Source organism: Larus michahellis, chromosome 5 (assembly GCF_964199755.1).
Source record: "Larus michahellis chromosome 5, bLarMic1.1, whole genome shotgun sequence".
NCBI classification, from domain to species: domain Eukaryota; kingdom Metazoa; phylum Chordata; class Aves; order Charadriiformes; family Laridae; genus Larus; species Larus michahellis.
This window is the reverse complement of record NC_133900.1, coordinates 49,019,371-49,074,885: the sequence shown is the minus strand read 5'-3', so window position 1 is coordinate 49,074,885 and position 55,515 is coordinate 49,019,371. Positions and strand designations below refer to the sequence as shown.

Below are 55,515 nucleotides of genomic sequence, written 5' to 3'. Positions count from 1 at the left end.
TGAAGCACAAAGGCTCACACAAGCTGATAGACAGGTGACACAAGGAGTTAAATATGCAGTGATACAGAGTGATTTCTGTGCTAATCTGTACAAGGCAATGATTGTGTCTCTAAGGCACAATTCTTTGAACAAACAGTTAAGATCAAACAGTACATTGAGTATCCAGATTTATCTCAAGATCCCCTTACTCCAAATTTTGTAGGAAGAGAGAAAAACCCTATTTTTATAACGTTGAATAAAACACTTGCAAGTTACTGAGTGAAGTATTCAGGAAATACCAAAGCACCCAGTCTTTTTATTACAACATTTATTTTAGTATAGAAGGCACTTACAATACAGAAAGAAAAAAAAAAATATGATAGGCACCAAAAGTGAAGTTAGAATTAAAATGACAAAGAAACAGTTTACCAGACAAAAGGAGCACCCTTCCCTGTTAACAATAGAGCACACAGAAATGAAGCTATTGGTGACTAACTTTTTAAACAGTTAGGGCTTATTTTTTTAATAGAAAAAGATAAAGGCTGTTCTACTGTGAACTGAAATTAAAAAAGAACCCCCTCCACACACCTGTACGAGGATGTGGGAGCTGGTGGTGTTCACAAACATGGGGCTTTTCAGCTCCGGCACTGCAGGAGGTCCTGGTACATCTCAATGAGGTGAGCGGCCTCTCTCTGCCCAGAAAGCACAGCACCGTGGGTAGTGGAATAATACTTCCTGTGAGTGGCCTCCCCTGAAAACATCACCTGCATTGGCTGAAGGGGATAAGAAAAGCAGAAAAGCTCAGTCCTTACTGTAAAGCAGGCACAAGGCTAAAAGGAGACAAAACTTCCTGTGCCCTCCCACATCCCCAGGAGCTGACACCAGTGTTTTTAGAGTGCTGGTTCTCAAAATCCCAATGTGGTGTACCGCAGGGACAGGCACAGGACAGTCTGTCAATGTCAAGCTCGTCCTCCTTGCTGTATGCCTGCACAGATCAGTTTGCAGGGCTGAGGCACCATCACAGTGCCAGATACTAGCTCCAATAACCTCAAACAAAAAGGCACGAATCACAGAGCACCTTACTTCTCTACTGACTCCTCCCTTTGCTCCCCTAAATTATACTTTAACCTTTTAGGCATTAAGGATTTTTTTTCTGGACAGCAATTTCAGAAGGAAAAATAGTCATTCATGTCTCAAAACCCACAGGGTAAGACACAGTGTCTTATCTCTTACATCAATAGTTAGGTGCTTGCTAAAATTGCTGCCAACTCAGTTCTAAGGCGGGAATTTCAGGTACCTCTATTCCCCAGGAACTACAAAGAAAGACTGCAAAAGCTCCTGCTATCTTTTCTAATAGATTTCTGTGCTGAATAAAATTACATGGTGGGCGTCAGGCTCTGGGTGGAGGAAATGGACTGGGCAGCTGCTTGGAGGCTGCACGTTCATCACCCATTGTCTTTGGATTTGGACACGTAACCCTGAATGACGGGGTGAGCTTGGCCTCCCTCGCCCTCTACTGCCAACATAGAAAGATTTCCTAATACGCACCTCTGACACATTCAGACTTAGACATTAGCAGGGTCATGTATTTAATGCGACTTATTCAGACTATGCTTTAAAACAGAATAACACATGCTTTCCTAAGGAATTCTGAACTGGCCAATAAGGCTAATGGTCATTAAACGCAGAGATCACAATTCCAAAAGCCACATGGATGAGCAGCTCTTGATAATTTCAGACAGAGATGTGGGGATTCCTGAGACGTTGGCATTCCAAACATTAAAGAGGTAAAATCCTACGTACACCATTTTTCCAGAGGGGTATGTATAAAAAAAAAATGGAAAACACACTACTAGAGGTGCAACCAGAGGTTGTCTCTTTTGACCAATCTCCCAGAAATCTGGCTACCCAGGGTTATGTTAGTCTTATTGCCAGAAAAGCAATTTAGGCCATACTTACAGTAGTTTTGGAGCTTTCAGCATAAGGCAGTGGTTTAGCGAGTTTCTCCACATCAGCCCCACTAGACCCAACTTGGGTGTAAGAGTAGGATCCACGGAAGTTGGGATTGCTGCCCCAGGAGGACCGCAGGATCCGGCGAGGTTTTGGAATGTTTGGATTCCCTAGGCAGAAAGCGGGAGAAGACAAAAATTAAGACCGTTGTTACAGACTCTGTAACACTTCAGCATGCTTAGCCTGCTATGAAGACGATCCAAATTCCCCCACTTTCTTCATCATGGCTTAGAGAGGGAGACATCCAACTGTAAAGACTACTTAGGCACTGCATTATTTAGTTCTACTAAACAATTATTTCATCGTGCCTTCAGTTCCTTAAAATCAGAAGCAGCCTACATCCGTGGTTCAGCTACCGCTTTTAGGAGTATTGAGTGTCAACCAGAGCTATGAAATACAAGGCTGAAACAGAGCAAAGGCACCTGGGTGGCTTGCCAGAGTACAGTGTGAACACTTTCTAACCACTAACCCCAACATCAAAATATGGCACTGACTAGCAAATAAATATAACCTACAAACAAAATACATCCTACAACTGAATGTTGTTTCAGGAGTAACAACTCAGCATAACAAAGCCTCTAAAATACGCTCCTCCAAGAATCTTCAAAGCAGGAATGCCTTGGGATGGAAGTGAAAAGCCCAAGGGAGTCTGAGAACAGGGAGCGCTCAGATGCGTCAAGGAAATAAGTTATCACGTTTTATTTTTAAGGGCTGTGGGAAAGCCCAGGAGAACACACCATGAAAGCTGTTAGACAACACAACACCAAACAGAGCCAAAGCAGTCATCCATCACATTGCAGTACACAAAAACAATCACACGAGGTATTTTCAAATAAAAGGAGTCTCTGCAGTGGGCTGGTGGTGCCTCTTCTGTAGCTGGTGCGTGTTCTCTTGTTCCACTGTCAAGGTACGCAGAAGATTTTCAACACAGGAGTCAACAAGTAATATGTTGACAAAAAGATGATTAACATTAGGAACACACAGTGTTACAAGCAATCAGATGCGGGCTTGTCAGCCTGCAGATAAGCCCACAGATCTACTAAAAGACTGAAATTTGTTCACAGAAGGGTTTGTGGAGCTATCAGCCCAATCAACAACTACATAAATCCAGCAATATTTAATAAGGCAATCATTCAGACTGGTAAAAGCTTCATTCCTCTCTAGTGTTTCCCATGGATGACTCTGTACTCTGTACACAAGCAGGTAAACAGCAGCCTTCCCACAAGGGAATTATTCTTCATGGAGCAACTTCATCACAAGGGAAATGTGATGCAGCACAGCAACCTGAAGCATGTGGCTCTGGGCAGACGGCAGTTTCATGCAAAGATGCCTGAGCCAGCTGGCAGCATGGAGCAGGGCTGAGGCGCCTGGGTACGTTAAAATGCAGCTGTACAGCTCCCAGAACCAAAGCCAGACTCTTTCCCTAGCACCATGCTGTGTGGTGCAGATGTACCAGCTCTCATGAGCTCCTTTAAGGTTCTCCAGCACATCGGACCGTGTGAGCATGATCCAAGTGTCCACTGTACAACTATTGTGCCCCTGCACTTCTCCATTTATGTACCTTTTAATGTGAGAAGCTGTTTCCAAGAGAAAAATCAGGAGACCTTCATTTCTGCTGCACACATAGGGGAGGAGCTTGATTGAAGGTCAGACGGAAACACGTAACACAAGCTCTGATCCTGAACTGTTGTTTGCAACTACAAAGACTGGGAAGGCCACACTAATTCAAGGAACATATTTAATTGGACTTTCTCAATCTGTTTTTAAATAGATGGGTAGACATGTGCCTTTGCCTACAGATAAAAGTAACAATTAATACAGGTGTGGAAACTTTTAAGTTTCCACTGTCCAAAGAGAGATAAAATGGCTAAAAAGGGATGTTAGCCTTCGCTAAAATAGGAGGGCACATATCTTTATGACACAGATTTCCACTTGTGAAGCTATGGAAGATAACTCCACTTGCCCCAAACAATCCCGTCTTTACTCAGCTACTGTGAAGTGTGGCTACCGAGATTTATTGCATATAGGGCTGATTATGAGACACAGAATTATCATAAAATCAACTCACAGATCTAATTTAAGACACACAAATTTAGTTGCCTACCAGAGAGCAGAGTATCTAAGACCGCGTCAAAGCCAACAGAGATCTATGGTAGTACCCACACATTTTCTCCTACATCCACCAGAGAGACCGTAGGGTATTCCAGGCATCCACATGGGGCTCACAGGTATGATGCAGAACCTAAGAGAGATCTGTTCCCCTGGAGGACAGGGAGCACAACTCAGGGCATCTCCAGCCGCAGATTGACAAATCAGTGAGCTCTTCAGAAGGGAGCAGGCCTGCAATTACTGCCTTCTGGCTTCTAACACTCGGAGCTTAGCCAACAAAGAAAGCAGAGCAAGACTTCTAATTGTTCAAAAGCATCCCACTTAATCAGATTTAGAGGACGCTGCTTTTCAACCATCCAGTTGTGAAAAGCAGTAATTGTCAATGCTTCTTAGGTTAGAACAATCCTCAGAGCTTTTCACAGCAAAGCCAGATAATCTGCAACACTAACCTGCATGTGAAATTTAAGGTCACCTCGCAGAGAGGAATTCTCAGCACAAGTCTAAAAGAATGGATTTAACATAGGACTGGTCTAACACCCTCTGATGCAAAGCAAAGGCCTCCATGAGCAATGGACTGGGAAAAACACAGCTAAAGATGGGAACCCACCTGGTAATGCATTAATTCTTTAATAGAAGAATAAAAAATAAGAACATGGGGGATTTCATACCCAGAACATGAAAGCTACAAAAGGCAAAGTGAACACTAAGAGGCTCATACTACCTACTTTCATTACTGAATATAAGGTGCTCTCTATACGCAGTAGAGAAAAGCTTCTTCAGAAGATGTTGCAGAGCACCAAATGAAGCGTGGAAGATCTGAACTGTCTTGTCGGAGAGTCTTTCTTTCCACTGAGTTTAGGATCCTAGAAGGACTAGTTTCCAAACTCAATAGCTGATTTACACGAAGCTGGATGGTGGGAAACACTTTAAAAGCTAGGTTTGGCGGTGCTAATTGGGTCAGAGGAGTCCAGTCATTTTCAGAAATTACTACAGTTAGATCACAGACAGAAGGCTGCTTTGTCCCTCCCCAACCAAGCCCTAGCTTATCTAACCCACTCTCACCCTCCCCATGGAACAGATTAGTGGAGAAGATGGTAGGTGCATGGAGAGCTGAGCACGCTTCTGTTCTTTCAGCCTGCCTGGAACTTGGCCCAGATTAACCTTGACGTATTGCTGCTTCTGTGAACCTGCTAGGGAAAATGGGAGCAAGGGTAATAGGATAAACCCAGCCACCTTAGCAGGGGCATCCTGGAAGATCTGTGAAAAGCTTTTCTAGAAACTAACAAGTTTTTTGGTCAGAAAGTAGAACAGGTCATGTTCCTGTACTGGGTGCTCCAGAAAAAGGTTTTCTTCTCACAGTTTTGAGCAGCTGAGAGGGCACCTCTCAGCTTATGCACAAAACATTCATTGCAGGGCAAGACACTGTTAAATTCAGTCTGAAATTCTCCAGGGTTAGATAACTCAGGATTAACAGAAGGCCGAGACAGAGATCACACTGCTGAAGAGTCTGATGGACAGTGACCAGGTGCAGTATCAGCTGGACCAGCAACTGCAGCACATACCAATGACCCAGTGCCAACATGTTTCCATCCTGGGAGGAACAGAGGGAACACCCAACACACGCAAAAAATAACAGTGAAGGAGACCAAGAAGGAAGACGGAGAGTATACTCCCACCTGCCAAACTAAGGAAGACCCAAAAAGCCAAATTCCCACTGATGAATCGAGGTGGTTTTTTTTAGAAAAAGGAGGTCTTAAGCAAGGAGAGCTGCAACAAACAAGGTTGTTTATATCCTCGGGGAGACGTCAGCACTGGAACAACTTGGCCTTAAGAGAAGAGCCTCCTGCTATGCCTGCGTAGAGCAGCAGTTGGCCTGCTGAGGTCAGGAGGAAAGAAGGCATGTGTGTACTGACGCTGCAACATAACGCAGGGATACCCAACACCACTGAAAACAAACATCTCAGGAGGCAGAAGCTGTCCAGAGTCGAGCATTCACTGATTCATCCCACTTCTCTGCCGGCGAGCCACAGGTTCGTCATTCAACATAAATGCAACAATGAAGAAGCTGAAACAAGGACTCAGTTTTGGTCTCTGCATTAGGGTTTCTGAATCCAATGTCTACTCTACAATTTCTGAAGAGAGCGGTAAAACGTAAAACCTCTTTTGGCAGTAGCCAGTTATGCAGGTAGTCCTCAGCTTCCAGGACCCTTTCTCTAGATCTCAATGCTGTTGGTAGTAAATGGTCTGTAAGCACAGGGGAAAGCTACAATTGTGAAGGCAAATTTCTTCAGTTAATTGGAGGTCCATGGACAAGTAGTAAGGCTGGAAATCCACTGGGTGTTGAGATTTGTCTAACATGAGCTAGCAGGTAGATATAAATAGATTAATCACAGTACTTACCTCTAGAATAGCATAAAATGCATCTAATCTTGGAGGATGCTGCTCATAATTATGTATAAATTCAAAATCCTTATTTCAAGACTGCCAATGAGTCAACCACTATTTCTTTCAGCGCTACTACATTACACTTACATTTGTACAGTGTATTCCATCAGAGGATCTCAAAGACCTCCACAGACACAAAAAGCCCTTTTCTTGGGAAGGTGTGCAACCTCTAGAGAAGTGACTGCGGACAAACTAAGGCCCAGCGTGTTCAAGTATTACCACTTTTAGTGATTTCATCTTGGATTTTCTCAATAATCATAATAATAAAACACCTAAGATCTGTCTTGCTCCAACTCCTGCCTTTAACGTGACATGTGCTCATTAAACGTGAAAACCGTGATGTCCAGGAAGGTTTAAGTGAGGTAGCCAGAAAATGGGAACTCTCAAGATCAACGGATTCATCAAAATTTAGGCCAATGAGATTTCCATATAGCCTCATGTTGAATGGAAGTCAGGGATGCGATTCAACTACCACATCTCAGCTGATCTAAAGAGGTCCAACTCCACTGGCTCTAAAAGAGCTATGCTGCTTTCCACAGCTGAGATCAGCTGCTGAAGAGTTATTTGTGATTAAATAAAGCAGAGGATGTGGAATCCTCAATCTGCCCACCACTTCCTGAGCTGGTTATCAGCCCCTCTGTATAAATAGCTTTCAGGCACACCCAAGCACCAGGTATGCTGGAAGCACACACACAGCCCGTTCAAAGGGGCATAAAATGCCAAAGAACTAAAAATGACTTTAGCGCATTTCCTTCCTAGGGTTATTCAATACCCCAGCCCCGCTTTCCCTCTCTGCTCCACTCACCAAAGGAATCAAAACATGGCTGACCTGTAAATTTACGTAGCATTTCAGTGCAGGTTTCTGCCACAGTTTCATCATCACACTTCTCCATAATCAAAGCCTCTTCTCCACAGATCCAGCCACTCAGGACATGGCCGTACCTCTCCGGTGGGTAGAGTACATCAAAGCTGCAGATTTTCTTGTACCACAGCTCCTCAGGATAAGTCAAGCTCTCACTCTCTGCTTCATCTTCCCAGACAAACTGGATGCTGTTGCATTCAGAGCTCCAGAAAGGCTCTTCGAACTCCAGGAAAATCTTGTCAGTTGTATTAATTCCTAGTTTCTCAATGGCCATCACCTTCTCCTCAGGTAAGCGGGGATGAAACAGGCTCTCGTGGCGTTTCTTCAAGACTCCCAGGGACACAGTCACAATGACGTGGTCAGCTGGGATGAACTCACAGTCCTCACACTCTATGAAGACATCAGAGCCCTTGTCCTCCTCAGGGAGGTCACTGTTGTGGTCAGCCACCCTCTCAATCTCCTTGCTGACCGACTGGTTCCAGTGGATGCACTTAACCGGCTTGCGGAGCTGAATGACAGATTCGGGAATGGAGCGGGCCAAAATCTCCACGATTTTAATGAAACCGCAAGGAATGATGTGATGAGCCCCAGGGATTTCGGTCCATTCCCCAAATTCACTGAGTGAGACTTCATCCATGCTGTGGGAGCTGCTCTCACAACTCTCTACCTAAGGACCAACAACACAAAAACAACATTGTCACAGAGCAACTCATTTTGCTGTAACACAACATTGCAAGGGCACAGAGGAGCTGCGCCAAGGCGAGTTGTGAATCCCACTCTTAAACCACATTATTTTTGCTAGTAAAGAAGTATTGGCCATAGGATTTGACAAAAAAATCAATCCTTAGCCTTCCTTCCAACCAGGTAAACCATTTTGTCATAGTAACAAGCTGTATCAGATTTGGTTGCATCAGCCCCAGTTGTATCATCCAGAGTCCAGAGATGATGTCTTTGCTTCTGCATGATCTTGGGTTATGGTTCTGACCGTTTTCTATCATTTAAAACCCACCTCACTGGCCAGGGACTGCCTGCTTAGTGCTCCTACAACAGAAGCTGGAGCTATGTTACTCATACGCTCTTTCCAATGTTAATAAGTGTTCCTATGAGGAGCCATGAAAAACTTTTGGTAGCTATTTCTGCTGCCTGCAGCTTTCAACATGCTGTCAAATGGTCAGTGATCAGCAAGCTAACAATCTGCAGGAGATGAGAGGACCCAACACAGAAGGAACTGAAGGAGACAAAAAAGGGAAATGTGCCAAGATGTGAGACACTTGCATTTGATTCACTTGATGTGATTATCAAAGCTTTAGATTCAGGACCTGTTGGTTAATGTTTGCAGGAATATTAGGCAGAGCTGTAGCTTCCAACAATCCCTGAAACAAAGGCAGGATGTTCGGCCTGTCTTGTGATAAGTTTCTAATGATAATACCAAGGCATGGGACACAGCAATCTTAAAATCTGCAAATCACCAGAGTCACAATGATTCGCACACTGTAATTCTTTAAGCATTTTAGGCAAAGGGAACATTACAATTCCTTGCCCTTTGGCCAATTCCCTCACACTTGGGACAACTTTCCAGGCCTTTCCACACTTTAACAACCATGTTTGGAAGCCTGGCAAGCCTAGACCCTCTCCCCGTGGAGCATCCTGGTGCAGGGCAGGAATCTCTGTGCTGTGCTAAGATGTCAAGCAAACAAGTCAAAGTTGTCCCAAGTAGTTCACAGGCTGCTCCTGTGACTGTATTGACAAACAAGTAGTTTGTCAGCCCCTTCCTGGTCATTGCCCAATGACTCCAGTGAAGACTGAGCCGGCACTACTGCTGGGCCAGGTTGCCAGCAGTTAGGTCTTGAATAAGATTTATCCTCCGAGTCTGCTGTGGTCCTACCCCACCTGATAGCTGAGCAAGCACTCTCCATGACTCACCCTGGGCCAGTTCTGATGGCCCACAACAGAAACCCTGCACCCTGGGTCCTGCAACAGGCCGCTCATCCTGCCTGGATGCTCCAACAGGACACTCTACATTACAAAGATAATAAACAGTGATGGGTGATAGCTATTTTATTCTTTCTACCATGAAGGAAAAATGCCAGGGAGAAAAACAGGCGATTACCAAGACTATACTTTGACTGAGACACCGGTTAATCCCCTTTCTCTCAGCAACTGTTCTGATCTGACAGTCTTAAGTATCAGAAGCTTTGTTGTTCTCAGGTATTTATACATGAGAAGGGATTCAAAAGACTTGCAGAAAAGTCTCTGACTGTGACAACCTGTAGCAACCATAGAAGTAACCACCAGGAAAACCAGAGCTATATCAAATGACTAATGTCGTCTGCATGGGTGATGTTACATGGATAACACAGTAAATAACAAGTCTTTACATAGCAGCTGTGGAGACACCCTGTGATACAAGCTCTTGGGTTAGGACATTGAGATATCAGAACAGCACTCAGAACACCTAGGTTCAAATCTCAGCTTTATCACAGATCTCCTATGAGACTCTTCAGGTCTTTACTTCTCTTTGTTTCAGCTTCCCACCTGTAAATAGTGAGTACCATACACTTACCCACATCACAGAGTTCTGCTTGCCTCCCCTGCCTCATTTCATAAGCCTTTAAGTCATTATAATTGAAATAGGAATGACTGTTACACTTTACTTGTGCAGTGCTTGATGCAGCATTAAGTTCTTATCCCACAGAGATCTCATTTAGGCCAAGGCATCAACGAGATAAAAAGAACTAGGAAAGCTGTGAGGAAAGATGATTAGGACATGGGTTTATATAATCTACCTTTGATTTTTTTGCTTTACCTTCAAAATGCTTTCTAGGGATTTCTTCAGCGAATTACTAGTATCAAAGTTACATTTCCTCTGGTCTCTGAGATATGGACAGAGGCAGAAGGGGGTAAAAGACGCTCAGGCGGGATCATGGGGTCCCAGGTGTAAGGCACAAGACAAGACATTACTAAAAGAACCTGACAATAGAGTAGCTTCAGATAGTAAGAAAACATTAAATCACAGCAGAAAATTTAACATGGTCCAGAAAAGCCCCTTCTAATTAGAAAGCTGGAAGTTTAAGGTAAGAAGGAAAAAAAAAAAAAAAAAAGGCATTATTTCATTATTTCTTGCAGCCCACTGTCCTTGGATATGGCTCATAAAGAAGAGTTGTCAATATGAACACAAACTGCCCCAGCTGCAAGAGACCACAGAAAGCAATTCTCCAGTGATAGGCAAGGCTTAGCCAGGTGTCTGAGGTTCAAGATTTGTCTGCTCTTAGTTAAAACAAAAAAACAATGACATGCATACACACCTTAAGGTACTGCTGGATCATGGCTAGTTTCAGCTTCTTGACAGCCTCTGTGTCATCCGGATCGGCCTTGACACGTTTGCGCACTACGTCCCGTGTAAAGACGCCCACACTATTCTGGCTCTCAGCATTGACTGGTTTACCTCGTTGGAAGAATTCCTGAGTCAGGTTATAGACCTGCCAGAGACACGACAGAAAGACGGACAATGTGATTCACAGCACAATCCAAGCCCCAAGCAGGATGCTTTTTCCTCCATTCAGATCACCTTCTCTTGCCAACTTTAGAGATCAACCTTGGCAGTTTATTGTGCACTCTGCTCCAACACCATGTCAAATTGCGCCCACAGCTATACTGGTTAGAAGGCAGGAAGCAACACTTCCCTCCAGGCACCCCTACTCACCTGCAACAGTCTACTTACTATTAAGTCATTAAGTTACCATTAACTTACTATTAAGTTATTTTTTAATTTGAGTATATCCATTCTATCACTTGCAGAAGACTAAGTGAGGCAGTCCTGCCATTTTCAGTAGCTAAGGCTTGTTGTTCAACCAGCTGTTTTGATACTGCAGCTGGATCAGTAAGCCGAGTAAGTGCAGACTGCAGAGCACCTCTACAGAGCAAGCTTGGGTTTGCTATGTGCAATTTCTGGCTCTGCTGAGCAGTGTCAGTCTGACTTGTCCCCAGTCTCCATCCAAAGTCTCCAGGGAATGAAGTCAAGCAGCAGGACCCACGTGCATCCTTGCATCTGACAATAAGGCACCAGCTCATCTCCTACCACAGTGTCTCAGATGCAATTCCAGGTGCAGACTCTGTATCTGTATCTAAAATTTTCTCAGGTTGCAGGGCTCAGATCTTTGACTGCTCCAAACTGGAACCAGCCCTCCCACCCTCTCCATTATTGTAATTATTTATCAATAATGCTCAGGAATACACCAGGCTGGGGGGGATTCAGTTTCATATTTAGTTTTCGGTTGTCCCCTGAGAAACAGTAAGCAACCAACACAGGCTTAGCAAAGGAATTTCGTATGCACACACGTTTCACTTGCTGAGCACAAGACAGGTACAGACCCACAGAAAACAAAGACATCCTCAGCAGCCCTCCACCAGAAGCCAGCCTGAGAAGGACCCACAGGAAAAAAACCTTCTAACAAATCATTGTTCTTTGAAGGAGATCTTCCTAACTTCTTTTTTAACCCCAGTTTTCTACCATACAAGCTACTTAAAAGCAAGAAAACAACCATCCACTTTGGCCATCTGCTTGTGGCTGTCTGGAGTAACCAGTGCTTCTGTAGGATTGCCAGAAGAGCCTGCAGTTGAATCATGGCCCTTCATTTCCATGGAAAAACTCCGAGGAATCTTTTAACACAGGAAAGCTTTTAAAAGATGCCTCCCAGAAGTGCAACTTATCCCCTTATTGACTTGTTTGTCCAGAATGAGTCACAGTCTCATTTATATCATGCCACAGGGCTGCACAGTACTCTTACAAATAGAGAGGCAAGATCCCTGCTTGGTGAGTTTTTCCTGTCAAATGTGGTTTGATTACAACTTATGACTCTTCTTTGGAGACAGATTATTCAGACACACTGAGGAGTTCAACTCAAAAGTAAACACCTGGCAGGAAGCTGGCAGAACTGTGACAGCCACTCCTTCAAAAGCTCCTACATCTTCTCATTCTCTGCTGATATGGCTAATTCATCACGTTGTAGTTTCTTCCCATCCCGATGATCCCCAGAAGCTTAATTTTCTCCTGGGTTTTAGGAGTAAAGTCCTCCTTAAGGAGGCAAAATAGAGGGACGATGAGGAAGGGGAGGCAGTCATGGAAAATACATGGTAGTGGCAGGAGGAAGAGAAAGCAGGTCTGTGAGTAAACAGAGGAAGGAGAGTAGATGAGAACAACTCTAAGGGATGAGGAGGAAACTGAAGAAAAAAAATAAGTGAAAGAATGAAAAACAGGGAAAATAAACTACAAAACCAGAGACTTAATCACAAGAAAAGTGAGTGGTACTGCTGAATACAGAAGAGAACTGTAGACACTGATTGGGACACAGCCTTTCCAAGGAAATTTCCAGACAAGAAAGGTGGAGACCAATGACCCAAATGAAACAAAGGTTCCCAGCAAACAAAAAGAAATAGCTTCTTCTCTGTCCCCCAACGCTAAAAACTCTTTGGCAGTTTCAACATCCCACAGCTCTCAGGTCCACTGATTTCTGAGGCCCAAACCACTTCCAGCAATTACAAGCTGCATAGACCTTGCGTCAGCATAATGCAGCTCAGCTTTCATAAGCCGATTCCACGCTATAAGCAGATAATGTATTCACAAGACAAGCAAAGCTGTGTTAAAACCCAGATACCATTTGGCCAACAGGATGAGCGAGCCATGGGTATGTTTTTATTAACCATTATATTCTTCATTGCCCAATAGAGAAAAGAGCAGAAATGCACAGTGCTCTGTGCTGTAAACATCAAGTAAAGTCTTTCCTATATATATCATCCCATCAATCAGAGAGTGGGTAAGCATAATCATCATCAGGATTTATTATTTTTTCACAGAATCCCCATTATTTCCTTGCTTTTCTCTTCTTGGGGGTGCTGAACCATCTGATAAAGAACAGAAGGCAAAGATGTTGTAGGAAAGAAGCAAGAGGAGAAACAACAGCAAGTCCTACGTTAAGAGATACATTGTCTTAATAAAAGAATCAAAAAGTTACTCAAAATGTATTCTTTAATGTTCATGCGCTGCAAATAAATTCTGTATAAGAAACTATGGAAAAGGTTCACTAGAAGTCTCGTTTAAGGTACATTACTAATGAAGTAGGAGCAGAAATGTACTGTCTGGAGTTGGATTTAATTCAGCTTTGCTTCCCCAGGTGGGAAACTGCTCATAATAACACAAAGCATCATCATGCTATGGGACCACCTCTGAAGTCACTAGGAATAGGCATTTGTGAGATTTAGAACCACATTCTCCTTAAATCACTTCATCATGATGTGATGACAAAAGGGTTCCTGAAAGAGTTCATGTGGGCTTTATTTCACAGAGCCTGGTGAAAGGCAGCATCAAAAACCACCTCAAAGGTTCTGCTTATTTTCTAGTTAATCCTACAAAATATCCATGCATGCAAACTGGGAGCACCATGACCATCAGCAAAGAGAGCTACACCATATAGAGTCCAGACTGATCTCCCTTTTTTATTATCACAGACCTGACACAGCGAGTGCACCCTCTGCAAGTTTGCAGATGACACCAAGCTGAGATGTGCAGTTGACATGCCTGAGGGACAGGATGCCATACAGAGGGACCTGGACAAGCTCGAAAAGTGGGCCCATGTGAACCGCATGAGGTTCAACAAGGCCAAGTGCAAGGTCCTGCACTTGGGTTGGGGCAACCCTCAGTATCAATAGAGGCTGGGGGATGAAGGGATTGAGAGCAGCCCTGCCAAGAAGGACCTGGGGGTACTGGTGGATGAAAAACTGGACATGACCCAGCAAGGTACGCTTGCAGCCAAGAAGGCCAAGTGTATCCTGGGCTGGATCCAAAGAAGCATGGCCAGCAAAGCAAGGGAGGTGATTCTGCCACTCTGCTCTGGTGAGACCCTACCTGGAGTACTGTGTCCAGCTCTGAGGCCCTCAGCACAGGAAAGACATGGACCTGTTGAAGCGGGTCCAGAGAAGGGCCACAAAAGTGATCAGAGGGACAGAACATCTCTCCTCTGATGAAAGGCTGAGAGAGTTGGGGTTGTTCATCCTGGACTAGAGAAGGTTCCGAGGAGACCTTGTAACAGCCTTTCAGTAATAAAGGGGGCCTACAGGAAAAGTGGGGACAAATTTTTTAGCAGGACCATTTGCAATAGGACAAGGGGTAATGGTTTTTAAAAGAGGGCAGATTCAGACTAGATAGAAGGAAGAAATTCTTTACTTTGAGGGTGGTGAAACACTGGAACAGTTGCCCAGAGAGGTGGTAGATGCCCCATCCCTGGACGCATTCAAGGCCATGTTGGATGCGGCTCTGAGCAGCCAGATCTAGTTGAAGATGTCCCTGCTCATTGTAGAGGGGTCGGACTAGATGACCTTTAGAAGTCCCTTCCAACCCAAACTATTCTATGCTTCTATGATTCTAAAGATCCTGTGGGTTTGGGCAGAACAACCCGCTCTAGAAGCCTGTTTGCAAGAACCATCAGCAGAAGCAAAAGACACAGAACATCTCAACTGACCATTCTAAGCAGATTTCCATCCGTAATTCTGAGAGTTTACATACAATCCTGCGGGGCAATGGGTCTCAATGTCAGAAATTAAAAGGAGTTAATTGAAGGGGTATAATCCTAAAATGGCTTCACTTCATCTTACATATTCTGTCTTCTTTGTGACCAGCTGTGGAGCATTTCACAAACAGGGTGTCTGCAGGGAACACGGCTTTCACCAGAAATACCCTCTCTTTTACCTACAGGCTTCCACCTACATGTGTTGAGCACATACGTGCTCCTCCACCACAGGAAGAGGCAGTCTCTTAGGAAGAGCAAATCTAAATAAAGAAGTTTCTCAGCACTGAAGGAGGTCAGGAAAGCACATCCCAATCCATGCTCCTTCCTGTCAGTGCCGGTGACGATCCGTAGCATTGTCTTTTTCTCACTTGGCTTAAAAAATGCAGTGACTTAATCCCCGGTCAGTAAAAAAACCTCGATGGAGATAGGACCATGCTGTTACCAGGCCAGACATCTGTCAGTGCAATAGAGGGGCAGGGAGGGAACGGTGACTCTCAGTGGCCCTTTGGTCCTGCTTTCTATGATAACAGAAGGCAAGGCACTGGAGCTTAATTGGGGATGGCACCAAGCCCAGCACAGGGTGGGGGTAAGAAGGGTGGAAAACTTTGTCATTCTTTGGCTGCATCCTTCCCCCAGAAGCTGTGCAGCACACAGGAGAAAGCTGACAGATAACAAGGCCATTAATTAGCTGATTGTTAAAGGGAGGGTTCCTGTGAAGCAGGTCTTTAGGGACCACATCCTTACCGAAAAGCCTAAGTAAAAATAGGCATTTTTTTCTAAATCAGGCTGGTCCGATGGACTGTGGAATTCTTGGGCAGGCAAAGCAGTGTGATTTTTCACCTGCATTTAACTTGTCAAGCTCACCATCTCCCTCTGCCCTTTACAAGTACCTGGGAGTTGGCATTAAATAGCTCTTTGGAGAGGGAAATGAGGATTTAGCAGGGACAGAACAGCAACTCTGAGATGGGTTGTCCCTGTTCACCTTTTCCCAGCAGTTACACACATACACAGACAGTGAAGCTGCAGACGATACCCTCAAAGGTCACACTCCTATCCCTTTTCTTTGAGGGTCATGCAGATGTGGTATAAGCAGGCAGAGGAAAAAAATTCCACCCCAGCCCTAGGATTCCCCCGGTTACCCTATCAGGAGTGGAGAGGAAGGCAGGAAGATTATGAATACATGGCACAGACATCACATCCTGGGCAACCTTCCAGTGCTGGTGCCCCCTCCCTTTGAGGGACTGACGAAGACCCTGAGCAGTGCAAGCCCTGCATAGTACACAGTCTAAGAAGCACAGTCTTAAAACAATAGTGGCTGGAGAGCTGTCCTGATAATAGCAGGCTCAATGCCCTTTCTCATGGTGCATCGCTTGGCAATACTTGGTTGGAAATCCAGGTAGCTGCTCTGCAGGACTGGAGACCTTCTTTGCAGGCATTGCTCAGTTCTCCAGCACTCTCATGGAGGAGGATTCAGGTCACCTCGGTCACAAGCCCATGATCAATCTTGACTGACTTCAGTGCAGCGCAACAGCCTCTCAGTTAAGACAATTTCTCACAGGTAACTTTCTGCTAGAGAAATGAAGAGCTGAGCAGTCTTGCTGCTTGGCTTCCTTGTAACCAAATAAAGGCTTCTGTGTGGCATCCCTACAGCTATTAGAAATTCAGGCTACTGCAAACAAAAAGAAGCAAAACTTGTACTGAAGTAGAAGGAGCCAGCCAAAAAAGATTGGACAAGTGCCTGGAAAAAGCGTAAGGACTTTCCAAATGAACTAGCGAGGCAAAGCTCTGGAGGTACTGGGGTGCCTTGCCTTTCACACCAGGAAAATTCAGCGCAAGGCTGAATTCAGCCTTGCTAGGCTCCACCTTCAGTGACTCCGCTTACCCAAGCGAAACACTCGAGGGAGACCCTCTGCACTTTGCATTCACTAGAATTTGGTGTCCAGATGACAAGATAACTGGGGCGAGAGAGATACAGATGGAGAAGCAGAGCTGAAGGCATATGCTTGAGCCCAAGCACATGGCAGCAGCTGCAGCGAAAGAAGGGCAGTGTGTGAGTGCATGGGAAGTGAGCCAGCTGTGCAGGGGAGGGCAGGCATTTTAAACTGTGACAAATTTAGCCCCGTTCATTCAGGACTACATTTTCCACTGTTAATGCCAGTGCTCCATCCCTGATTAGGCTTTGCACCCATCATGTGGTTTCTGGTTGTTTTGTTTGTTTTTTTTTTTTTTCCAAGTCAGGACAGCATGTGTCACAGCCTTTGCTATCTCAGCCTCTTCTGAAGGGGGAGATGCAGCCTGAGAGATGAAACGACATGATGGTGGGATTGCTAACAGCAGGCTGCCCCAAGACTCTGAGAAGGGCCTGGGAGCTCCTTCAAGGCAAGGGAGAAGCCTGACCCCAGGATTTGGTGATCTGTAAGATGGCTTTTTATCCTGGACAACTTCAAGACATTTTAACAAAACCATTCAAAAAGCTTGCCTCCTCAAGAAAAAAAGAGATGCAGAACTGAAGGTCAAATTCCTACTGTTCCTCCCCAGCACCCATTTCATCACCAGTTAAAGCAAGAAAGTATTGGCAAGCTAGGACCAAAAAAAAAAAAAAATGACGGTGTGGGAGGAGAAAAAAAAAAAAAAAAAGAAACAAACCCAAGAAGTGCACCAGGCTGACTCAGCATGTGTAAACAGAAAAAATTCTCTGCACCTTATGCCAGAGGAAAAGGTCCCCAAATCCACATGCCTGCTGTACACACTCCTGACTGCCCACCCACCAGGGCACTTATATTTCATAGCCTTTTTAACTGGAGATTTTCAGGAGATCACGTAGCTCACCTTAATTCCCACTTTTCCTAAGCAGCGCAGGGAAGCCAGCTGTCTTAAATCACTAAATATCGTCCAATCTGATGCCCCAAAGAGGCTGCGACAAAAGCTCAACAAAACCATGAGCTGCTTCCGCAAGAAATTCCAGCACACTTTGAAGGAAGACAGAGCAAGCACCTCCCCAGCAACAGCAAGTAAGAGGTTGGCTGATGTCCTCTTCTTGGCTTAAGCTGTCCCTTACATATTTTTTTATTGCAAAGAGTAGCTGTAGACATTTTTACAATCCATAAATGTGAAAGCCTTTTCTGTCTTGTAGCGATAAAGATATCCTGTGGCAACGATAAGCTAATTACGTGTTGCGTAAAGAAGATTAACTTTTAATGTGGTTTCTCGTGTCACCGGCTTCCCCCTTTCTCTTGCTTTAAAAGGAAGAGTAGATTTACCAAATTAATAATTTCTAAAACACTGGCACCTTGTTATAGCCTTTATCTTACTGGCTGTATCTCAAAGCTAAGTACCTCTCATCTTTGTATTCTCTTCTCATTTCAGAGTCTGCCTGCCTCTGACACTCTCCCTTCGCTGGAGATTTTCCTATCATCTTTGAGACACGATGATCACTGAGCACTGCATGCAGTTTGGCAGTGTTCCATTTACATAAATAATGCTGCTCACGGCAGTATTTTCACTTACTCCCTCTCTTTTCTAGTCTCAGTTGCTGCTAATCTTGCTCCACACATATCTCACCTGTCTTTTTTCCTGGCTGGCTCTGGTTCTGTTTTCAATCCAGTAATACGAAAAAGTTGTTCTGATGAATTATCTCCACCTGCATTTGTGCAAGAAGAATTCCCTCCCCGCCACAGGTTGCTAAATTCCTTCCATAACAAGGTTTCTTTGAAATTTCTACTACCCCTCTCTAAAACTGAAATTATTTTGTGCCATTGTGTTCAGAGCCCCAGGACAGCGTCAAAAGTCTTTTCAAACAAAAAAATCCCCCTTTCTGCTCCCCATTCAATTCTTGGTAATTCTTTACAGGGTACAGTGACTTTTCTCTTGGTGGCTTCCTAAATGCTCATGCGCATATTTTTAAACATGAAATATGCAAGAGTAACCAGTGTGTGTTTAGCCAAGCATCAAAAATACTGGTGAAGTTCCCTGTCAGATGAAAATCTGAAGGTTTTAGGTACGGCTACAGCCTGGTAAAAATAATAATTTTTTGCTCCATTTTATATAACCCACTAAGAGATCACATTACCTGGAGGACTAGACATTCTGCACAAAAATGTGGCGAATAATCACAATTAATTTTGGTAAGCCTCCTTCTTTCACTTGACTCTACCTAAGGCCAAGTCTTCCCACTGAAAGCAGAAAGAACTAATACCAACCTTTCGTATGTCTTCAACACGCAAATTAGTAAGAAACCCCATTTTCCCTCTGAAAGAAACACTAAGATGACAGAAGCAGTTGCCAAGTTACATTAAAGTAAATTTGGCCTTTTTTGTCTGAGTTGGCTTATTGCTTTTTTAGCAGACGTTAATCTTTTCACTAAACATGCATTTTCATTTCCATCTTGCAGGCTTCTATTTAGTATTTTTAGGTTCTGCCTCTGTAGTTTGGATTTATTTTTTTTTTTCTTTTTGGCTCTTCTGTCACATACTGAGTCCCTCATCTACACTGACCTGAAGAGGATGTCATTGAACATTGACCAAAAGAAATTAAAATAATCTTAAACTGAAGCCCATGCTGGTCTGAATCTAACAAAAAAGATGTTCCTTTCCTTCTGATGCAAGAAGACTTAAAATTCCTAATTCCTATGATACTGTGCTGACTTTGGCATACTACACGGCCCACTATGGTATTTATAACATCAATAAAATGTCACAGGGCTACAATATTTAGCTGGTTGTTGCTAAGGTTTTGCGTTGTACTTTGTTTAGTAATTTGATCCCTCCTCTACTCTTTTAATTAAGTAGCAACTTTCTAGAGCAAACGACTAGATCTCCCCAGCAATAGCTGCTGCAAGTGATTAAATTGATGACAAATGTGGAAAAATTGTTCTTCCTAACAACAGTGAGTTAATCCCACATCAGGGACAAATGGAGTACAGTTAAGCAGATGAGTGCAAACTAAGTGTTGATTCCTTGCAAAGAAATTAAAGACATTACTGGTTTTCTACCTTTGTTCAGCACACAGAATGTTGTAACTGTCAAGGGGGTCTCACCGTTTCAGGCAAACCTACAACCTGACAAAAGGAGGTTAATACCAACCTCGTTGTATAAATCACTGAATTCTTCAACCACATCTTTCGGGATCCTTTGCCCATTGTTGGTAAGATGATAAGCCACCCCATTCTTGGAGTAAAGACTGATCCGTCCAACACTTCTCTCACCATCAGTAGTCTCTTCAAGTAAACCATTGTCTTCTGCTAGATGATAGACTGGGTTTCCATGTGAACCATGAATCCACGTAGCTCCCAGTTCAAAAGTGGCGTGCCCTGCAGGAGAGTAAACCAAGCAAACTGGTTACTGAAGTTCATTTTCCTGAAAACTTGTCATACTCAACCCTAAATAAAATGCACGTGTGCAAAAGCAGAACAACTACCCAAGGACAACACACGTTTGAACATCACTTAAGGAGCTTTCTCTGTTAGAGAAGGGCAATGCCAATGTTCTTCAAACAAGTCCTTTGGGATACAAGTTTAGATAGTGCTAGGATGGGATGTTTCCAACAGAGATACATCACAGTGACACACCTCTGATACTTAAGGTGAATTTCAGAATCTTCTAGGTTCCCAGTTCTTATCATGGTTGCTAGCTGCTCTGTCCTTGCTACTTGGCCCTTCTAAATCATCTTCGCTAACTCTGCACTTCAGAATATGACCAGAAAGCAGAGAAAATACTGCTCGTGCTGCAGCACAAGTCATGTACTAGTGGAGGGGATGTGGGAAAGAAAAGAGCCGTAAGAATCCACACTGCACTATTGCAAAAGTGACATATAAAGATACTTACATAAATATTGTAGTTCTAGGGAAAAAACAGAATATGTAAAGACTTCAAATATCCACTGTGTTCAAGAGGAGGGGATGGATACCCAGACACAGGAAGAAAAGCATCCACAGCAAGGAGATGTAGGAAAATTTGGACTGCCCTGGGATAGCAACATTGGCCTGCATACTGAACCTTGTCCCGTGATTAAAAATGCATGCTATTTACAAATATACCTAAGATTAACTGCAATACAAAAATATGTTTCCATTCCAAAAATTAGTAAATAGGTTATATTTTATTATTTTTTATGCCTTTGAAAATTTAAATCAGATTTTTTAAGAAGATGCATTGTCAGGTTAAACACAGAGTTTGGTCTGCCCCATTCTCTCGCTTCCTTATAACTAATGAGGTGTGCACCAGGGCTGTGACCCCCCCTAAGCCAGCGCTGCCATAACAGGGCTGATAGCACCAGGAGATGTTCAGCAACTGAAAGCAGGTGCTAAAAATAAGCTTGGGTCATGTCCTCCACCCACATTTTTAGGGATTCTCAGAAGTCCAAAGCTAACTGTTGTAAAGTCTGACAAAGCCGTGATCTCCCAGGATCCCGGCGAACACCACACTGCACAGCTCGCTCTACAGAGGTGTGTGAATGCCTGATCAAGTGGGATGGTTAATAGGATCCTGCTTGATGAAGAAAGTATCATGTAGTTACCAGTCATCATATACTGTTTAACATGTAAATGTATGCTCAGACAGAAATACACTGCAGCACTATGCTATAATGCAGTCAAGTTTAACAGGTGAAAGCTCCAAGAAATGCTCCTCTCCAGCTGAGACACAGCCTCCGAGGGAAGCTCCACATATCTTGTTTTTCAAGCAGACAACCACCTCATCATTAAGGAGCATGCTGATTGCCCTTCAAAATATGCATTACAGGACTTGAGAGCACAATATTTCTACGTGTACCTAAAAGAAAGCTTATGCTTTAGAGTGTGCAGCATCAAGTCACAAACACGTGAATATTTAAGGCGCCACAAACTCCAATACACTCCCAGAGCACCCAGCCTAGCGGAAATGACTGCTGTACATTGGCAGCCAAAGGTACAAAGCTCATAAATATTGCATGTGGCAGTCACCTTGTTAATGCAATCCTCCTGCGAGTCATCACATGCCAGATCAGCAGCAGGAATACTGCCTGCTGCTTTATGTCAGGAGCTTGCTTTCTGCTACACTAACAATCCTCCTGTATACGGCTCTTATTTAAGGGGCACCTGATCTTTGAAAGAAAAAAATATGCCAGTAGGTCCTGCAGTATTTGTGCTCAGTAACAATTATGATGTGTTCCAAGTTGTCCTGTCTTCAGTAGCTGCGTGGAATATAACCAAATACCAACAAATTAAAAATAGTAATTCTTGCCTATAATACTTAGAAACTCACTATCATCAATCCCAAGCACATAAGCTAGTTGTTACCTAGTGTAAGTTATATGATAAATTATTTAAAAGTGTAAAATAAAATAACATCTTTTTAAACAGAGATAGCTAATTTACTTTCAGGATCTTAAAAGATTTTAGTTTCAGTATTATTCTACTTCGAATGAATCATCTAATACATCAAAAATAGAAAAAAATCTGCTTCCTATTCTGTGAATATAATTACCGAGACCCGAGCATCAGTCAAAACAGGCCTATACACAACAATATACCATACCAGCAGTTTTCCAAAGGAACGCACGGATTTTGTATCATGACTTCTGAATACACACGGGAGCTTTCACATTTCCCTTTGCAGCCCTAACTATTTCTTGGGCATCCTGTCACGATATATCTGCAATGGATACAGATGTTGTAGATCATGTACAAGAAACACACTTACAGTCCACAAACACACAAGCCTTCTGCCTCATCTGTGCTAGAGATGATAAACCAAACTTCTGAAAATCCAAGTTATTCCCCAGTGCTGAGTAGCAACATAATCTATGCAGCTGACGGAAAATACTGTCCCTTGCAAGACATAGCGTGGCTCAGTGAGAGTGGAAGTATTAGGATATAAGGCCAAGAGGGTGCCACCATAGGTCTGCTGAAGATTTAAACTGGATCTTTAGTCAAGTGTGCAGGCAGGGGAGCGGCCAGAGAATTTCAACGTTTAGATGCCATTTAGACAAGCAGATCCAAGTGGTTGTATGTTAAAGACCTGGAAGAACCTCTTCTGCAACAGTTTGTTGTAAGCTTTAACCAGTTCTGAAAAATGAGCAGGTCTTGCATGCCTCAGGTGCAATCTCGCTGCTTCAGGCAGTACAGAAGAAAACACAGCCCAGGATCATGCTGCCCTTTTACGCTCATACCAAGGAATGTGGAGATTCTGATTTCACCACCCAACAGAGCACCAAAATTTTTTGGAACTAAGGGCATGTGAATCTGCAAAGCACACAAGGGGCCAGAACACGGACCCACTTTGGGAAAGAATGGCAGTCCATACCCACAATGTAACTTTGACAGTTTGCAGAAGATAAGAAGAGACAGAGAGTGTGTAGTTTTAAGAAAGATATTACAAGATCAAGACTTTGGATTCCAGCCCTCTGCTCTGCAAATAACAGCTACATCTACAAACTGCAACAATTCAACCAGACTGAGAAGCCTGCTCTTGTCTCATGTTAATTAAGAAGGGTTAACGAACAGGAGGTAGATTCCCAGCAAAGGCAAAGATATGAGTAACTGGTGAAGGTGTCCAAAGGTGAGAGAATTGGTCCCAGTGCTATTAGAATAAAACTATTTCGCAGGTGTGCTGACAAAATTATATACTGCTCCCTGAAGATTTCAAGTCTTTAACACTTCCCTCCTCTCACAGACGTGATCCAGGATATTTTTAACACAGGGTATTGTGAGTAAAGGACACACTTCCCATTCCAACCTCTATGCCAAGTCTTAGCAGAATGTAAAGTGCCCTATTCAACCCCTGGAGATTAGATTTGTCCGACTGACTTTTCATTCACTTTCCTTCTGAAAGTTCATAGGACACTGCTGTTTATTTACTGTGGCAAGTTTATCGAGTAAAATGTAGTAAATGATGTAAGCACCTGATAAATAAAAAGAAAGCGGGGCAGCAAGACACCAGAGTTAATAAGTAGAAAGTGGGATCAGAAACAGAACTAGTTAATTGAAATCAGGAAGGCAATTCAGTAAAAATGAAGAGCTTTTTGCCTCCTGCAGAGAAGAGACAGGCAATGCCCTTCTAGATACCAGGGAAAGTTTTGTTGACTACTGTGCTGCAAAGGGCAACATTTGTTCCAGTAGTTTTGTATTTAGAGATTTTACAAGCCCTTCCAACTGACATAGGATTAAAATATCCAGTGTCTGCAATTTTTTTCTTTTTTTTTTTTCTTTTTTTTTTTTCCCTTACACACTGAGAAAGGAAGCCACAGAGGTAGGAAAGCTGCAAATCAGGATGAAAGGATACATTGAAGAGGTTTTTCCAGCAGCCTGATTCACAGAGGGTAGTGCCCTACACAGTAAATTAGTTCTAGGGAAATGAATGGGGCTATTTGTGAAAACAGAATAGCTTGGAGCTTGCCCCTTTGCAAGTCATACAAGTCACTAAGAATCAGCCCTTCACTAGCCAGGAGATTTACTGATGGCTCCTAGTCTAGAGTTAAACTTGAAAACTTTGGTGGAAATGGTCTTGATAGTGTTATTTAATCCTAGAATGCTTCTCACAGACCTGTTACACAGAGCTCTTCTGTACAAGGGAAAACAATCACCGAGGTCTTTATTTTATAGAAACATGGTTTTGGAGCAGCTGTCCCTCAGAAGTGATGCACAAGATAGCTCAGACTCACCCACCCACCCTGAAAGGAGCCCAAGGATTTATGTTCCTGACAAAAATCACACCTCAAATAGCCTTTTGCATGCACATGTGGACTGAAAAAGCACACTTCCAAGGTGAAATTAACCTAATGACAACACAAAGTCATGCTAGCAGAATAAAGAAACCCCAACGCATTACTCCCAAAATGCTGCTCTTACCAAGTTTCACACTTTGCACACGGCCTCCAATTCGGTCAGTCGCCTCAAGGATAGTTACATCTGTGAAACCGCTTTCCAAGAGCGCTTTCGCTGCTGACAGGCCTGCAAGCCCAGCACCGATAACTACTATTCGAGGCTGTCGCTTTCTCCGTAGGCCACTACTAAGAGGATCATCCGTGCTGTCTGCAGATATTTCACAACTTTGCATGCCGTCCAAGCTCTCTTTCTAAGGAACCTATGGAAAAAGCAAACAAGCGTGTTCAGGGAACTCGGATCAAACTTATCCTCTGCAGTTAAAAATCCTGAAGAAGTCTATAAAAAAAAAAAAAAAAGTCTAGCAGGAAAGAAAGACAACTTGTGAACTAGACCCAGCCTTCAAAATGGGATGCATAGGAAGGATAACTGAGGTCAAATGGGGATGCAACAACTTTTTGGCCTGGAGCAGAAGCCCTGGAAACTCCAGAAATCTCCACCCTCTTGTACCATGTAGACTATTTCCAGAGAAGTCAAAGGATTTTCAAACTCCCATCTCTTTATATAACCTCCCAAAGTGGCAATTTTGTGGTAAAGACTTTAAAAAAGAAAAAAAAAAGAAAGAGAAAACCACATGCCCAGTGCTGACAAGCTCCACAACACAACGATGAAGCTTCACTTTGCCTCTGTGGCAACCACAAAGCATAAGCTTCAGATCATATAACTACGGGACTAGGTAAAAAGGATTTAGTTCAAAGTCTGGAGATCAGATATCAAACCAATCATTACAGTAATGGTACAGACAGAAAAATGTTTCAACTGATGAAAGCCAACAAGGGCCAGTTGAAAAATTTACAGCCACACAATGTGGACCCTGGAGCCAACACTGTCCTGCCACATCAGGACCAGCCTCGGTCTTTGATGAAGACAGGTTCAAACCCATACCAGTCCTGACTAGCCCAATTCTACCTCCACCTACCCAAGGCATACAACTGCTCATCCAAGCAGTATCCTATTTTTCTTGGTAAACTCCTAGAAGCCATCTTTTTAAGTGCATATACCCTTAGTTCTGGGGTCCCATCACCTTATTTAAGTACACAGCCTGAGTCCATGGTTAAGGTTAAACCTTAATCAGGGATCACCAATGTAGGATGTCTTTATAGACTAAGGTCAATGTCAAGTCATCTGGTTCTGAGTAGGTTCACACTTGCCCTCAAGAGCACAAAGGAAGAGGGTTTAGAGACCCATACACTGCCAGGCCCAAGAAGACATCAGTCCTAACTTGCAAAGGATAAACACTCAGCCCAGGATTCATCAGCCCTTGACTCAGCTGATGCCCAATGATTTGGACAAAGTGCACACATGATTCTTAGCTCTGCCATCCCTCCTACCCAATGCTTACTGAATGCAGTGAAATCCAAGGAGCTCATGTGCTGCCTCTGCCTGTTACCAAGCTGCTGGATTCTCCTTCTGAGCTCTTCCCCAATTGTCCCAACTCTTGGCCAGTGTCAGAAACACACACTTCTCTCTTGCATCACGAGAAGAAGAATCAAACCTTTGTGCTTAAGACACTGCTGAACTATTGCAGTACATGATCACGTGTACTAATGAAGTACAAAGCAATAGTGGTTTCATTTGGATGGTACCTGTTTCTCCGGATTCTTAAAGCATTTATGTATGTTGACCAAGCAACTCCTGCTCTCTGTAACAGAGGAGACACCAGACTGCAGTCAGTACTGATTTAAGCAGTGGTATAAAAACGAAGGTGGTCCTACTGGAGCTCTTGACAACTATTTTGAAAATGTTTAGCTTCAACCAGAACAACTTCAGCTCAATACATGCTACCTGGGCTCAGCTGCAGAAGAGATTAGCACAGTGCCTACACCACACTCCGCTTTTGCCAATACAGCTTGTTCCAACTGCCACTGAACAACGGAACAGGTGACATTAGCATGGCTGCAGCCAGAGCTGGCTCAAAAACTTCTACCTGCGATTACATCAATCATCATCTCCCTGTTTTCATCTCCTGACCAACAGATCTCAGCTAGCAGATATTTGCCATAGGGAGCCAGAGATCAGTGTTGGGAGAGTTATTTCCAAGCTGAAGTCAAACATGTCAAGCATCCAATGCTTTCTAGTCCATGGTGAAAGAGTCACGAATCATGGTCACTTGACAAGCGGAAGAGCTGTGAGCAGCCAAAACCAGGCACTAGAGTTACTTCTGAACAAGCTGGATTCAAAAGCAGTATACAACAGTTTGAAGTAGCAGCCGTGAATGATTTCTTGCCTGGTTCCACAAGAAACAGTATCGACCTGGAACAGGCAGGGAAGAGGACGATGCAACCCTACATCAGCTGGTGAATGGGTCAAGTTTCCAGTTGTAGACACTTTAGGACTCGTCTCTACCTGGCTTTGATGCTGATTCATTTCTCTGTGAACTTTACTCACCTGGGAGAGGAGTGTGGTTTTTTTTCCCTTTTTATCTTAATACACTCTGACAGTGTATTTTCAGAATGGGTTAAGATAAACAGGAACATGGCACTCCAGGTACGAAGGGCCTCCCTCCAGAGTTAGTCGGGAACTGCTCCATGATGTGTAGGTTAAATCCTCACCAGTCAGAGGCTGATAGGAAAGATGAGACCACTCCTCAAAAGTCTCACACAAACACACATCACGAACAGAGATGAGGGCCAACTTTCTGGTTAAAAACCCAACCAAAAAAGGAAGCATCACTTTTCTCTATTTTCCAGGGCAGGATAACGGGAAGGAGCTGGGCTTCCTACAAAGAAAATGTTTTTTCCATCATCTTCTCTTGAGATTGAGTGAAGCCACTGCATTTCTTGGGCCCTGTCAATCACTGGTCCTTTACCTCCCCTCCCAAGCATGCCAATTTATTGACTTCTAATCTAACAGGATAAATAGTGAGATTTCTCTGTGTTCTTTTAAGATCTTTAAGATGGGCCCTGAAGAGTGGGATCTCTGTATTCAGAGCTTCAGGAAAGCCCACCACTGGGACATGAGGGGCAAAGCAGTACAGTTATTAGAGGGTACGTAAGAAATGCCAAAGCAAGTCAGATTGAAGAGTCCGTGGTACAAAGAGGAATGACACTCTTCTGGCAGCAGCAGCTTCCAGCAGTGAGGCCAGTAAGGACATCATAAGGTAGACCTAATGTCCAGACAACTCTGGGGACTTCTCCCCCTTGCATTTGCCAGCTCCTTTTTGAATCCCTATGTACTTCTGGTCTTAGCAACAATTTTATGTTGAAGCTCTACACAGTCTATTAACCTTATGCAGACATTAATATTCTTTTGGTGGTTTCAAAGCCACTACCCAATGGAAACTGAGGACATCCCCCAAAACCACATTATAAGAAACACTGAACAGTCATTCCCTGTTCATATTCTCCTCGGTGCTAAGAACCTTCATATTTGATTCTAGCCATCTCTTCTTCAAGAATAAATAAGTCTTAATCTGGCTACTCCTTCCTCATTTGTGAGCTACTATAAACCCACAGCTGAAATAACTCTTATTAGAAATTTCTTCAGCAGGTATTACAACCCATAGACATTCTATAACACTCTTCACTTCCCATCCAGTCTCCAGATAACGCTTCAATGCATGTATTTTAATTGCCACAGTAAAGAAACATCTTTTCTGCCATCTACATACGATAGAAACTGAACCATTTTAGCTCAGTTCTTTAGGTACAGCACTCCTAATCCTGGCTTCGGCAAACTCATGTGAATTCTTCACATGAAAGCTTCAAGAAAATGTTTTCCCCTCCTGTTTCAGCATTTTAATACTGGATTAGGTGACCTGTCTAGACAGATGAGAAAATAACAGGGTATTTTGTGTGTGCAGAATCCTGATTTAGAAACCACCCTTAATTAGCCAACAACCTTTACCATATGATCATCAGAGGAAGGCAATTAAAATTTAGCAAGAGCTCGGGCTTTCCAACCAGGATACATGCTCCATTGTGAAATGTATGGACAATATAAATATATGACTCCTTACTACACTTTATTTCAGTATCAATTATACACTCTGTTAGGCTCATAAGTAAGACAGGCACATAAAACACAGTCTATTACGTGCAATGCTCTACCTTCAGTACTTGCCAAGCCACCAGCCAGGGCTTGAGCCAGTGAATATTACTAGGTCCTCTGACACAAAGATAGTTTGGCTTTTTACTTTTCTTGATTGCCCAGGAGGGTTGGTTGGTTTGGGTTTTTTTGTTGGTTTTTTTTTTTTTTTGCTTGGTTTGTTTGGTTTTTTTTTTCCAGATCACAGAGTAAGAAGTGTTAACTGTTCTACTGTGAATCCCTGAGGTTGTAATTTTACTTTATGTTCATTTAAGAGCATGGGTAGTACTAAATCATAGCTTGACTAACAGCAAACAGTAAAACTCCCCCTGCTTTGTCTTGCTTATAGCTTTCCTGTGAGACAGCTAACAGGCACAATCCACAATAAAATAAAAAAATCCAAATACACATCTTCCTTCTCTTTTAAAAATACAGCTTTGATCCTCTTAGCTCTTGCGCTCTAAGTGTCTCACTCATGGTATTTTTAATCACTTTTTCTTCCAGACCAGCTCCCCTTTCTCAGTCCCTATTGCTATTCCAACCTTGCCTCCCTACCCTTCATTCATCCCTTCTCACTACTGTCCATTTCCTTCAGTCCAAAAAAATAGCTTAAAAAAATCCATACAAACAACCCCACCGAAAAAAAATCCTGAGCTCAACTGCTGTTTCCCAGCAGGCAAATCTTTGCAAAAATATATTTTCTCAGATGGGCATCATTCTACCAACCCAGAATCATGGGTTTCCATTCCTGGCATTTGATTTGTACTCTTCAATCCTATGAGCTCCCCCTCACTTCATCTCTGCTGATCTGAGTTATGCACCCAGCCCACTGACTGCTCCCAGGGAAATTACTCTTTTCATCTGCACAGAGGAGCCTTGTTAGCTTTCAGCAGGACTTCACACCAGAGCTATCCTAGCAATAACTTAGCAATAATTTTGAACAGATTCTTGTGTTTCAGCCTTTTAATAAAGATATATTCTGGACATATTCCCTTTAACACAGAGTGCCTTCTACTTATTTAAGTTACAATGGCCCCATAGACAATGGCAACCTAGAAATAGCATGAACGCAAATGTCACGCAAGCCTTCCCTACCTTTAATCAAGCAGCAATAACAATAAAGTTCAGAGGTATGCCCACTTCATGATTTTTTTTCCCCCCTCATTTTGCCAGTAAAACCTTGCATGTCACAAGGAAGAAGCCAGAGAATTAAGGCAGTTCACAACTGCCCTCCTTACTACAACAATACTCTCTGATCAGGCTATTCTTCTAGGACCCTTAAGAAAAAGGTCACCAAGGTTCCAACAATTTAAAAACACAAAACCAAAACAAACAAAAACATTTCTCAAGGAAATATGCTATTTTTAGCTCATGCAAATACTCCTGTGGTAGCGCTGTCTTAGCTGTGATGACACAAAGACTTAGGCAAGGCAACATACTGAAAACAAGGCTTGCGTGCTTAAAGGCTTGCCTGGGGACTGGTTGGGTTTTTTTGGTTCATTTGTTTTTTTCACCAGGATTGGTTAGTCTTAAAAAAAGTGACCTTCCTCTCCCTTTTGACTTCATATCGCACAGCAGGTTGTCTTATACTCAGGAGCCATAGCTGTGAGCTCCCAGCATACCATAGACCACAATCATGGTCATCCCAGCTGGGACTCATCTCTCCCCATTTCATCATTTGGGTGTCCAACCTGCATCTGCTGTCTGCAGCCTTTCAGGTGATGGAGAGGAAGAGTAATCCATCCTGCTGATCTTCGGCATACCTATCTTAGGATGGACAAGCTGAAAGGAAACTTACAGACCAGCGTAAAACAACCATCTAACCTTTCCAAGTCCTCTTATATTAGCAGTTTAGCTAGGATCAGGAGTTTGCTTTGGAGTAAACCTCCGCTTCCCATACTTTCATTCGTGCTGTGCAGTGGGGTATCAAAGCAGCCAGACAGCTTCACTCCTTGTGGATGAAACTAAACTAGAAGATGCACTCCAGGAGAGACAAAAATGCATCCCATCCACTAAGGGGCATTCAGGGGGATGGAGTACAGCAAGTACAACCTGAAGCCTCCAGGGACAGACACTTACAGACACAGGGACCTCAGCACTGACTCTTTCACTCAACATATCACCTCCTATCACCATGACATGCATACTGATCTAGAAATAGCTTTTGACAAGTAAAATGAGGTTGAGAGGAACTGCACCTGAACCTGCCAGGGCAGCCACTGGCAACACTTCCACGTGCTATTCAGACTCCTGCACGAGGACCAGTTTTCTTTCCTAACCACACTATTCGCCTGAATTTTTTAGTCCTTCTGTAGAGTGTTGACTTGACAGTCTTCACACTAACAAGTGTAACAGCCAGTCTGGAGGCGAGAAACACATCATCAACACAAACAAGTTCCCTGCTGACCGCACAGACCAATCAGCTCCAGCATAAACCGACCTGAATTTACCAGAATCACTTTATTCCCTCTAGGTTTTTCATTGACTGGAATTAAGCATCATCCTTAGTCAGAAACCTAAACAATAACATTGTGTGTGTTTGAAAGGAACTCAGATAAAAACAAGACTTCATTTTAGTTGAACGACTAAATGGAACAAGAAATAAACACACTACTATTTTATTATTAAATGCAACTATTCAAGATACTATCAACACATGAAGGGGTACTACATACACATCTGTTTATAATGCAGGTTTGTCATCACAGTCTGAAAGTGTTTACAAACGCAGAATACTTGACACCAAAGGATTAATTCAATCTAAGCAGAGACAAAGCAAGATTGAGCAACCAAGAGCAAACACTAGAAAAATTCAGAACAAAAATAAGATGTCTATTTTTAACAGTGACACTAATCAGCTGTTGAAACACTTTTCACTGAAGACAGGGAGGATATTGCTTGAAATTTTTAAATCAGGATCCAATCTCACATAGACATTTACACTCCAACCCTACCAGAACACAGGGTTATAGGCAGGAGCATTCCCAGCACCATATGATGGAGATAGCCAGGACAGGTGTTCAAGACAAAACTTTCTGGCCTTTGCACCTCAGGAATCTACTGTCATGCACAACTGTATGTCTGTGACCACATGCATTGTTAGCATGGTGTTGTAGAGACGGAGCGTGCATGCAGGTGGTTTCCAGTGATGCCTAAGGAATGACAAGCAGTCACACAGGCCACCCAGTGCAGGGCATCTCCTGGGCCCCAGAAAACAATTTATAAACCAAAAAGAAAGCAGCAAAATTTTTGATACAGAGTTTCAAAAGCCTTTTCTCAATAGATGTAATAACCTCTACGATTTGAAAGTACTATTAGCAGAGCCCATATGCAAAAGCTCCACAACAGAAACAGAACAACAACTTATTTAGCAGGTGTAAAGACATTTAGGCCATTAACCCATTACACAGTCTAGCACTACTTGTACTGAGCAGCTTCAATAACAATTTTCAATTATCACCTCTAATGCACCTTTTTTTTTTCCTAAGCTGAGGGTGAAGTGCTTGGAAGGATTATTCTAGTTACAGCAATTTTGTCTCCTTTAACACCTTTCCAGCCTTCAGACTCAGGCAGTCCACTGGGCACAGGTCAGGACAGAGCAGATTATATCTCTGAGCAGACACAAAAATGAAGCAGATTTCTGCACTGGCCCCAGCACTGCCTGTCACCAGTGCCTCCTGTCACTGTTAGCTGTGGTTCTCCGCAGCTCTTGGCACAACAAACAAGCATTTTGTAACTTCTCCCTCTTTTTCCCTTTCATCAGTCTTCTCAATAGCAAGCACATTAATCCTTACTGCCTGTTATTTCTAGACGCTCTTTCCAAGCTCTCCAGGCTGTAAACATGTCAAACTGGAAGATATGTCTCTTTTCTCCTTCTCCACATACCCTCCCCTCCTTTTTAATTCAGCAGGTTGCACGCCAAACTTGCTCACAATCCTTTTCAGAACCACCATTTATACCAGCACAGGTTAAGTACGGACACCCTTTCAACAGAAGGCAGAAGCATTATTAATTGAACTTAAGTACTCCACGTCAGTCAGCTACGTGAGCTAAACAAGCCTGCTGTTATAAACTGCCTTTGTACAGTAGTTGTGCAAACACCAACCCAGCAAGGCTGCGTCTGCAGCACAACGGGAGGTTTATTGCGCACCTCGTTTACTCAGCTACCTGGAGAGCTGCAGGAGCAGCAGAATTATGATCCTCAGCCATCTACGTACATACCAGGGCCCTTCCCAAGCTCATAAACCTGTAACTGACAGCATACGCACCAGTGAGATCAAGGTTAATTTGTGTTACGCCTGCACATGCTGGAGAGCCACCTCCAGCTGGGCTGAAACCACCTGGACAGTGGTGTTTCATCGTCATCCTCATGTTCAAGGCTTTATCCAATTCGCTATTTTAGTCTAAACAGGTTTGCTGGCCGGATGTGGGCAGCTGGAGCAAGTCACTCAGCCCCTGACCAGTCCTGCTGCCTTCTTTTGCAGGCAGCTGCCAGGCACGGGCAAGCAGCAGGTCTTGGCAGAGGAGATGTGTTCTGACAGCTCACAGAAACTGGAAGTGCTGGTCAGAAGCAACCCCTGAAAGGCACTATTTCAACCTCCATCTCCAAGCAGGACCGCCATCACCACGGTCTCCCTGAAGGCAGTGTTTTCTGGTGCTCGAAACAAGCGAGACAGATCCAAAATCCCCCCTCCTTTTTCCACCAGTTCAACTTTGACCCCTGGCTCCTCATCACCACTTCATGCCTGACCAGACACAGGAGCCTTGCAGACACTGCATGGGGCCACGTGAGCCTGAGTGAGCAATTCTCCCTGAACCCAGTCAGGTTTTGAGTGGAGCATCTCCATCAACTCTGCGGCACCCTCTCTACTGCATCCCATATCATCAACACAATCCATTTATCCTGTGTGCCTCACCTTTGCCTACCAGCCTCGGCCACGGAGAGATGACCATTGCTCATCTTTCTCACCATGGTGGTACAAGGAAGCCAGACAGCTTTTCACAAAAACAAGCCAGCTTTCCTACTGCAGATGAGCAACTGATGTCCTGCCTTGTATTTCCACAGGCAGAAGCTTAAACAAAGTGGTTCAATTTCCAGAGAGCTGCTGGAATTTACGGAGGCAGCAGGGAGAGAAAAAACAAGTTGGAACCAAAGACAAATGCTACCATCGACTAAAATTTGCCCATGTAAAAGCCCAAGACATCAAGTGTGGCTTGAGGCACTGAAAAGGCTGCAGTTCAGCAACGCTGATCTTACATTAGCATCTACAAGCCCCATTTACAAATTACTGACCCACCCCAATGACTGACACACAGTGAATGCAGAGCTGGATCAGACATCAAGGAAGGAAACACATTAATAACACACCACGTGTACTCCTAGACAGCAGCATGAACAAAACGTTTCCCGTTTTACCCATATGCCAAACCCGCAGCCTTGCTCCCCAAATCTCCTCAGCATCGGTTTTTTTGAAGGCAGCAGGGACCTTCAGGCTGACTCTGCATTCTTCTTCATCTGGACACATCCCAAAAGAGACAGAGGGAAATTAGAGCATTAACCTTTGCCTGTCCAAACTCAGGTCTCCTCCAGCCTGAGAAGATGACCTTAGCTGGTCTGCCTAGCCTTTATTCTTGTAAGAAAACACCTCAAGCCTTACCTTCATTTACCCCCTCACTTCCAGAAATATCACCTCCCCACGTCTCAGGAAAGACAGAGATGGGGACATACTAAGTTGTTTCCTCTTCCCAAGCTGGGAAGAAGCTGTACTTCTTAATACACACACAACAAACAATGGACTCCTACTCCTAGTGTGACCACTGATCGTCTGTGGGACTTTGGACAAACCATTTTGCCTCTCTGTGTCATATAAGGGTGACCGCCTGGAGCCACCTCTGTAAAACTACCCCATTAGTTATGCACGAGAAACAGTCCAAAGCCGCTAGATCTTTGAGTTGAGGCCATCAGATCTTATGCAGGCTACAGGTTCCAATGATGGCACCACTCTGTGGTCCTACAGTGCTGGCCTAGAAAAGGAAGCAGAAACGTTTAACTTCAAGAACAACAAAAAATTGTTCTGAGAAACAATATTTTTTGTAAGTATGATCCAAGACAGCTGTCCCCTTTGCTTCTTCCCACAGCTCCATCATCCAGGAAAAATGTGGAGGAGACAGAGAGAATAAACTGTCAAATCTGACATTTATAGTGATCTCTGAATCAGCAAAGATGATGGAAAAGGCTCCTTGATAAGATCTCCTGCTAGCTTAAAGGTACTGGGCACCACCTTTACCACCTGATTTTCCGAGCAGCTTATCCGAAGCTGCATTGCAAAAAAAAGACACAGCTACCTAGTGTCCAAATCTCTGAGCAATCAGACCAGCAGCCTGCGGAGAGTAGGAAATATGCACAAAACAGCATCTGTCATAATTCAGTCTTCAAGACAAGGAGGGATGGAAAGCATTGCAACGGGCCACTGGCTCCCATAGTCACACGGACTAGCCTCCCTGGAGAGAGATAATTTGCAGAGCTGGCAGGGGGGCAGGCTGGGCAGACAAGCATCCAGCAAAGATGGAGCAGGCAGGGAGCAGAGCTCACTTTATAAACGGGTGCCACAGCTCTGATTATAAATTAACCTGTTGAGGAGCACACATGTGATTTATACACCAGTGAGGAATCCGCTGCTGCAGCCCGTGAACCCCATTGAATAATACTGACTTCAGGCAAAGAAGTGTCAGGATGCTTTGTCTTGTCACACCCATACCCCTGCACACTGACGTTCAGTTTGCATCAGCTGCAGCAAGTGTTCCAGTAATACACCAAGTGTCTCCCAGAAACACGTGCCCCAGTAAGCCTCCTCTGCTCTCCAAAGTCAGCAAAAATTCACTAACTGGGAAAATCTCTATATTTTTAAATGTTTAGAGGAGCTTAAAACAAAAAAAATAAATAAAAAGGGTCACTGGATGGTGCTTTTGATCAGGAAACCACTGCACATTTTTACCACTGTGATCCAACTTGTTTTAATGCCTGCAAATATCCCTCGAGTCAAATGAACTTGTTCAAAGCTGATTCACACCAAGGCTACTTTTTAAATTGGGTAGTTGTTGACAAGTAGAATATATTTAACAAGCCCCAAGCATCTTGGCATGCAGTATAAAGACTTCCTATTATGAGTTGGTTTTTTTAAAGCTAACATATGGGCAGAGCAGGTTGTCTGCCACAGGGCACTTCCATACAGTGCTTGGCACTAACAGAACTGCAAGGATATCCAAAAAATAAACCAAAGAACATCATGCCAAGAACATAGGGATGAATCACGCCATTTAAAACTCACTGATAAAATGCACCATTATGTGTTTTTCAAAGCCTTCTCATCTGAGGGAAAAGAAAAGAAAATAAATCAAAATAATTGGCTGGCTTATGGCTGATTCTCAAGCATGTTCCTCTGGCTGAAGGGCACCGTGAGAATACAGCAAGCTCAGCAGCTCCGAGATGCTGTGAAAGAAGCAGGCTATCTCAAACCACTCTTCAAAGGCCCCTCTGACAGCCTGCTAGAATGCACCTTGACCAGCCAGTTGGCATTTTGATTTACAGTATGGGGATAAAATTAAGGACTAGATGATTTCCTCCACCATCAGAAGCTCCCATGGAAGCGCTAGGAAGCGGTCACCATTCCCAAGCGATTCCCAGATAAACGGGCTAAGAACGAAGTCAAAGGCCTTTCAGCAACACACAGCAAGGGCACACTGCAATGGTAAGATGGGTCAGCTATGCTCAGACCGGTTGGGCTTTTCGAACAGTTTTGGAGGCATAAATCTCTTCTTTCCCCTTTTTATTGCAGCTTTTCCGGTCACACAAAGCTGGTTAGCTCGTCTGCAGCTCAGACAATGACTTCCCTGCGCCATGCGGTCTGAGCTATGGAGCTTCTCCTGCCCACGGAGCTAGCAAGATCAGAACACCGTCATGCTGCGGTTCATGTGCCAGAGGCTACAGTATTACACAGGACACAGTTAAAGAGAGTTTCACAGCAGCGACAAAAAGCACAGCTTCAGCATGTTCCTTGCACAACTGAGGAACAAATCCAGTAAATCCTCTACTCAACAAACCCCCTGAAGACAGAACAAACACATGCTGCAACTGGCATATCAGCATCCCCTTTATTTTGAGAGGTGGCAGAGGTAGGTACAAGGGCCACCTACCTAGAAGGCATCCCACATCTACTCCATCACCAGGGATAGCTTACACTGTCAGAACACTTTTCTACTGCATCAGGAGCAACTGGAGAAAACAGGCACACCAGAGTGGTATTCAACCTGCTGCAGTGAATGGGATATTCCTGTCTTGACCCTGGTGATAGAAATAGTGATCTAGCGACAAATTCTAACACCTGTGGTAGAAATCACTGTTTCCACACCCTACTGACCATCGGGGACCTATCAACATCCTGAGCTGGCCAGAACCTAAACCAGTACAGCAAGATGCAGTTTGGCTGTGTTAGCCTCAGACAACACAGAAGGTTAATAGCGCAGGAACAGAGCTGTTGAGCTAACCAGGACTAGTAACAACCAGACACAAACTGGCCTGCCTTTTACCATGTCTCTACAAGCTTGCCAAGCCCTGGTTAACCCCATGGTGGGTATCTTCCCCTTATTTCCAGCTCCTCAGTCACTTTCAGTATTGGGAGGTATCTGCCACTGTTAAGCTTCTTGCGAAAGCAAAGCTTGGTGTTTCAGGACTGTAAAAGGAAGGAGAGACAGACAGTAAACTACAGGAAAAAAAGAGCTTACAAAGTAAAAACACTGACATAATGGATCAGAACAATGCTGCAAACAAGTTTCCTGCAGAACTTGTATTCCGACTGCCAAAAAGAGCTGTACCCTATCCCATCTGCATAACCATGCGATCTTATCTTCACTACCCTCCTTCTCTCTCCAATTGTTTGGGAAACTTTATTGATAAAACTAGCCTTAATTAAATAGGAAACTTGCCCGTGTTTGCACAACTCAGAACACAATGGGGTCTCAGTCAAATAAACACTGGTGCCCATATTACATTTGGGAATTCTCTGTGGTTTGGGGTTTTAAATTCATTGCAGCAAGCTTGGGAGCAAAGTTTCAACAGCATCTTTTCTTCTGCTCCTGTACTGTGTAATAGGAGAGTGAGACAGGGAATCAATCTGCATGCAGAGAGGCTCAGTACTGGTTCCAACTCAATGTGTACATGAGGATCATTTCAGGACACACCATAAGAGACATGCTAGCCCAAAAGCAATTATTTTTTCTCACCATTTCTCAGAACTCAGACTTAGCAAACTGCCCTGAAATAGCAGCACAACTCTCTAAATAGCATCATTTCTTCTCTATTTGAAAGCAACACCCACACTGAATCTTTGATTTTAAGCCATCCCCGAGCAGTAACCACATCTTCACCATTCAAGCCACAGGGAAAATCATTAAATGCAACAGAAACACTAGGGGATGAGAACCAAAATTAGAAAAGCCAAACACCACACAGATTTACTCCCACAGTAACTGGATTGACTTCAGCCTGGAAAAGACTAGACATGACTCCAGGAAAAGTACGTCTCTCCAGGTAAAGCTGTATTGAGGGGACCTCTCCTGGGCTCGTGCTTTGCTGGAACATGAAATGCAAACCACATGCTCCAGCTCTAAAACAGCAGACACGTAACCAGGACTGGCTTTAGCACACTGCAATACACACAGGTTTCTCCATCCTCCTGTCTACACAAACACGCTCACGTATCAGACAAGAGCCCAAAGCAGGGGAATTCACGTTGGGAAGCATGTCCTTAGGTCTCAATGAAGTCTGGGTCACGGCTTTCTGAGATTTTTACCCATCAGAAGCCTCCCTTGAAGACGACAGGTGTTTCCTCATGTGGCCTGAGGTGTGGGGTTTTAAATATGCCAAGAAATGTTTCAATACAAAAGCACAGACCTTCTCCTAACTAAACACTGTCTGCATTCAGGTCATTTAGAGACATCCAGAGGAAACTAGCGACTGCTCATAAAAAGGTCTTACACAGGAATGTATCCCTGCTATAAAGCAACAGAAGCAATTCACCCCGATGAGCGATTTTCCTCTTGAGTACTAGGCACACCAAAAGAGAGCAGATACAGCTCATGAAAGACAAGGAAAAGAAGGGTGGGAGAGGAAAGAGATGAAGTTTGGCTTTGTTTCCATCTTGTTGCAAACTTCAAAACAAAGCCTGAGGATGAAATTTTGTGTGGAGATTCCAACAGAAAATCTTCTCCAGTTGACTTCTTGTGCCTTGAGGTTACTAAGTGCCCTGCAGGCAACTGCAGCATGGAGTGCTACGGGATCCACACTAATGATGGATTATCACTTCTGCAAGGTGCCTTTCATTCCTCCTGACACACCTGAACTCAAAAGCATTTCTTCTCTGTGACAATCAAGACATTTTATTGAAACAAAGGGAAGTTTACTTTGCATTGCCCCTCTTCAGGAAACTGCGTCTCAAACAGCTTCACAGAATTAAGGTAAAACATTGCACAGAAACAGAAAAATTAAATAGCACAGGCTAAGGGGAAAAAAATGATAGATTTTAGATCCAAGGCATTTTTCACAGAGCAGGAAGACTTGTCATGTGGTAAACAAAAGAAACCAGGAACTGGGACACTTGCAATTTATCTGTTCTTCCATAGCCTTCCCATGTGACTGGGGGTAAAAGAACGACAGTCTTATCCATAAGTTGCTAAAAATATAGCACAATTTCAATATGTTTAAATGGGAGATCATTTTATTCAGCATGTCACGTTTTATCCTTTCAATACTTCAGCTTCACCATATGTAAAACAGCATTAGCACCTAGCTGTACCAAAAAAGCATTTTGATTAATACCCTCAAATGAAAAGGAATCAGTGTAAAGTATCAGATATCCACCAGGACTGAGCTATGTGAAAGTCAGAAGAGATAACGAGACAGTAAATTTCAAATCTCTGTTTGCATCCATCCCATAACTACATGCTGAAATCCATACAGCCTGCAGATAGGCTGGCACGTTGGCAAGAAAAAATTGTCATTTCTAAATTTAGCAGACACTTCAATTATTGTGCAATGCTTCAAAAGCAACGGAGATATAAAGTGGAGTTTGTAGGACAACCATTTAAACTTAACTGAGAGGTCCACTCACTGAGCTGTCTTTTCTTAATTCCCTTCCTGTTTGGACAATTTGATCCACTTCTTTTTATCCACCGCAACCGCAAGGGTCTGTCCTGCAGTGAATGGATAGGCTTTTTTCTGGGATAACTTCCAGGTTAAAGAGAAAGGATTTACACTTGAATGAAACATAGGCTCTGTATTTGGAAAATTTGTTTTGAAAACTTGGGAAGGAAGCAAAGCCTCCTTCATTTAAAAAGGGACTCAATTAACATTCTCCAACAAGTCTTCCTATCGAAAGAACAGTACTTGCTGGGGGACATGTGATTTGAAAGTTGTTCTCCTCGCTCACAATGTCCCTTTCTGAAATACAGGCCACTGTTTTTGAGACACACGAGGATCTTTGCACAGCTTTCCAAAGGGCTGTCTGTCACAGTCAAGGCCTTGACTCCAGACATAAAATGTTCTATGACTTAGGCTCAGGAAACTTAAAATAGAGCTTAAAGACCCTTATGAAGGCCTAGTTCATGTTCACTTTGTGAGCACTGTGGATGCCTCTACAAGGACAGCTCATCCCTGCCCAGCCACAACCACAAGATGAATCCTCCCCAAGAGCTAAGCAGCATCACAAATCTCACCACTCGTCTTCTTGAAAACACGCAGCATTGCATGTCTGGTTTTGGTTTTAACACATTTCGTAAAGAAGATACCAGTGACCAACCAAGCAGGTGTTCTGCTTTTGATTCATAAGTAACCGGGTGTGGGTTTGATCTGCAGTAGGCAGTGGCCAGACAGGGCCACTATAATAGTGAAGGTGCTGGACATGTCTAGATACTGCCCACGCAGGAGGAGGAAAAAAACTTAGGCCTTTTCTTTTTTTCCCAGCTAAAGGGAAAATAAGGCCACTGACAATTTAATATCCACTTTTATTTCTGAATTCCCTTATCAACTGCCTATGACAGAGCATTCTTCACTCTTTAATAAGTGTAGGTCGAAGTCTAGCCTGACTCAAAGTTGATGATGGATTGAGTATGGGAGTTTACTTCAGTACACAGCAAAGAGGGATGGTAGATAAAAGTATCATTAGTGTATGTTGTTACAGAAAGCATGCAACCTTCACCTCATTTAACACTTTGGGGAGACCCTCTGTAACAGACCACTCCCATTCACTTCTTCTGGATGCCTCAAATTGAAACCTGACCCAGGCACGCAGCAACAGAAGGGAACAGTTATCTGTAGTTACCCACTGTCAGTGCCTCAGCTAGGAGGGTAGGCTTTCTACGTAGTGAAAACAAGGACACAGACGCTCTCCAGAGCCTGTCCCAGTAATTTAGATGCTGAGTTGTGAACTACCCGGGGAAAAAGTATGATTTTTCCCCGCTGACCGCACTTTTAGTCCAGGCACTAAGTCAGGTGTGGATAGCTATAAAAGCTCTTCTGCATCCAACAATTATTCTCCAGGTCACACAAAAATAAATTGGTGGTTTGGGAGTTTGTCTACACTGAAACGAACCAAAACAGTTACTCTGCAACCTTTTTCCCTTCACCCAAAATAAAAGTAATTTAGGGGGATTGTTATTTAATAAGATTTTCCATGGGGAAAGTCAGCATGCTTTAAATTCACACCCCACTTTACAGTGGAATAGTTTCCTCACATGGACAAGTGCCTAACTCTTAACCCTTGCTGCCCACAAAAACACAGATGTCAAGACAGAAAGCATCAGAGAATCCTCCAAACTTCCCACATAAATGTACCACAAGGTACTCTGCACAGCTGGTAAATGAGCTGCTCAGTGATAAACACACTTAACAGAGTTTACATTTGCAGTAGACACTTAAAGATTAAGAGGTCTACTCCTATCTTTTCTGCCTACTACAGACAGATATTGGACAGAATGACAAGCTGAAGATACTTTTTAGATGAGGTAAGTAGATTATAAGTGAAACGCCCTAGGCACCTCACTCAAGATACAGGGCCAGAAGTTGGGCTCAACTTGAGCCTTGTGTCAAAACCCTCCATTGATCCCAAGGGAATTCACAAAACATTTGGACAGGACACGTTTCACATAGTCACTTTCCCATTACCTTGAGCTAAAGATCCCCTTGGCAGATGCATCTTTTGTACCCAAAAACATCCCCTGCATACCTTCTCCTGAGAATATAATAGGTGGTAACAATTTGTGAAATCTGCTCATATCCACACCTGTCAATAAATACACTAGCTGCCAGGAAAAATATAAACACACATCTTCTACAAGAGTCTGACTTTGTTTTTTCAGCCATTGAAAGAACCAATCTACTCCAAAAGTTTTGAAATCCATAAATGAAGTAACTGCATCTTCTCAGGAAAAAAAAAAGGAAGAGTATTAGCATAACCAAACAGCTTCTCTCTTCCATATAGAGAACAGGTCACGCCAACCCCTGTGCAAGTTCTCTGGTCCTGTCCACTCTGCGTCTTTTTCACATGCTGGAAACAAGCTTTAGGACCAGGAACCTCCTGCAAAATCCAGGTGTCCCACACATGAATAGGATGCATCTCTCTGTTATATCACATTGTATTTAAAACCAGAGATGAAGTTATCCTGCATGTTTTATTAGAAGACACCTCTGAAAGGTATTTAACCACTAGAACTGTGTTTTTAAAAGTGAAATTTCCTGGCTAACATGGGCAAAGTCTGAAAGCATTGCAACTCTCTGCTATGGGACTCAAATATTAACATAAAGGCTACGGACATACAGCACCTCTGCTGCAGAAAGTTCCTGGAAGTGATGGGGACCCAGGACCGTATTTACACCGCTGTTCCACTGTGCAGCTTCTTGTGTCCATTTGTCACCAAGTGCATCTTCCCCTCCCTGCTCCAAAGCAGATTAAGCTTAATATACTTATGTAGTTGTGAAGTGTACTGCCTATTATCCAATTAGATAGCTAATGAGATCTGAGTAACAGCACGTAGGCACAGATAACCGTTGGCTGATATCTGGTAAAGATTAGACACGTTCTGCCCTTGCAGAACAAGGGTTGGGATTCGTTCAAAGGCTGCTCTGAAGACTGGAGTCAGGTAATTGTTTAATTTTGTTTGGGACCCGTAAACACACCATGTTTGTTTCCTCTTGATCTCCTAGAGCTGTCATATGGCAACGGTCCCATTACAAAAGTCCTGATAAATCTGGTGTGGCTTGCACATTTAAGCTTTCAGTGTGGACAAAGGCAGATCTCATCACCTTTAAGGTCCCGTCTAGCTTCCCAAATCTATGGAACAATAAAAGACCTATGCATCAGCAGGAAAAAAAATGTATGCCTGTACAGAAGTGATAAGGATATCAAGAAAAGCAATCTTTATTAGCCTGACACCATCCCACATGACATTCCCATAAGATACAGCTAAGAAAACATGAACTAGATGTAATCACCATAAAATGGCTGCTTGACAACATAGTTCTCAGAACATTAATTATCAAGGGTTTGCTATCTAATTGAAAGGGCACTGGAAAGCGGGTCCAGCCAGGCACAAGAGCTGTGCAATATTTTCATTACCAATTTGGATGACAGACTGGAATGTATGGCGATAAAACCAACAGATGATTCAGCTGGGAGGATTTGCGAGTACTATGGTGTGCAGGTTTAGATTTCTAAATGATCTTGACACACTGGTTCAACATCAGTAAGAAGAAATACTTAAGAAAGAGAAGTCGCAGGTACAAATGCAAAAATGGGGAGCAACTTCCTATATAGCAAGATTCCAGAAAAGGCTCTGGCATTTTAGAAGGTCATAGTACAATTGTGAGGTTCAACAATGTCCCACAGCTGCATAAAGGCAAACCTCAGCCTGCAGTGATGATCCATGGAAAGCACCTAGCTTTCAAAGTTTTGCCCTTAGCCGCTCACTGCTCTACAGCTAATATGCTTTTTTATAAAAGCGGACTGGAGAGAATCTTGCGGAGAACAACAAAATTAAAAAACACCAGGTGTGAGATTAAGCTGGATCTATTTAAGCCAGACATGTTCCTAAGAACAGACTAGCCCAGGCAAGCAGGCAGGCCACAGCCTGAAGGAAGCCTCCTTCTTCCTACATCCAGCAGGAAAAATTCAGGATTCAGTTTTTCTGAGTTTAACACTCTGGCTTTAATCTCTGTTTAATAACAAGCTAATGGCTATGAATTTATTGAAAGAACAAGAGTCCATGGTCTTATCAACCTAGAAAAAGGTTGGTAAAATACTTCACACCCGTCTTCTTCCAGCACACTTCCCTATAGCTCAGTCCAAACACAACTTTTTCACTGTTTTGAAGCAACTCCCTCATTAGCAGATCTTTTAAAGAGTGATGACCCAAGAAACACTTAACCTGTCCCCACAAACAGGGAGATACAGACTGGATGGGTGGAACACAAAGTGGTTAAAATTTGCTTGGATCATTGAGCTCAAATGGTAGCATCCAACAGACTGAAGTCTTAACTGGCAGCTCTTTATGAATGGTGTTCCTCAACAACCAACCAGTACTGACCCTGTTCAATATCTTAATTAATGCCCTGGATGATGCAATGGAGACCTCCCTCAGCATGTTCAGAGATAACACCATGCTGGGTTGAGCGGTCAATACACTGGAGGGCAGGACTGCCCAGCAAGCTGGAGATACAGGCTGAAGGAAACCTCATGAAGCTGAGAAATACAAACATGAAGTCCTGCACCTCAGACAAAAAAAATATCCATTGTCAGCACAAACTGGGAACCAACTGGCTAGGGAGAAGCTCTTCAGAAAAGCACCTGGGAGTCCTGGTAGGCAGTAAGGTGAAGAGGAATCAGCAGCGGATGCCTGCAGTGACAAAAGCCAGCTGCATGCTGGGTTGTATTGTGAAGGACAATAGCCAAGAACTCGGGGAAATGGCTTTTCTTCTCCTCTTGGCAACAAGGAGGCTGCATCTGGAACACCGTCTAATTCAGCTGTGCTCCCAGAAAAGATATTGATAAACTTGACAGAGTTTAGTGGAGCACCACTGGTCACTGGAACCCATGATGTGAGAGATGAGAATGAGGGAATGGGGTTTGTTTAACTTGAAGAAAAGGCAATTAATGGGGGATCTAATTTCTATCTCCAACTACCTAAGTGGGGGGCTACAGAGAAGATGCAGCCCGACTCTTCTCAATGAGTATGAGCAGAAGGACAAGAAACAATGGGCATCACTTGCAGCGAGGGAAATTCTGATCAGACAAGAGGAAAATATTCTTCATCATGAGAGCACTAAGCATGACATCAGCCTGCCACACTTGACTAGAAAAGGTCCAAAACTGGATCAGAAAAGTTCACAAGAAATCTAACTTAGATTCTAGCTCTGCTTGGAGCAGGAGATCAGACGAGAGAGCTCCAGATGTCCTATGCAACCTAAATTACTCTTCTGTTCTAAGAAATAATTATGAAGAAACACTGAACAAGGGATTTTGCCCAGTAGCCTACAGCACTCTACACCTGTTCAGTGATAACAAGTACTTTAGACTCAAAAGCTGTCAATAAAATACTTTCCACATGACTAAAGATCCCTGTATCTCTAACTAAAGGAGAAAAAGAGTAAGAAGGAAAACACTAGAGCTTTCACTGCTATTTGAAACAGAACAAGAGAAACTGGAGACTCACATTATACAAGTTCTCATACAAAAGCTCTGCAAGAAAACTGTGAGGAATTCAAAGAAGATACGTACTGATAGTTCAAACAAACCAAATCAAGACTGCTCCTCCCTACCTGCTGTTCCCACCGCAATAAACACAAATCGATGCCAAGAGGTGTTTCAGACCTGTCCAGACCAGCCTTCATTTTGGTGTTAGCTTCTTCAGTTGTGTCAGGACAAAGGCTCTCTGTATGTAGACATACCTTTCATACATACTTCGTACTCTCTCACACTGAATGGTGTGAGAAAATGCCTGCATTTATACACAGACAATATACACAGACAATTTTTTTCATTTTTTCCCCCCAAAAAATAAAGTGAAGCAATCTACAAAGCAAAGCACTTAGATACAGTTCAAATGAAACTGCCACCTTCCACCGAGTATCCTGTAAAATGAACCCCCTAAAACCTGACAAAACATATACAACTGTGGTGTACAAGAAGGTCAATGAATGCAAACTACAGTGTTTTGTGTAATGGGGACATCTGTCCACCTGGAAGCAGCAAGACCCAAATTCACTTCACCCAGATGGACATGCAGCCTCCAGATATCTGTCTCTGTCACACGACAGCCATTTGGAATAATTTTCCTAAAATACAACTGTGAAACAACAATCACCTTCCAGCAAATGGTTAATTGTTCCTTTAATGCTGGCTGGCATGTTATCCAGTGTACCTCAGTAAGTAATGTTTCTAGTGCTCATCTGCTGCATTTTCTGTCACGTTTCATGTTTGAATGCTACCTCTCCTCTCAGAATAATCTTCACAGCCACATTTTACCAGCTTTGGAAACGCATGAATAACTGTATCCTTCACAGAAATGAAGGGGCAATTCCAACAAAACCAGATGCACAGAGCGTAACCACTGCAGGGAGGGAGAACAGAAGATCACTCGTGAATTACAGCCGGGAGGTCTGATCAAGAGAGCACAATTGCCCAGGTTGTAATCCAGCTAGTCATGGGGAGAGCCTCAGTAAGAGCAGCTGGAAAGGACCTTCACCTTACAACAGAGGGGCACTATTCTGGAACAGTCGGTGAAGATCCATAATACATCCCTGTGGAAAAGATGGCACTTGAGCAAGAAGAGCACGTTCCCTGTTTTTATAGTGGGTAAAGAGACAAAACCATAATGAAACCTTCCATGACAAAACACTTTAACTGTGCTGCTGTCAGAAAAAAAAAAAAGACATGCACACATCATACCCCAAAGTCTACATATGAATGTCATAAAATTGTGTCTGTTGACTCAGTACAGGTAGGTGCCAGATGGAGGACTGCAGGCAAGTTTTAGGCCCTGCAGCTCAAGAAAGACACGGCCCAGACATTCCCAAAGTCTGTTGCAAAGAGAAGACTGAACAGCTCACTCTGTACAGTAACAAAAGGGCAAGAGGTCAGCAATTTTCAACTGTAGCACAAGAAATTGCAGTCAGAAACTAGAAAAATTTTGGTAAGGGTAAGAACAATTAAAGAGTTTAAAAGATCACCCAGGAAGGATGGGGAAAGTCCATCACTAGGGACTTCTAACAACTGTGTTGCACAAAAATCTGCTGGGAAAGTTTAGATAGATCTGACCCAGTCTTGGGGCAGGAGGTCAGATTAGACAACTTATTAAGGTCCCTTCCGGCCCTGCTGTTCTTTGCTTATAACAGAAATATGACAACAGAACATATCGGCAACAGCCCCAGAGCACACAAGCTTCCCTAATATTTCCATAATACGTTGAAGAAACGCTGTGAGATCCTGCATGCAGCAGTTGCCCACTCCCACGTGGTAACTTCTCCTCTGTTCCTGGAGAAGCAATACAGGGGTAACACAAACAGTTGGTTTTATGGAACAGGCATGTGAACAGGAGCTCCCCAGCACAGCCTTCCCAATGAGACAGTCATTCTCACATCCCACAGCGCACGGAAGGTTGTTTACAGGAGCCCATTTGCACTTTTTCCCTTTTTCCTCCCAGTTTGCCTCCTTTACATCTCACCCTGAAGTCAGAGGAGCTCTTTTTTTTTCCCCCCTCCTTAGGCCATTCTTCTGGTTCTCCCTGGAATATTTTCACATGTAATATTTTCAAGACTGGATCTCTTTCATGTTTTGGGGAAGCCCTGAGCAAAATGTCTGTGCTTCTAACAACAAAAAAGCTTGCAGAACACCTGCTTAGCATTACAGACTCCCATCTCCTCTCCAGCACTGCCTGTCCCTCTACTCCGCTGGGAGCCTGGCATGAGAAATCCCACCTGCATAAATTCTTCATGCAGAGATACCTAGTTAGTATTGACCTTTCGGTCATTCCCAAGATCTGCAGCCTTAAGTGCTTCCTACAGGCGTGCCCGTGGCAGCCAGCTATTGAGAGCAAAGCTGACTTTATGTAGCGCTCTCATCAAAACTTTGGAACGTCTCCTAATGCTCCGCTGTGCCACGCAGGGAACCCACCACAGAATCCTGGATCCCACCCCAAGGGAACAGGGTGACAAAAAAGGGTAACGACCCAGTGCTTAACTCTAACGCCCACTGTCACATTCAGCCCTTTGTCAAGTTCTCTTCAAAGTCCAAATAGAGGCACCAGATGCTATTGTATAACTGGAGCAATGGTGTGAGCTCCCCATGACTATAAAAGGGACATTTAATTTAGTCTACTACATTACTGGAAGCACTGTGCTTCTGCAAGCATTAATTAGTGGCACATAGTGTTCTGTGAGATCAGACCATCCAAGCAGCAGAGTGTAAACTGCAAGCCCCAGAGTACTAACCTTCATCTCAGGGTTAGAGCTTGAGCTATCAACTTCAGCAGTTAAGGGGGTTTTAGGATTTCTTGCTTCTTTGTGTGTGCCCCACAACTCCTGCCGGCTCATTCTTGTAAATGCAAAACTCCAAGCTCTCAGTCATGTCTGTATGTGGAAGCACGCAGCGAGCGAGATGACAGAAGCAGTCCAAGGCAGAAATACCCACTCATGTGTGTTTGTGTGTACACCCCAGCACATCTGAGGGCACAGTTCTGCAATCCCAGGAAACTTAGATCTAAATTTGCGCTGTCCTTAAGAAGGACAGTCCTGACTGTCTGTGTAGCGCTGACAGCAGTAGTCAGGGACGGGCCAGGGACTGGATCCAACTGAAAAATAACCCTATAAAAATAAGTAATAATCTGCTGCCAGGTGTGTGGCCTTCCTGATCAAGATCTCTCACCCACAGTCACACCAGAACATACAAGAATAGGACCAACCCTTTCACTAGAAGTAGCACCTTAAATTTATGTAAGTCTGATGGGGGTGGAAAACAGTTATGCAAGAGAGGAAACAAGCAGTCAGAGATAGGACAGCACAGTGAAAATATCTTAACACTTCTGAACTTTCACTGCTGAAGCCAGTACCTTGCAAAACGACGCTCCTTCCAGCAACCCAGACTTTCCTAAAGGGTCTGTGATTTTTAGGAGTTGAACCGAAGTTGAACCAATTACCAGACGCACTAATGATGCACATCTTCCTGGCAGAGTCCTCTGGGATCACAACTGTGACTGATTCCAAAAAAGAAAATCCTGTTAGAAGAAGATTGGAGATCAAAGCAGGAGGTTACACCTACATCCTGGAACGTGCATGTCCCATGGGACAAAAGAGTTTTAAATTCAGTTTTAGACTAAATGTCTATCTGTCCAGCAAAAACGTTAGGTTAGCATACTTGAATGTTACACCTGTACAATCTCTTTGGGAGAAAAACCATTTCCCACCTGTCCCGCAAAATGGATTAAACTGAGCAGAGCATTTAGAAAGGGAAAGAAACTCCTCCTTTCCTATGCAGTTCCCAGCTTAGGGATAGACCAGGACTACCTGCTTAGCTTAGCACAAGGTATTTTCTGGATACATTAGCTACAAGATAGCCTGAATAGGTATTTCACAATGGAAATGATCCAAATCAAAGTGTTGGGTTTTTTTTCTCCTCTCCTCAAAGTGCACAAACATCATCATATCCTGTCCAATATTTCAATCATTCCAAACATGCAGCAACCTACACTGTTAAATGCCACTCAGTTAAATCTAGCGGACACACTTAAAAAAATCCTGGCATTATGCAGAATAATGAACGATGAAGAAATTAATAAATATCCATTCTTAGAAGTTATCTACCTCCATTTAGTTCTCTACTTTGTCAGCCAGGAAAGCAAATATTTTCTCATATCTTAAGAGGTAGTTCCTGCCTTTGAACTCAGTAGGTACTGGGGAAAAGAAAAAAAAAAAAAAAAAAAAAATGGATTTTAGTGACATTTTCAAGCCATTATAAAGACTTTGCAGCTCTTCAAAGACCGATTGGATAAAAGAAATGCAAGGGACTAAAACCAAAGGTTCCCCATGAGCTGAAATAGTCTTTATTTACATCAATTCAGCTCTCTGAGCTCCCCACAGCTGAGAATCTGCCTCCCTTACTGTGACCTCCATTCTGCCACTGATCCGCTCCGTGGCCTCCAGCTCTCTCCCTCCGTCCTCCTGTTCTCAGATGCGAGATAAACGTGGTCTCAGATGATGACATGGAAAATGGCTCCAAAGAAAGAATGCAACAACCAAAGCTCTGTGTAAATCACTACTCTGGGGCTGCAAAATCTGTTTCCCTCAGACCCAGCAAGTTCCCAGCCACCATCATTTTGAGTTATCCGAGAGCACTAACAATAGCCGTCTTGTTTTACCGAGACTTGCAGAAAACCTTAAAGTATGGCCTGGTAGCAGAGAACTGAAATACCTCAGGGATCAAACTCCAGTGTGAGCAGCAGGGAGGGACTTTTCGACCCCTTTTTCATTACCTTCCTGCCAATGAGCTTATCTCACTACCCAAAGAGCAACCCAGGCCTTCCTCAGTGCCAAAACACTCCCTGCTGTATCCATCCTTACAACCGTATGTCCCTGGCCCCAAGACGTCACAAAACAAAAACTCCAGTAGGCACACCAAAAAAAAAAAAAAAAAAAAAAACACACCACAAAAAAAAACCCCACACCACACCAAAATTGCCTTTAAAACGAAGGACATGATTAAAACTCAACAAAGCAACACCACTTTTTAAAAATCCACTGCATTTAAAGATCTCCAGAGGAAAAGGTCACCGATACGTACAGTGCATCTCCCAAAGCAAAGGTCTGCGTCATGCTGATGTCAGGTTCATCCTGCAAACAGGTTGTTATAAAAACACCGTCTGCTGTGTTATCCACAGCCGGGGTGGGCAGCATAAGGCTACTGGTTGAATCCCCACCACCTACACCATGCCACCAGCCTCCAACCCAGTCCCTACCTCAGCGTCCCACAACGGTGCTGGCTCTGGTACTCAAAGCCATTTCTCCCCATACAATGAATAAAGAACATGCTGTATATTTTGGTGATGTGACAGACACCCTCTGGTCAGGTGAAGGTAAAGGACGGTGCCAGGAACTCTATAAACAGCATACGCCCAGCACAGCCGAAGAGCAATACCTCTGCAACACCAATTAATGATATCCTACTTAATAAAAGACAGTTGCACGTGTCAAGTTTAACCTCAAGAGGTTTTACCACAGGTTGCAGTGGACTCTCAGAACATACAAGGAGCAGCTGAACCGCACAGGCTCCCCAAAATATGTTCACAATTGTACACAGACACAAACACAGCACCTCAAACTCAGATTCTCACAAAGTTACTGCCCAGAGCAGAGACACACATCATGTGAAACAGCTGCACCACATCAACAGGTTCTTCAGGTACCCCAATGCACATGGTGCTAACTGAAGTCACCACAAATTTTTGTTTTCCAAGTAGTTCATATTCCCACCCACAGTATTTCTGGAATCTTTTCTTAAAATAAAAAGAAACCACAAAAACATTAGATTTTGGAAAAAAAAAAAAAAGGCAAGATTTGTAACCCATTTCCATGGAGACTACTATAAATTCAAGTGATATTACTGTGCATAAACCCACATGCATGCTCCATGGAGCATGGAATACCTGGACACTTCAAAGCCAACTCATCAACAAGAGCTGATGCAAATGGGACACATCATCAAGGTGGCTGAAAATTTTCATGTTCCCTCAACACGAACACAACCAGGATGATAACATGTTCTGGAAACAGCACAATGTTTTGTGATGCCATTTGTTAACTTTTTTGCTTCTTAGGAGTCCATAATATGAGGAATCATTTGCATTCGTTGGTTTATGGTAATGCTTCTATTCCCTCATGACAGACCTGCTAGCACTTTTGGGGTGCAAGAGAATTTGAACCCTAGCATCCACCAGCCAGGAGAGAGCACCTTCCTCACCAGCCATGGTGGGTTACTGTCACTCTCCCACATTACTGCTGTGCTACAGATTAATTTTTGTGTCCAAGCAGGGCAGGACAGATCCTTAAGCCAATGGTTTAAACACTCTCTTGAGAAGGACAAGTTCAAATCCATTCTTCACCCATTTCATTTACAAGAGGTAATCTTTATACCTCCTTAATTTATTTTTACCACTCTGACACAATGTTTTATCTCAACAACAGAGCTAAAAAACTCAGTTATTTAATTTTCATAGACTTGAGTTCATTAACTTCTGTAGAGGAATAATGTTTGTGGCCGGTGGGAAAGGATATTTCTACATTTTTCCATTTTCTGGTCTGTTAATTATGGTTACTGAGAGAAGGAGACAGCAGTTAGATTTGTGAAATACAACAGGCTGTACTTTAATATTTGTCAAAGGCACAGAGAAAATAATTTCTATTTCTTTTTTATATAACCCAATCGTACAAAGCAAGTAAATCCACATACTTCAGAAGTCAGAATTGTTATTCTCCCTAAACCCTCATTTGGGCCAGCAGGAAACTAGATGGAGAATTTTAGATTTCATTAGCAGGGATTATTTTTCTGTGGGATGACAGTCACAGAAAACATGAAGTGAGATAACTGGGGTTGAGAGGACAGGCAGCTATGCTTATGTAAGCAGGCAGCAGGAATACACTACACACAGGAATACCCCTCCAAGCTTCCGAGGCTGAGATGGGCAGGAATCCACTACCTTTTGCAGATGTAAGATTGTGAAAAACCCAAATCATACTACTTGGCTAAGGTGGAGACCAGTCAAAGAGCACCATCGCACCTTTTAGACCAAAACATCCTGTAGGGACCCCATAAACTGTTAAGTCTCCTGTTTGTGAGGAACGTTTGCAATTTCAGACAGCTTTCCAAACTCTACCTCAACCTCTCCATCCACACCAAGTCAACTGAGATTCCCCCACCCCAGGAAAAGATTGTGTTTCAGAGTCACCACAGTTAACTTGTGACAGAACTCAGACACATTTTGGTGGGAGAGACACAAGAGAGAGAAAGCCCTTCAAGTGAAAACCAGAAAGGGCTACCCAGGAGTGCTTTCAGCAACAGCAGAGATGAGGACAAATGCTCCCAGGACACGTGTGGGGTGTTCGTGATGTTCCACCCACACACTCTGCCATTTCAAGAAAGCGTGGCACAGAATGGTACAGCTCAAGAGCAGCTTCTCTGATGAGCCAAAGGGCTGAGAAGGATAAACGACCACAGCACCCAACATCTGCTGGTGTTTTCAGGACTCAAAGACCCAGACCTCTGTGCCTATTTCCACATATAGTTTAGCCAAATGCCAGCTAGCTGCTCCTCTAAACCCAAAAAAGCCCAGGTAAACATTTGAGTCATTATGCGATGATTTGGATCCCAGCACTGAGTCTGAGCTAAGATCATAGGGTTTTTGCCAGCTCAGTAGTCATCTGAACCTGTTTCCCAGTCCGGCTCCCCAGTCCACAACGGGCAGAACAGAGGAACGAGGGAAAGACAGTACTGTCTTTTTTAGAGGCAAAGCCAGATGAAACTACAGACCTTGCTACTCACTGAAAAAACAACATACATCTGTTCCACAGCAGTGCCATAAAAGATTAGTAAGTGCTGGGCTAACAATCTGGAAAGGGAAAAGGACCTAGGAGAGCAAAACGTTATCGCTAAGTCAATAAAACAACATTTGTAAAAGAATAAAAACATACAGCATTCTTGCACAATGCACAGAAATGCTCCTAGGCTGATTTCTCGTCCTCCACTAAACCTGTCTGGTAACTCTGGGAGCAGGACCGTGTTGTACAGGCTAAGGGAAAAGTGGATCAACAGGGTGAGCTAAGGACAGAGCTCTGGACTCAACCCTGCAGGATCACTGAGTGGATGCGCATTAGCCGATACATATGGTTTCACTTTTACGTAAAGCTTGTGTTTACATCTAATATATCAGGGCAATTACAGCTGTCTCCAGCATGGGATTTGAGACAGTGTGCCTATACACCATGCAAAGGATTTTTAGGGGTGATCAGAGAGCAGCGATACAGCAGAGCAGCAGTGTTCCTGGGGTGGAGGATGTAAATTGCTAAAAAGCTTTGCTTTAAGGTCAGGTTCGGTAACTGACAATTAGTTTCATGCATTTCGCTACTGCGTGTCCAGGACTAATCTCTCATCCACCACAGTGATTTAAGAGATGGAGCAATTCCACAGAAGTCAATGGACTGGACAGAAAACACAAGATCGGCAGGAACTGCCAAGCCCCCAGTAATGTAACAGCTCTGTGTAAACAAGAAACACCAAAACGTAAATGAACTGCAAGCCTTCGCAGCTCGTAATTTACACCCCACCTCATGCAATCAGATTATGGTGACTTTCCTACTTAACCTTTATTCTTCGTGTCATCACCCCAAACGCCGAGGCGGAGAAGGCAGCAGTGGGCGCCCATCACGTGCGGGCAATATGCTGACATAAACACACAGGGCAGGGGCAAAAAAAAAAAATATAAATAAACAAACCCAAATACCCCAATGCCACCCGCACCCGTGCCCTCAGCCGAGCCCCGCGCGCCTGCAGCGAGGCCGGGGGGCCTTTCCCCGACCCGTCCCTTCCAAAAAACACGGGTGGCGATGAAGCCACCACCCGGCTGCCTCCCGCTCTCTGCCAGGGCTCAGCGTGGCACTGGCCGAGGTTTCTCAGGACTGAGGAACGAGGGTCATGAGCGATTTTTTGAGCGATTCATGAGCGTTTATGAGGCAAATTTGTGAGGCTGGGTGCGCGGGATGGGGCACAGGGCCAGGCCCCTCGGGCAAGCACTCCTTGCCCTGCCCCATGCCGGCCACCCTCTCCCCACGGCGGGCTGCAAACCCTCCGTGGACACCAAACGAGGAGGAGGAGGAGAGCCGGGCTGGCGGCTGCCGAGGTGGGCGCTGGCCCTTCCCGCCAGCCCCTCGACGCTGGCGGCGCTGACAACCCCAGGTGGCCGAGGGCCGGGCCGGGGCGCGGCAGGTGCCGGCCGAGAGGAGGACGAGGGGGCCGGGGAGCTGAGGGGGCCCATCGCCCGCCGTGCCCTCCGAGGGGGACGGACCCCTGGCAGGCGGGGAGGGGACCGCCGCCGCCTCCCCACCCCCCCTCGCCCCGCCTCGTACCTCTCTCTGCGGTGGCCGGAGGGGACGGGGTCGTGCCGCCCGCCCAGCTCGCCTCAGCGCCTCGCTCCCCTCCCCGCGGCTGGCGGCTCCCGGCGCGGCTGCGGCGGCGGCTGCTGGCACTGCGGGGCGAGAACCAGCGCCGGCCTGTTTTCCAGCCGCCTCCCCCTTCGGCCTGCCCCGGCTCCGCCTCAAGGATCTCCCCGCCTCCTCCTCCTCCACCGTCTCCTCCTCCTCCTCCTCCGCCCGCTTCTCCCCCGCAAGCACCGGCCCGGCGCGGCCTGCGGGGCCTGCCGGGCGGCTGGGCGCCTTCCCCCGCGGGCAGCCTGCCCGGGAGATGGAGAACCTCAACCCCAACCCACCCAAACGGCAAAGCCCCGGGGTTTAATAAACCCTCCATCAGGACAGGGCTGGGAGAGGACGGGGGCGGGGATCAGCCCGTGGTGCCCCTCAGCCA

The 55,515-nt window shown here is 44.0% G+C and overlaps 1 protein-coding gene across 2 annotated transcripts; it reads right to left on the bottom strand.

Moving 5' to 3' along the window:
* Positions 1-260: 260 nt before the first annotated feature.
* SMOX (spermine oxidase) lies at positions 261-55,246 on the bottom strand. Of its 2 annotated transcripts, XM_074587247.1 has the most exons (7): positions 55,062-55,246; positions 24,791-25,025; positions 20,049-20,275; positions 10,711-10,884; positions 7,373-8,072; positions 1,939-2,099; positions 261-752 (listed from the first exon to the last, which is right to left on the bottom strand). In XM_074587247.1, the coding sequence occupies exons 2-7, from the start codon at positions 24,996-24,998 to the stop codon at positions 615-617; spliced, it is 1,608 nt and encodes a 535-aa protein (XP_074443348.1). In that variant the 5' UTR covers positions 24,999-25,025; positions 55,062-55,246; the 3' UTR covers positions 261-614. The 2 variants fall into 2 exon arrangements, with proteins under 2 accessions (XP_074443348.1, XP_074443349.1); XM_074587248.1 differs by lacking the exon at positions 55,062-55,246 and having other exon boundaries at positions 277-752; positions 24,791-25,133.
* Positions 55,247-55,515: the final 269 nt, after the last annotated feature.

What these genes read in the sequence shown, in the direction of transcription:
- SMOX (XM_074587247.1), bottom strand. Translation starts at nt 24,998, where the DNA reads ATGCAAAGTTGTGAAATATCTGCAGACAGCACGGATGATCCTCTTAGT. An exon ending in TGTGCAAAGTGTGAAACTTG is followed by an intron (nt 20,276 to 24,790) that starts GTAAGAGCAGCA and finishes ACTCTCCTGCAG; the next exon opens with GGCACGCCACTTTTGAACTG. An exon ending in AATGCTACGTAAATTTACAG is followed by an intron (nt 2,100 to 7,372) that starts GTCAGCCATGTT and finishes CTTTCTGCCTAG; the next exon opens with GGAATCCAAACATTCCAAAA.